A 72,089-nucleotide genomic window follows, 5' to 3' on the forward strand; every position below is an offset into this window, starting at 1 on the left:
CTTTATTTCCTTGCTGATCTTTTGCTTGGATGACCTGTCCATTTCAGTGAGGGGAGTGTTAAAGTCCCCTACTATTATTGTATTATTGTTGATGTGTTTCTTTGATTTTGTTATTAATTGGTTTATATAGTTGGCTGCTCCCACATTGGGGGCATAGATATTTAAAATTGTTAAATCTTCTTGTTGGACAGACCCTTTGAGTATGATATAGTGTCCTTCCTCATCTCTTATTATAGTCTTTGGCTTAAAATCTAATTGATCTGATATAAGGATTGCCACTCCTGCTTTCTTCTGATGTCCATTAGCATGGTAAATTCTTTTCCACCCCCTCACTTTAAATCTGGAGGTGTCTTCGGGCTTAAAATGTGTTTCTTGGAGGCAACATATAGATGGGTTTTGTTTTTTTATCCATTCTGATACCCTGTGTCTTTTGACAGGGGCATTTAGCCCATTCACATTCAGGGTAACTATTGAGAGATATGAATTTAGTGCCATTGTATTGCCTGTAAGGTGACTGTTACTGTATATGGTCTCTGTTCCTTTCTGATCTACCACTTGTAGGCTCTCTCTTTGCTTAGAGGACCCCTTTCAATATTTCCTGTAGAGCTGGTTTGGTATTTGCAAATTCTTTCAGTTGTTGTTTGTCCTGGAAGCTTTTAATCTCTCCTTCTATTTTCAATGATAGCCTAGCTGGATATAGTATTCTTGGCTGCATGTTTTTCTCGTTTAGTGCTCTGAAAATATCATGCCAGCTCTTTCTGGCCTGCCAGGTCTCTGTGGATAAGTCAGCTGCCAATCTAATATTTTTACCATTGTATGTTACAGACTTCTTTTCCCGGGCTGCTTTCAAGATTTTCTCTTTGTCATTGAGACTTGTAAATTTTACTATTAGGTGACGGGGTGTGGGCCTATTCTTATTGATTTTGAGGGGCATTCTCTGAACCTCCTGAATTTTGATGCTCGTTCCCTTTGCCATATTGGGGAAATTCTCCCCAATAATTCTCTCCAGTATACCTTCTGCTCCCCTCTCACTTTCTTCTTCTTCTGGAATCCCAATTATTCTAATGTTGTTTCGTCTTATGGTGTCACTTATCTCTCGAATTCTCCCCTCGTGGTCTAGTAGCTGTTTGTCCCTCTTTTGCTCAGCTTCTTTATTCTCTGTCATTTGGTCTTCTATATCACTAATTCTTTCTTCTGCCTCATTTATCCTAGCAGTTAGAGCCTCCATTTTTGATTGCACCTCATTAATAGCTTTTTTGATTTCACCTTGGTTAGATTTTAGTTCTTTTATTTCTCCAGAAAGGGCTTTTATATCTCTTGAGAGGGTTTCTCTAATATCTTCCATGCCTTTTTCGAGCCCGGCTAGAACCTTGAGAATTGTCATTCTGAACTCTAGATCTGACATATTACCGATGTCTGTATTGATTAGGTCCCTAGACTTCGGTACTGCCTCTTGTTCTTTTTTTTGTGTTGAATTTTTCCGTCTTGTCATTTTGTCCAGATAAGAGTAAATGAAGGGGCAAGTAAAATACTAAAAGGGTGGCAACAACCCCAGGAAAATATGCTTTAACCAAATTAGAAGAGATCCAAAATCGTGAGTGGGGAGAAAGGGGATAAAAAGAGGTTCAAAAAGGAAGAAAGAAAAAAGAAAAAAAAAAAGAAAAGAAAAGAAAAGAATATTTTTAAAAAAAGAAAACACCTAAGAAAAATGTAAAAAAAATATATATATATATATATATATATATATTAGATAAACTAGTAAAAAATCGTTAAAAAAGAAAAAGGTAACAGTTAAAAAAAAATTTTACCCGAAGGTGAGAAAAAAAAAAAAATGAAAAAGAAAAAATTAAATTAACTGCAAGACTAAAAAAAAATCACAGGAAAAAAGCCATGAGTTCCGTGCTTGGCTTTCTCCTCCTCTGGAATTCTGCTGCTCTCCTTGGTATTGAAACCGCACTCCTTGGTAGGTGAACTTGGTCTCGGCTGGATTTCTTGTTGATCTTCTGGGGGAGGGGCCTGTTGTAGTGATTCTCAAGTGTCTTTGCCCCAGGCGGAATTACACCGCCCTTACCCGGGGCCGGGGTGAGTAATCCGCTCGGGTTTGCTTTCAGGAGCTTTTGTTCCCTGAGCGCTTTCCGTAGAGTTCCAGAGGACGGGAATACAAATGGCGGCCTCCTGGTCTCCGGCCCGGAGGAGCCGAGAGCCCAGGGCCCCACTCCTCAGTGCGCCCTCAGAGAACAGCGCCCAGCTACTCCCGTCTGCCTGACCTCCGGCCGCGCTCCGAGCTCACCGAGCCTGCGACCGGTTCAAGGTAACACGGAGCTGCGAGCTTACTGTCGGCTCTGTCTCTGTAGCCTGCTTTCCCGTTCCAATACCCGCAAGCTCTGCGACACTCAGACACCCCCGATCCTTCTGTGACCCTGCGGGACCTGAGGCCACGCTGACCCCGCGTGGGCTTCGCACCGGTTTAGCCTCTGGAGCGATGTCCCTCAGCGGAACAGACTTTTAAAAGTCCTGATTTTGTGCGCGGTTGCTCCGCCGCTTTCCGGGAGCCGGCCCCTCCCCCTGGGGTCTATCTTCCCGTCGCTTTGGATTCACTTCTCCGCCGGTCCTACCTTTCAGAAAGTGGTTGTTTTTCTGTTTCCAGAATTGCTGTTCTTCTTCTCTTCGATCTGCCGATGGATTTTCAGGTGTTTGCAATCTTTAGATAAGCTATCTAGCTGATCTCCGGCTAGCTGAAGCAGTCTCAGCTTGCTACTTCTCCGCCATCTTGACTCTCCAGTTCTGAGAATCTTTAAACTTTATACTTAGCTTGGAAGCTTAGAGTGTTGAACACTGACTGCATTAAAAAAATATATATATTGTCTACATACCTAGCATTCCTTGTCCCTTATATTTAATGCACTTATGTTATTGAACTATCAGGGAGAATAGAACTATGCAGGTCTCTCTGAAGATAAAAGTAACATACATTTTACATATTTCATGGGAAATTTTGTTTTCTTCTGATTCATTTTTTTGTATCTCATGCTAACTTATTGTGTATTTGTTTTGTATTTATCTTGCAAAGTAGCCATTTGCTAGGATTTTTATCAGTTTTCAATTTGCATTACTTTCCTTGTACCACTTATTCCAAGTTTGACTTAATTTATAAGTACTTTGCCTGTAAGGCCACCCCAGGGTATGTCATTAATCTCTGAGTATTATATTGCTACATATTGTCAATACTCCCAAGGAATTAACCCGCTGATTATCAATGCCAAAAACAATACAAAACATTAAACAGAGACTGCTAAGGGTGAAGTCCTACACTGTCTATATATATGAACATAATGAGAGAAGATTTAGCAAATCCAGTTTTCATGGCATGTAATATAACTAATTAAAAAAATCTGTGTGTACATTTATGTGAGAATTTTCAATTATAATGAAGGAAAATCTGGTTTTCCTTCATTAAATAAAGCGAAAGAAAATCGCTTATTTCAATGTGTATATAATGCACATACACATATGGGTAAGAATATCTAAGTCTATTTGAATGAATGTATGTTTATTATATATATGGCTCCAGATATATATGTTGATATTTATCATATGACACTGACATTTTAAAACTAGAATATTATTAAATACATTGTCTTGTTCCTTACTTTAGAAAGCCCTCATATACAAAGATATCAAGAAAAGTACAAGTGAAATTAAAGGTAAATTTCTAAACTCTTAAAGACCAATATAGTACTTACTAAAGTGTTCAACTAATTTTAATAAAATTAATAAAATAATTATTCTTTTTCTCTTTGCTTCCCCTGACACCTATTTCTTACATCCCCCTTCTCCACATTTCCTACATTTTCCTCCTTATCCTCTCCTATTCTCCCTCCCAATTTCATTCTCCTTCATTGCTGCCTTTTCCTTTCCTGCTTTCTCCCTCGTTGGCTACTATCATTATTGTCATATTTAGCATGTTCATAATTATTTACCTCCAAAAGATCACATACTTCAATTTCACATTAGGCCATTCAGGGAGAATTTCACAATATTAACATTTCTTATTTTTTTGTGGTTATGGATTTTGATGCCATAACAGAAAACCTCATGAGCATATGGTATAGATTTATAAACATAATCCCAGTAGTGGTATGGTTTGTATTATTTTTTTAAAGATTTTAATTTTTTATTTTAAGAGAAAGGGAGGGAGAGAGCATAGGCAAAGGGAGTGGCAGGCAGAGGGAGAGGAAGAAGCAGATTCCCAGCTGAGCGGGGAGCACGAAGAGGGTCTTTATTCCAGGACCCTGGGATAATGACCGGATCCAAAGGCAGATGCTTACCTAACTGAGCCACCCAGGCGCCCCTGTAGTTAGTGTTACTTTCAAAAGAGTGCTCTACTGCTTGTAAGTTCCTCTTCCTAAGCAGAGGGATTTTAACATTCTCCATTTTTCTCTTATTTGTTTATCATCTTAATAGAAAATAATTAGACACCTTGTGAAACATTTGGTCGTGAAAAATAGGAATATGATAGACAAAAATTTCAAGAGAACTACATGTCATATAACACAGATGTGTCATGCATTTTGACCTAAAGAAATCCCCACAATATTCAATATTGATAGTCTGCTCCATAATCAGGTGAAGTAAACACACTCAAAAACACTATTTTAGTACAAAATCAAATCAAACAACCAAGTAAAACTCAACTTTGTTGCTTTATTGCTGTTCTTTTCTCACTTTAGGAAGGTCAGTGCCTGGACATTGGCTAGAAAAACTTCGATTCTACAATCTAAGAATCATGTAAAATGTATTTGTTTTTTAAAGTGATAAACACTATGAATATCTTTTTACTTAACAGATTTCTACTAGAGGAGTTTCATCATCTTTTTTTTCTTTTAGATCACTTTTTATTATGATTCAACAAGATATTAAAGAAATTAACCAATATTTAATAAATGCCTGCCAAATACAATATAGTATTTTCCCTGTTCTTTAATAAAGCCAGTATCTCAAGTGTATCTCAGTATGTTATTTTTCTATAGAAATGCACTAGTAAGTGAAAACAATATTTAAAACAAATAAACACAGAAACATTTATTTTACCTCCCTATGATACAGCAGCTTAGTAATAAAGCCCTTCACTGTCACTTTAGATGGTTGGTTTTAGATTTTCTCTGGTGGTGATATATTTGCTTCTTCTTCCTCATCTCCCTATAAATTGTGTAGTGGTAACTCTATGCAATAGAAGAAAATTTAGGTTAAAAAAAAATTTAGGTTTAAAAAAAAAGAAGACATAAGAGATTATGAGAGTCTTGACAGACCAGGAGTTTCTCCAACACATTTCCTTTTTATTTTAAACTTCATCTGAATCTAATTGGATTTTCTTCTTTGAACTGGGAGATGCTTGAATAGTACCAAAGAATGTCTTCTTTTCCTTGGCTGGATTAAATCAATGAAGATACATGGATAAACATTTATGTATAAGTAATTAAGAAGTTTCTAGTAAAAATCAGAAGGAGAGTAAGGAAATTGCTCAACTGGGGCAAAGTTCAGTAAAGACAGACATTTATAGGAAAATTTTAGTTCTGTTGTGCAGAGATATCTTGGAACAGTGTAAGTAAATAAATAGTGTAAGTAAATAGTGCAAGTAAATAATGCAAGTAAGCAATTCAGAGTAACTCTGACAATATAGAGAAGAGCTGACATATTTGTTAATTACTGGGTTATAAAAAGCTGAGGGGATGCTGGCTTACCTGTCTGTTAAAACAGGTAGAATATGATTAGGCAGCCTGAAGGGCAGGACCTTTGATAAGAAGATGCAATTGTGGGACGCCTGGGTGGCTCAGTTGGTTAAGCAGCTGCCTTCGGCTCAGGTCATGATCCCAGCATCCTGGGATCGAGTCCCACATCGGGCTCCTTGCTCAGCAGGGAGCCTGCTTCTCCCTCTGCCTCTGCCTGCCATTCTGTCTGCCTGTGCTCCCTCTCTCCCTCTGATAAATAAGATCTTTAAAAAAAAAAAAAAAAAGAAGATGCAATTGCTATTAGGAGTGGAAGCACATCAGTAGCCAATATACATGAAAGTGATAAGGAAACAGAAAATAGATGCCTGGACAAGAGTGAGCTTCAATTCTTACAAAAGAAGAGGTATAATTTCAATTTCTGAATGATATAAACTTTGTTTTAGCTGAAAAAAAATGACAGTATAAAAAATAAATCAGATTAAATTTCACATTTTAAGAGTACCTTTGATGAATTTTGGCAGTTATATATAGTTACTATCTCATCAATCATGATACAAAGCATTTCCAACCAACTAAAATATATCCTTGGGCTCCTTCGCAATTCATGTCTCCTCTAGCTTTCCTTCTCATTGTTGGGAACCACTGATCACCTTTTTGTCCCTATAATTTCACCTTTTTAATAATCTTGTATAAATGATATAATAATGTTTATATGATTGTGTTAGATTTTTTTCACATAGCATGATTTTTGAAATTCACCCAATATGTCTTTAAGTGGTTTCAAGTTCAGTTTCTATTTATTCTGAAATAACTCATCTAAAGTTCATTTTTTCAAGAGAATTTATTATTTGGCCTTATGTGAATATGTTTCTAGCCCAGTAGTTTATATTTGGTTCCCTTTCTTATATATTGTATTATATTGTATTGTATTGTATTGAAGTCTTCTATTTTCTCCTTTAATTCCCCTTGCCTTTGAATCCTTAAACACAATTATAAAAAGCAGCTGTGTCAGCAAAATCCATCGTGCTTATCATTTCTGAGTTTGTGTCTTTTGATCGGTTTTTCTCCCCTTTTTAAAATCAGTAGTTTGCTATTTTGTACAGAACATTGCATTTTTTAGGCTATTAATCTTTGGATTTTTGTTTTCTTAAAAGAAGGTAAAGTTTTATTCTGGCTGGTAGCTGCTTATTTGCAGATGAGCTTGATTGTTTTGAGCTTCTTTTTAGATTTTTCTGAGATGAGTCTGAGGTTACTTTTTCTAGGGCTATATGTCTTATTTTTAATGCATTGCCTTTCTGAGATTTTGCTGAATACCTGGAGTATAAAATGAAATCTCTCCACTCCAGCTCATGGGGTTTGAACATCTAGCACATGTGTTCAAAGCAACAGCTCTTCTTTGGTAAATTTATTTAATTTTTTTTCCCTTTCCCTTTTTTTCTCCTTTCTTATTCTTTTTTTCTTTCAGTTGTGGAGCTGTTAGCCTTCCAAAATCTCTTACAACTTCTCAGCTTACTGTTTAGCCAAACAGTCAAGACAACTGCTGTGCATATTCCTGGAGTCCCTTCATTGTATAATTTCTTCTTCAGTTTTTGTCCCATAAAGCTGATAGCCTCAAAACCATAACATTAATCTCTTTGAATTTAACTTAGTATGATTTTCTGCTCTATTTGGATTTGCTGCACTCCAGAAAGGTTTCTAGGCATAAAACTGAGTTTATAGAAACATCTGACAGTTTTTCCTTCTTTTGGTGATAACACTGTTGCTTTACTTATCATGCTTTATTGAAAATAGTTGTTATAGTTATTAGGAGAGGCTAGTTGCTAACTGTTTGGTCTTTTTAATCATATGTTAATATCCCTAATTATTATCTTTTTCTATGAGTTTTTATTTTTTTGTTTAAGCATAGCTGACACATAATGTTATGTGTGCATCAGGTATATAACATAGTGAGTTGACAAATCTGTATATGTTATGCTCACCACAAGCCACCATGTAATGCTATTACAATACCATTGGCTATATTCTCTAAGCTATACCATTTATCCCCATGATTTATTCATTTCATTACTAAAAGCCTGTTTCTCCCACTCCCCATCATCCATTCTGCACCTCCCTACTACCCTCCCCTCCGGCAACCATCAGATTTTCTTTGTATTTATGGATCTGTTTCTGCTTTTTGTTTGTTTTATTATAGGTGAAATCATATATAAGTGAAATCATATAGTATTTATCTTTGTCTCATTTATTTCACTTAGCATAATATCTTATAGATCCATATATGTTATTGCAAATGATAAGCTCTCATTCTTTTTTATGGCTGAATAATAGTCCATAATAGACACACACACACACACACACACACACACACATCTTCTTTATCCATACATTTATTGATTGAATGTCCCTATATTTTTAAAGTGAGTTTTTCAATGAATTGTTTTGATTAACTGGACAGTTTTTCATATTTTCTGAGAAATATTTCTGATATATAGACATTCTTGGAAAATCCCCTTCATAATTAATGACCATTTTCAATGGTGAAAAAAGAATAGTATACTTTTATCAACATCAGAAGAAGAATAGTATATTTTTGTGGTATTATCCTAATAACATAATTAGAGTTTATGGTGTAAGTCTTACTGAAAAAAGAAATAAAACTTCCACAATAATGTCTGCTATTTCTCATTGATGTAAGGTTTTAAAGATCACAACATTAAGTGTACTTGTGAAAGTTAGTACTGTGTCCTTGATTTGGTTAGCTATGTTTAAAGGTGAAATAATTATGGAAGAACTCAACTTTACAAAATAAGTTACTGAGTATACTACAGATAGGTAAGAAATTGTGAATAGTGACCTAAATCTGAAAGTTGTCTGCCAATTACTTTTAGTTGTAACATCTTTCATAAACTAGTTAAAAAGATCTACCAACCAATTAACAGAAAAAGCAACCCAAGGAGAGAGTGTGATGGTTAATTTTATTTGTCAAATTGGTCAAAGAACCCAGATATTTGAATACTACTCAGATGCTGTCATGATGGTATTTCCTAGTAGAGATTAATATTTAGTTCTCTTTGCTTTGCCTAAAGCAAGTTACTCTCGATAGTGTAGGTGGGCCTCATGCAGTAATTTGAAATTCTTAATAAAAAAAAAAAAAAGACCAAAGTCACCTGTCTAAAGTCTGCCTCCAGACTGTCTTCAGACTCAAACTGCAACATAAACTCCTCTCTGTTCTCTGGGCATCTGGGAAACACTACAGATTGGCTTCCACAACTGTGTGAGCCAATTCCTACAAAGACTCTTCTACTCTTGCCCTCCTTTTCTATATATATAGACATTCTGTTTTGTTTGGAGAACCTGACTAATACAAATGCTATCTTCCATTGTCCTTAGCTATGTGCATATGTTCATGTTTCATTTCCTTTGCTAGTAATTCTTATATGTTGTTATATTAATCTCTAATCATTTACATATAGTTTCTGTTGCAAATTAAAGTATAAAATTCTTTACAACTGAGAGAGTATATAATAGCACTTTAATATCTATGTTTATTCTGTTTTTCAGCTACACAAGTAGAACGTCAGTGTATGTAAAAAAAAATCCTTTTGCTTTATATTTTGCTACTGACTTGTGAATAAATATGAAGCATCTGATCCATTAATAAACCTCAAAAAGTGTGTGTCTGAGTATGTGTGTTCAGAAAAAAAAATAAAGTAATACCAATAGTATTTGCTTCTAATGAGTCTCAAAAGAATCAAAAACTAAATGAAATGTTTGTCCTACATCTGTTCATGAGCGTGCTTAACTCTGTTTATCATGATTAGTATCATGTCATAATATTTTAGATTGTTTTCAGTTAAATGTAGAGAGAGAACAATGCCATATCTAGTTACGTATACTGCTGTTTTATACCCAAAGTCAATATAAGTAAGTTTACTTTTACTGTCAGTTTATTTTTAATGAGAATATTTCATTGGCAGCCACAGTAGGATATTCTGATTGTCTTCAAATTAGGGAAAGAAACTGTACATCATAATTTACTTTTGCCTCTCTACTTCAGAGAATATCATTTATTTCTTAGAAGTACAGTTTCCTATAAATGATATAAAAATATAAATGATGATCTTCATCCTTCTTTAAATTTCTGAGACAACGGCTAATTGAAAATTTGTGTTCACCCATTTTATTTTCATGGGAATTATTTAAGAAAAAAGAGAAACAGAAGTTTCTCTTTTTTAATTAGCAAATTCACAATCAAATTGACACAATCAAATCAATTAATAAAATATAGGCATAAAATATAGAAGTATAAAATGTAGACACAAATCCACTGGACACATGCAACTAACAAATAGACTCTGCACATATTTTGAATGATTTCAGTTAACACTACTCTTCTGTCCACAGGCCCACGTAATGGCAATGCAGGTATCTAGAGACTTAAATGTCTCTTCTTTTTTTCGTCTCTAGGCTCTTCAACATTTATGTTTTTCTTTGACTCCACTAAGCTTCTCTTGAGCTTTCTAGGTTTGACAAAGTTGTCCTCTGGCATGTTTTTGCCAGCTGTCATGGCTCATAGTGCAATTTAAGCCTCTGTTGCACACTATTGTAAATCCAGGTAATGAAAGCCACAAACTTCTCACAAGCATTATAAAGCTGACATCTGTCGAGATAAATATTGTGCAGTCAGCAAGGAGGGGATGGCTTAGATGGCTTAAACAGTTAACCTTGATATTTCACTTGAGAAGGCTTTAGGTGTTCCTTCAAATTATGGTGGTCTGCATAGGTTGTTATGTAAAATCTACAGATCACTTTCATGTTCTTAATAAGTAATAGTTTAACTTTTTAAAAACATATTTGTGTTTTGGAGAAAAAAAGGATGAATTATTTCCTAAGTTCACTATTTAAAAACATGGTATGATTTTCTGGGTAAGTTTTTCTTTTAATGTGTTTACTATTTTATTATAATATTAATATCTATTGCTTAAATAAAATATATTCACATGCTAAAGTACACACATAAGGAATATTACACAATTTTCAAAGTTATTTAGTAAAATTTTATGTTCCTTTAATATTTTTATTTTTACATTGAACACTATATGTAAATTTGCAACTTCTTATATTTCAGAAAAATTTATGTCATAAACATTTTCATGTTAATCATATTAACATAACTAGCTAACCAAAATCTAACATAAAGTTACCATGTAGCTTTCTGGCTATTACTAACAGTGTTCATAGTGTTCTTTAATTACAACTAATATAACAACTGTACAAATAAGCTCTAACATGACCACTTATTATGGCTTAAACTATTTCCTATCTGGTGTATCTAATCCCATTTAATTCTAACGATTGTCTAGTCGTATTATTATATATTATATAAATTAAATACTATACAAATAATTATATAAATGCAATAACCATTATATTCTTATGTTTTCTCTATATTATAGACAATGAAGCCAAAGATTAGAGGAGTAAAATAAAATGGTTGAGATAACACAGCCAATAAGGGCAAGATCTGGCACTTGAATACATTCTTGGAAGCATCTTTAGAATTAGCTCTTATAATAGCCTATCATATATACCACTATGTAACAGGAAAATGAAGACAGATTCTTAGTTACAGAACACAGGTTAGGAAAAAATTCTTCTTTCACTCTCTCCTATTCCTTTAGTATATACTGAGAACACTGTAAAACCAGAACATTGATCACTATGAAAAGAAAGTACAGCTGATTATATAAGAATAAAGAGACAAACTTTGGTCACTCCCTTTGAGCACACACACACACACATAACTAAAAAAATAAGTTTTTTGCCAAGGTATAAGCAAAAACTCAGAAATTAGAATGCTGTAAGAATTATATTCTCTCTTATCAGGCAGCAAAACACTCAAGATCAAGAGTGGACCAGAAGAAATGTTATTGACATAGACATGCTTTATATCATGTCTTATTTTTTTAAGGAAGGAAATAATGAAAACTGGTTTGGAACCCATAAAATCCTTTAGAATTTTTCCATATAAATATTTATATAATGATCGAGACCCATATTCTACCTGTGTGAATCTTTTGGTATACCTGTGTGTGTGTGTGTGTGTGTGTTTAAATGGTAACAAACAAGACCTAATTATTCTGTTTATTTTTGTAGGGAGATTGGGAAAAAAAGAAAAAACCTGTTCTTAGAGTCTAAATTGTGGTACTCTCATCTACAAAAAAATCTATCAATTTATTGTGAGAAAGAATAAGGAAGAACTTAATGAAGTCAGATTGAGTAACTCTGGGGGCGTGGAGATGGGGAGGAAAAGCTCATATAGTATAGTATACTCATATAGTATACTCTTGCTCTTTACTGTAGAGATAAATAACATTAACATACATATTTGTTTAATTTCTCAAGAGAAACAAGAATGAAATATGAACTACTTAATTTTATATAAAACTTAGAAAAAGGGGAATACAGAGAAGCAGATATATTTATATGATTTTGACATTGAACCATATTTCTTTTACATTTCCAAAAATGAAATTCACCCACAAAAATAGGAAAATACCTTAAAGGTAAGAAAAATGGGTGGCATCATAGGTTGAATGACCAACTCTTTGTTTCAGCTTGTGTGCTCTCTTGTGAGATCCAGCCCTGTGTCAGGCTCCCTGCTCAGTGGGGAGTCTGAGATTCTCTCTCCCCAACCCTCTGTCCCTCTTACCTCTGTAGTGCTTAGATGTTTTCTCTTCAAATAAATAAATAACTCTTAGGGGAAAAAAGTAGGAAAAATAGATGCAAAATTAAACACAAACTTAGAAATTCGGGGCACCTGGGTGGCTCAGTGGGTTAAGGCCTCTGCCTTCGACTTAGGTCATGTTCCCAGGGTCCTGGGATCCAGCCCCACATTGGGCTCTCTGCTCAGCAGGGAGCCTGCTTCCTCCTCTCACTCTGCCTGTCTCCTGCCTAGTTGTGATCTCTGTCTGTCAAATAAATAAATAAAATCTTAAAAAAAAAGAAAGTAAAAGCAACTCGACATTAAATTGATAACACAGCTGTAAAGCATAAATTATATTTCAAGTAACTTTAATACAGTTCTCTATATAGATTTAAATATATATATATTTATATATGTAGACAAAATGAATTATATACTTTTGGTATATTTTTAGTAAAAATGCACAATAGGTTTGTTGTTAGTAATAATGTTGACAATGTATTTAAAGCTACATTAAAGTACATTCTTTTAAACTACAGTTAATGCATTATAAGTGAATTTAAAATTATCCCATAATGTATGTTATAAAAAAGTATGTAAATATACTGAAATTACTTGGAACTAGTTTTTATAAAATATAAGTATTAAATAAAATAGCTTTTATAGCACAAAAGTACTAAATAAAATAAATAAAAACCTCATTGTTAAATTTGAATTAGAAATAAGAATGTAAGTTGTAATTTAAGGTGTATATATTCCCTGGTTTTTCGCTACTAAGATAATCTAGAAACAGTGACCTCCCAGGAGTAATGTGTACATGTACCACCCAGCTCTTAATTCTAAAAACCATTCTCCAGTATAATGAAGAGGTGAGACTTGAAGAAATAGCTATTTCCAAGTCTGAGAACAAGGAAAATAGAGAAAATGAAAAATGCACACAAGGAACTGATCAAATATGAATGTATTCATATCAAAAGGACGCAGGAATGGGATTGGCAGTTTGTGTGGAAAATTTTATATATATATATATATATAAATATATATATGTATACATATATATTCATATATCTTATATATACTTATATATTTATATATATACACATTTTACTGTTTTTTTAAAATTTTTCAGTGTTCTAAGATTCATTGTTTATTTTTTTCAACGCTATACATTTTGAAAGCTTGATTAGTTCTTCCAACATGAATAATATGATACCCACTTTAATTTTGGCATGTATACTTAGTTGATCTTTCCATTCTGTTTATTTTTAAACTTTTTGCATCATTTTGTTTTAAAATGCTATTGTGCAAAAATATTATAACCTTAGAGAGGAGACAGTAAGATTCTAATACGAAGGTAGTGTGCTTTAATCAGTAGGCTTAAACCATTTATATGCATAATGATTTTTGATGAATTTAAAAACATTTTTGTTTAATGTCCTATTTGTCATTATTATATTTGCTTGTTTTAAACATTCCATTTTCTACATTTTGGTGATTTTAGTTTTCATTGGTTCATTTTGTTAAGATATTTAAACCTACATATCCTACTTTAAAATTTTCTTATTAATTTTAGGTACATATTTGAAAGGTAATATTAAACAAATTTTTAAATTAAAGTTGAAGTTTATATGATCAATTTTACTTTCTGCAAATACATTAGTACCTATTTAATTTTATCTCCTTTTTTAATCTTCTTCTCCTATAAACAAACACACACATACATACACAAACATAAATACATAAATATACACACACATAAACACAGTATAATACAAAACCTTGTTATTGTTTTAATCTAGGCTGTTGTTTAATTTTTAACTAAAACATTTTTAAAAGCAATTAGTAATTTTTTGGACATATTGCAAGACATATTCGTGGTAGGAAATTCTTGAATAGTATTATTCAAATGCCAGTAAGCTAATTAAATAATTTATAGAAATACAGCATATCAAGGATGAAATATTAAAAAAAATTTATTTTAGGGGGGCATAGGGAGAGAAAATTTCAGCAGATTTCCTGCTGAGAGTGAAGGCTGACATGAGGCTGGATGCACAAACTTGAGATCATGATCTGAGCCAAAATCAAGAGTCCCATATCCCTTAACCAACTAAGCCACCCAAGCACCCCAAGAATAGAATATTTTATCATTAATAGTGATTTATCGGGGCACCTGGGGGGCTCAGTGGGTAAGCCGCTGCCTTCGGCTTGGGTCGTGATCCCAGCATCCTGGGATCGAGCCCCACATCGGGCGCTCTGCTCAGCAGGGAGCCTGCTTCCCTCTCTCTCTCTCTCTGCCTGCCTCTCCATCTACTTGTGATTTCTCTCTGTCAAATGAATAAATAAAATCTTAAAAAAAAATAGTGATTTATCTGCTATTTATCCACATCAGAACATATTTGAAATACTCAAAATATATTGTAAAGTGAAAAAATTAATTCATATGAAGATGTGTATTTTAAGATATCATTTTATTCAACCTCTATCAATAGTTATGTCTAGAGAGATGCCTCAATAGATAAATAGGAAAATATATATATATATATATATGATGCACTTATCTTTTCTGAAACTAGGCACCATTATTTTATAAACACACTTACCTTTATTGAGGGTAACTGGTACAACATATTACATGTGCATTTGTAATGTTGAAATTTTGCCATGTTTATGTCATATGTAAATAAAGGGTATTCAAAATATCTACCATAAAGTGACAATTTTAAAAGAAGTTCTTACAAGTCTGGTTATATGTTACATGGGCATCTAAGAAAAGTTATTTAAAAAATTATTTCATTGATAAAGAAAAACTTATGTCCCTAAAATAAGAGTTGAATCTTCACAATCAGTGAAATATGACTTGCCTATAATTTTGTCATCTCTAATTTTTACAAAACATTTAAAAATAATCTGGTAGAGAATATGAGAAAAATGTTACTAAGATAAAAATTGGTGCTTAATAGCAACAAATATATCAACATTTAGTTGGTAGGAGACAGTGTAATTTATCATTGGTATAGAGTTTTAGCAAATTTATGTGAGTTCTAAGAATCTGTTTAATGATACTCTGCCATTTATCATGAGAAATGTATTTTTTCTGTTTTTTTATTTTCCTTCAATTCAATATTAAGAAATATGTTGATTGAATTTCTAAGGATCATGTCTTTGAGTCAGGATTTTTGATCCAGAGACAATGTCCCCAATTAGAGCCCAAAGAGGTCATTGAGAGTAACTGGAATGAAATTCTTGATAGCTTTGATGACATGAACCTCTCTGAGTCCCTTCTCAGTGGTATCTATGCCTATGGTTCTGGAAGCCTTCTGCCATCCAGCAGCAAGCCATTCTTCCTTGTATCAAAGGTTATGATGTGATCACTCAAGCCCAATCTGGGACTGTGAAAAAAGCCACTTTTCCATGATGATTCTGTAACAGATTGAATTGGATCTAAAGTCTACACGGGCCTTGGTCTTAGCACCCAATAGAGAGTTGGCTCAGGAGATACAAAAGGTAATCATGGCCTTAGAGGATTACATGGGTGTCTCTTGCCATGCCTGCCTTGGGGGGACCAATGTACTTGCTGAGGTGCAGAAGGTCAACCCCATTCATATTCTGGTCAAAAAAGAGGAGTTGAGACTGGGGGAGGGTTATCTGCCAGTTCTATATCAACATGGAATGAGAGGAATGGAAGCTAGACACTATGTGACTTGTATGAAACTCTTATCATCACTCTGGCAGTCACATTCTTCAACAACTGAGGGGGGTTGATTGGCTCACTGAGAAGATGCACACCTGCAACTTCACCATATCCATCACAGAGATACAGACCAAATGGAACAAGATGTTATCATGAGGGAGTTCTGCTCTGGCTCTAGGAGAGTATTGATGGCACACAAACTGCCAGAGTCATTGATGTACAGCAGGTTTCTTTTGTCATCAACTATGACCTTCCCATGAACAGTTTTCCTGTTAATTTCCTGTTCATTGTCCACAATCAGTCATTGTGGACAGATATGGCCATAAGGGTGTGGCTATTAAAATGGCGGCAGAAGAAGACCTTCTACAACATCTTTTTTTAGGAGATTCTTGTCAGTGTTGCTGATTTCATTTGAGGGGCTGTCCTGGTATCTAACCCTACCCAAGTTCAGTCTGTGGAAGGCTAAAGAGGAGCAGGAGAGGGAAGGGAAGGGAGCCAAGGGATGGATATCTTACTATTTTTTTTCTTTTTCTTTGAATGAATGTCACATTTTGAGGCAAAAAAAAAAAAAAGAATTATTGTCATTATTTATTATGTAGGCTATACTTATCAATATAAACAGCAAAACTTTAAATATATTTTATATATTAAAAGAAAACAACACACTTGGCATCAAAAAACAGTATTGGTTGAAGTTTATCTATTGCATTTATAAATAATTTTATAAATTTTAAAAAATTTTAAAAATTAAATAAATTTTATAAATTTATTTATTTATAAATAAATAAAATTATAAATAATTTCAGAATGACCTCATGGAATTTTTTCCTTTTTTTTTTACTTTCATGGGTGTGTGTTTGCAAAATATATTTTATTTTTTAAAAGATTTATTTATTTGAGAGAGCGAGGAAGTGAGCATGAGTAGGAGGGGCAGAGAGAGAGGTAGAAAGAATCCAAACAGACTTTGCACTGAGCATCGAGCCCCACATAGGGCTTCATCTTACAATACTGAGATCATGAGCTAAGCCAAAACCAAGCATCAGATGCTTAATCAACTTTACCACCCAGATGACCCTACAAAATCTATTTTAAAAAGAAACCCATATTAGTTTTCATTTGTCCAGAATGATGGATGCAGTTTATCATTTACAGTCATTTTCTATTTTTTACTGAAGTATAATGACATATAGTATCCTATTAGTTTATGTCAATAGTGCATCATAGTAAGTTAATATTTTTATCCATGATGAAATGATCTCCATTAGTCTAGTTTCCACCTGTCACCATACAGTTATTACACTATCATTGACCGTATCCCCTATGCTATATATTATATCCCTATGATTTATTTATTTAAAAACTGGAAGTTTGTACTCTTAATCCTTTTTACCTATTTGCCCATCCCCTAACTTTTGGTAACCACCAGTTTCCTGTATCTATGAGTCTGCTTCTGTCTTGTTTATTTTTAAACTCCACATACAACTGAAATCCTAAGGTATTTGTCTTTCTCTATCTGACTCATTTCACTTAGCATAAATATTCTCTACGTCTATCCATGTTGTCTCAAATGTCAGAATCTTCTTTTTTTTATATATAGCTAATACTTTATTCTATACACAAGCGTGCACACACACACACACACACACACACACCACATCTTGCCTATCCATTTGTCTATTGATGCACATTTAGGTTACTTCCATGTCTTGGGTATTGTAAATAATGCTGCCATGAACACAAGGGTGCATATGCCTTTTTGGATTGGTGTTTTTATTTCTTTTGTATAAGTGCTCAGAAATGGAATTGCTGCATTGTGTGTTAGCTTTATTTTTAATTTTTTGAGAAACTTCCATATTGTTTTCCATAGTAGCTGAATCAATTTACTGCTACAAATAGCATATGAGGTTTTTCTTTTCTCCCCATTTTTTAAATCAGGTTGTTTTGTTTTTTGATATGAAGCTGTGCAAGTTCTTTATATATTTGAATATTAACCTCTTAATGGATGTATGGTTTGCAAATATCTTCTTTCATTCAATAGTTTGTCTTTTCATTTTATTGTTTCCTTCTCTGTACAAAAGCTTTGTAGTTTGATGTAATATAATTTTTTTATGTTAACTTTTGTTAAATAGTTAAATACTAGGTCCAAAAAGTAGTGCTCACACGGGTGTTAAAAAGTTTACTGTCTATGTTTTCTTCTAAGAGTTTTATGGTTTTAGATCTTACATCAAGTCTTTAATCCAATTTGAATTTAAAGTTATAAAATAGTGGTCCAGTTTGATTCTTTGCACATAGCTATCCAGTTTTCCCAGTACTATTTATAGAAAAGACTGTCTTTACCCCACTAAATATTCTTGTATCCTTTATCATAGATTAATCGGTCAATGGTTTATGTTCTGTTTTTGTGCCAGTCCCACACTGCTTTGATTTTTATAGCTTTGAACTGCAGCGTGAAATCAGAGAGCACTATACATATAGCTTTGTGGGGTTTTTTTTCCCCCAAAATTGCTTTAGCTATTTTTGTCTTTTCTGGTTCCACACACATTTTAGGATACTTTTTCTTTGTTCTATAAAATATGCCATTGGTATTTTGATGCTAATTATATTGAATCTGTAGATTGCTTTCAGAAGTATACACATTTTAATATTATTTCTTCCAATGCATGAGCACAGTGTATCTTTCCATTTATTTGTGTAGTCAACATCTCTCATCAAAATCATCTAGTTTTCAGCATACTGGTATACCTTATATTATTATACTTTTCTTTATTGCATTCAGAGATACTGTATTTAGTACAATTGAATGGTTTGTGGCAATCCTGCATTAAGCAGGTCTATTGGTGCCATTTTTCCAGCGGTATTCGCTCACTTTGTGTCTCTGTGTCATACTTTGGTAATTCTCACAATTTATCAAAAAATTTTAATATGATTACCTTTGTTATGGTGATCCATGATTAGTAATTACCACTCCCTGAAAAGTCAAATTATGGTTAGCATTTCTGGGCAACAAAGTATTTTTAATTAAGGTATATGCATTGTTTTTATAGACATAAAGCTATTGCACACTTAATAGCTTACAGCATAGTGTAAACATAAATTTTTCATGTAGTGGGAAAGCAAATTGTTTATTTTATTCACTTTATTTCAATACCCATTTAATCACAGTGGTTTGAAATTAAGCCTTCGGTATCTCTGGGGTATATCTGTAGAGATCTTCTACCTCCTTGGCTAACTCTTTTTGATGAAATTGTAAATGGGATTGTTTTCAAAATTTTTCTTGCTGGTAGCTCATTGTTAGGATATAGAAATGCAACCAATTTCTGCATGTTAATTTTGTATGCTGCCACTCAAATGAATTCAATTATTAGTCCTAACAGTTTTTTGATAGAATCTTTATGATTATATATATATATATATATATATATATATATATATTACAATGTTATGTTCAAATAGTGAGAATTTTATTTCTTCCTTTCTAATTTGGATGTTTTTTACATTTTTCTTGTCTGTTTGGTGTGCCTAGGACTTCCCATCCTATGTTGAATATAAGTGGCAAGACTGGGCATCCTTGTCTTTTTCATGATCTTAGAGGAAAACCGTTTAGTTTTTTACCATGAAATATGATGGTCTCTGTGGGTTTTTCATTCATAGCCTTCATTATATTGAGGTATGTTTGTTCTCTACCCACTTTGTTGGTGGTTTTCATCATAAATGCATGGAGAATCTTGTCAAATGTTTTTTTCTGTACCTAATGAGATCATCATGTGATTTTTATCATCCAGTCTGGTATTGAGAGGTCTCCAGAGTATGCTGTGCCAGGGTCACATTGGTAGGTTGGCTCTAGCTAATATGAACTAGGAGCCCCTGGCTTGCTGGGGCAGTCCTCAAAGCCTGGCTAGAGTACCTGGACCCTGCTCTTGTCTATACTATTAAGGTGGAAAGGAAACATTAAAAAACAAAACAAAAAAAAAATGATGCTTGCTGGAGCCTCTGACCCTGGAAAGAGTTCCAGCTGTTCCCTACCTGTTTGGCAGACACTCTAGAATTAGTAAAATGATTTCCTTTATTTATGGTCCAGTTGCCCTTTAAACCACATTTTCCCCCCCTCCTGTGATTGAGTGTGGGCAAGTCTGTGCACAGGCCCCTCAGTGAATATCCTTCCCTACTACAGGTCATAACATTGGGGGTGGAGGTGCCGTCACTACCGTCTTCATCTCCTATCTTTTTCTGTGTGTACCCTCTGTTGCTGGTTATGCAAAAGCTGTTTAGTCAACATCGGCTCTTCTTCAGGAGAAAGTCCTCTGTCTGTGGGTATAGATTTAGTGTGTCCGTGGAGGAATTGAGTTCAGAGTTTTCTTATGCTACCATCTTGGACAGCCTCCTACCCTCAGTCATTTTCTATTGACATTTTCAATGGGCAATAAGCAACTAAACTTAGTCTAAACTTAATCACAAAGTAGGGAGCTTCACTTGTGCTCTGATAGTAGTTATGCTAAACGTAAGTATGTCTTTGTCCTCCCCTGTAAATTTATATTAAGAAATAATATATCTCTGTAACTATATATGTTCTCCATTTACTATAAAACATTTACACATGTTGTGACTCACTATGCTGCCAGTCATCATAAGTTATGGAAAAATAAAACATTTTATTATCATCAATAGGTATGGAAGGCATTTTACATAATATTTTAAATGTATATTTTCAACAACTTAAAAAATATTTATTTAACAAATTATTCTATTAAGGAGTCAGACAAATTTCAGTTACAAAATTAAACAAATATTATATATTAATAATTATAAAAATTACTATAAAATAAACTTAACCAGCACACTGTTATCATGTTACTTTGTTATAGTCATTTAGCTAAATATAAAAATGACCAAAAAATATTTCTTTTTTTATTAAAAATTCTCTAGATGTTTGCTGGAAAGACTATTATGTTATGGTACTGGATTTCAGTCCAAGTCCTACCACCTACAAATTTCATATATGTGTGCATATTATTATTATTTGATTTTTAATCTCCATTTGCTTTCAAAGAAAAGAAAATATTAATATATACCTCATTTTTTAACTGTGAGAAGACCAGCTGAGAATTTTTTTTCCAGCTGAGAATTAAGTAAGAAGATACTATATATGTTATGAAATATCATGTGAATGTTAATTATTATTTGATATGTAACAGTGTATTTTTTATATTTTTTCTTTCATTCTGTCTCTGATAGTCTCCTGTTATCCTATATTTTATCCACTAAACAGTCAATTTATCTTTGTATGAATGCTAGGATATTTGTTTCTTTCTTTTAGACATTGTAAAGAAAGCCCAATGTTGGTTATTAGAAAGAAACAAATAACTTTTCCCCTATTGTTCTGAAGAAAAGATTCACAACAGCCATAGTCTCAGTTTCAAAGGGGAAAAAAACCACTTTACTGATATTATAAAAATCTAATAGAAACAGAAGAGGGAAATCTACACAGAGATGAGGCAAAAGTAATCAGTAAAGTGGAATAAGACAGGATTACATCAAATCAGGTACTTAAAACATCCAACCTCATTAGCTGGGAAAGCCCCATGGAGAGAGCCAGGCTGGACTTCTACTTGAGAGGTCTGGGTGGAACATCCTTCTCTTAGGGAGAATTCCAACTGACCATCCCCATATGGGCCGTGTTTATAAGGCAGATGATGGGGTCTGAAGTTAAACATTTGTTAGCCCTTATGCAGCTTGGAGGAAGCTGCATTTCTGTGTTGTCAGGTCTTTACATTTTCAAGGAGCCTGGGGTAGGTGTGTTTGCCTCCTCTCCTAGATTCCATTGTAGGAGGGGCAGTGGGCCAGGCCACCCTGGAGCAGAAGGGGATGCAAGACCAGATTTACAGCACTTGGTGTCTAGACCAGAAGTGCCAGTTCTGATCTGGAGGCCAGCTAACATCAGGTAACCAGGCTCTGAGATCGCTTATGCAGCACAAGTCTTACAAACAACATTCTTTAACCTACCTGCATATGTACAGATCCGTGTGGTCAGTTACACAGGACAAATCACAGAAACCTCCATCTATACAATATACCTATGTACCTATAAATCAAAACCAAAAATTCTATGGCAAAGATCTGTTGAATTTGTTTATTTCTTCTTGGTGGTGGTGGGGGTAAGGGTGTGTGTGTGTGTGTGTGTTTTACCCCTAGCAATAGACACAGAGTTTAATAAATGGTAACTGCTTCATAAATACTGTACTGATTGGAAACATATAAACCTATATGAGCCTTGTTTAAAACCCAAATTTATGTGCATGGCTGTATAAATTACCGTTAAAAAGTGCAAATTACTGTTAACATTTATTGCATGTCATAACTTTTTCTAAGAATTTGATACGGGTATCCAGTATTAGAGTCAAAATTTAAATCTGGGCATTTTGGCTCAGAATCAATTCCTAACCACCACAAAATGCTGTCCTCTAACATTAACTGAGTGAATATAGATTTTGTGAGACTATGTTATTCTGTTAAGAAATACTTTCTTTTTTTTATATAGTTTTTTATTTTTTATAAACATATATTTTTATCCCCAGGGGTACAGGTCTGTGAATCACCAGGTTTACACACCTCACAGCACTCACCAAAGCACATACCCTCCCCAATGTCCATAATCCCACCCCCTTCTCCCAAACCCCCTCCCCCCAGCAACCCTCAGTTTGTTTTGTGAGATTAAGAGTCACTTATGGTTTGTCTCCCTCCCAATCCCATCTTCTTTCATTTATTCTTCTCGTACCCACTTAAGCCCCCATGTTGCATCACCACTTCCGTTAAGAAATACTTTCTAATGGATGAGTTTTGATCTACATTTTAAAGAAAATAAGAACAAGAAAGTGAATCTGGTTTGTGAGTCATCTCTGGGGTTTGTGAGGGTAATTTTTACAAAGGCATAGGGAAAGCATATCCATTTATTTGAAGATAAGATGAGAGTATTCATGAGGGGGACAGATGATGTAGAAGCTAGAAAAAAAATAAGCTCAAATTTGATTTTTAAAAATTATAGTTATCTTAAAGAAAAATTTCTATAAACTTTCTATTAGGAGAAATGTTTGTGGTATGAGGAATGTTGAAATTGACTTTTATGTAAAATTCTTCTGACCTGTGTAATATTAGACACATTTCTTAACACCATAGACCCTCAGTTACCTCATTTATCAAATAAGACTAATAATAAATCCTTGATTCATGATTATATGAGGATTAACTAAGAAAAGGAACATAAAATGTATAATTAAATGATAAACACTAATGTAAATAACAATAATCTTGATTAAAAAAAAATCTTATGTTGGTGTCCCAGGATGGTAACAGAATAAGATGGTAACAGAATAACAAAATAAATGAACGAATGAAAAATGAATTTATTGGTTCATTCATTCATTTATCCATTCATTCCAAAATAATACACTTTCAAGAAGACCATATTTATTGGTTGTTATGTAACAATTCCAAGGTGAGCTGCCTAGGCCAGTGAGAAAACTGTGTATTAGACCACTTATTCAGGGATTTAAGTTCCTTCTAATATATGGCTCCAGCATTCCATAGATTCTTCTTACTACTTACTTACTTACTTACTTACTTCTGTGAGTGAGCTTCCAGGAAGGAGAAAGAAAATTCATGAAAAGTACACACCTGTTCTGTTAAAAGCCCTGCACCAAAAGCAGTTCAGAGCGTTTCTATTCACTTTCAACTGAATAGAATTAATCACTTATCTCACTATGTGCTTAAGTGTGCAGCCATGATTCTATTATGATTAAAAAAAAAAAAAGATGGTATAGCGATCTTTGTTAAAATCTGGCAGTCTGGGAAAAAGCTGAGTAATAAATTAAAATCACTTTAAACAAATTCTGACCCTGTATAGAGCAAATTTGATTCATTTCCTACCTTTCCTATTTCACCAAGTCATATACCTAAAGTTATTGTTTCAGTGACAGCATTTAAAATTGTAACTTAGCAAATGCAAGAGACAATTAAGCTACATTTATTTTTTATTTATTTTTTTTTTGGCAAAGGTGGGTTGAATGAGGAGAATGATGTTAAGGAAAATAATTTAAATAGTCTATTTTAACTATCATTACTGATCTCATTTAAACCAACCAAGCAACAAAGGTATTTCACAAAGCAAAGAGCCAATGAAATCAGTCTTTTCCATTTGGTTTATTTTCCTTCATAGTTGTCATAGCATGGTATCCTGAACCCAAAAGTAGAACTCTCAGAAAGAAGTGGTCAAATAATGGCCATTCTATGGAATGTATTTAATCAGGCATACCAAAGCCTTTGGGTTATCTCTTATTTTAGCAACAGTCTGTGCAGTTTCAGACCTACTCAGATGCACCTGGAGCTGCATATCTGCTGATGCAATTTTGTACCATATCTTTTTCTGATTTTTGCCTCACAATGTAACCTGGAAGCACAGGAAAGTCAGTGGAAGGAAAGACACTTCATACACTGGCAACAGAAGGTAGTGGACAAATACTCCAGCTTCAGTCCTTAAGATGGAAGATTTCTGTGTTTAAGAGACCCCACAACAAGTCTAATACAATCTTATGTTGGTGTCTCCTCTTAACTTGTCTCACTCTCCCTCATCCATGTGTGCTTCTTAGAATCACTTCCTAAATAAACTATCAGCATATAATTATTTTCCTAAGGCTCTCCTTTTGGAAAAACCTGTCATGCTATTCATCATTTATTTATTGAGAGTTAGTTGTATTTTTAAAACCTTCTCCTTCCTTTGGAAAAGGTATTTATATTTAATAAAAGAAAATGAAAGCTACATTATCTACATCTATCATATCATCCTACATATCTACATCTATCCATATCATTCATATATATATATATAAAATATATAATATATATATATTTCACACACATTTATCATCATCTTCTCTACTGTGGAAATAATGAATTATTAGGTACTTGACTTATAAGAGCTTTATAATGGGAATTTCCGTTTTTATCCCATACCAACAGGTGACTATGGGAGTTTTTCTAATGAATTATTTTGCTTTTGACCTTTTTTTTTTTTTTTGGAGTAAGGGAGAGTAGTTTAAAAAAAAGGGGGGGGATAAAAGACATCTGTCCATTTTAATCATCTTACTTTTCTAGAGTCATTTTTATCTGTATGCCAGAATTCACAGCAATAGCAAATGTAATAAGAGAAAAATATCATGCTAAAGATAAGAGTTAAAGTGAGAGATTAAAGAACAAGATCAATATATCAAATGTTGAAAGTTGGTATTCCTGGTAGACACTAAACCCCTATAAAGATGAACAGTGTGTGGTGACAAATCTAATTAACACGTATGGAAACACATTCCATTCATTTCAGTGTGCTTGTCATATCCAAGGTGAGGATGTTGTCAAAAGGGAATTATTTTCAAGTTCGTATTTCTCTATTAGATTTTTGCAAAACACAACATGAATTTTCACACAAAAATAGATCGGCTTCCCTTTCAATTCACTATTCCTGGAGTGTCTTAGCAGGAATGGTGTCTATTTTCATAGCAAAACCAATTTCTGCTTTATGAATCACTTGTCTACATTATAAACCCTGCTAAACTGTGAAAGAAGAATTACTTGTGGACAGAAAATATTGAGCTATAAATTATTTTGCTCTTCTTTTACCTAAATTTAGTGTTCCATAGCCTTATGTTTCACATCTTATTGCATTATACATGTCTCTATTTTGACAAATCAAACACGCTATATCTTTGTTATAGTAACACTAAATTAGCTCTGTACACATACAAACATGTGCACACACTCACAAACACACTATATACTCAAATATTTGTAAATCACTGGCTTTGCTTTTTCTTAGAAGCATTAGGTAGAATAGCACAAGGCCATGAAAAACATCTATACTCTTGAAAAAAAACTAAAATATTTTTAGGAACAGGCAAATTAACTGGGACATCTACCAAATTCTTATATACTTATGCTTTTGCACCAGTATTGCATTTGGTTGTCTTTATGATCTAAATATAAAATTATCTGACAGTGATATATTTTCTACAAGATCCTGTAATCCATCAGTGAACCTAAAACTGCATATTGCATTAACAATTACTATTTTCACTATTTAAATGTTAATTTCAGTATTATGCTCTCAAGCAAGCATATGGGTGAGAGGAATAACAGCTTTGCATTCATGGTGAATGTAAAGGAGTTTGCTAAATGGACTTTCTGAGGCAGGTGTTCCTGAACAAGGAATATCTTTCAGAGACTTTAAGCTCTCTCAGCATTGTGGATATACTACAATGTAAGCAAGAGCTATTTTCTTTTTTCATTCCCTCTAAATATGGAAACATCTCCCTTTTTCTTGAACTTCCATTAGTTCAATAGATGAAACAGAAAAGACAATTGCCTTCAAGCCATTTCACTTCTATGTCTGTTCTCTGCATCCTAACTAGTACTTGTTAGCTATCAGTTTGATTTCTACTTTTTATTTATTTATTTTTATTTTAGCCAGTCTAATAGGTATATCATTGTGGCTTTAACTCGCATCTTTCTAGTGACTCATTTTAAGCATCCTGTCATCTGTTTACTTGCAAACTGAATACATTTTTGATGAAGTGTTTAGTTTTGTTCATTTTTCCGTTGGGTGGTATGGTTTTTTTTTAATGGCTTAGTTCTGAAATACCTTTATATATTCTGAATATAAGTGATTTTAAATAATTTCAAATATATTCTCTTAATGTCCAGCTTGATTTTTATTCTCACTAATGTTATCAAAGAGCAAAAGGTTTAACTTTATATAAAGTTCAATTTTTATATTTTTCTCATATAAACTATGCTTTTTTAAAATCTAAAACCTGTTGCCTAACCTGTTTATAGTTTTATTCCTCTAAGCTTTCAATAAAAGTTTGCAGTTTTATATTTTCTGTTACATATGTGATCTTGTTTTGCATATGATTATGTAAAAAATTATCATTGTTTCAGCACCATTTCATCATAAGACTACTCTTTCTCTTTTCAAGTTGAAGTACATTTGAAGTTCATCAAAAGAAATTGCTACACAAATTTAAAGAAAAAAAAACAATTAACAAAAGCCAACTTTCTCTAGCCAAAAGACTATGAAAAGGGGAGGCTAATAAGATCAAACATTTTTTAAAAAATTACCAGTTTACTCTAGCCAAACACCATAGAAAAACAGTGGTCCATACAGACCAGAAAAAGCTAGAATGGGAAGCCTGGACATTCACCCTCATGAGGCTGCAATGAGGGCTAAGTAGGAAACCAAGACTTATCAGCACCCGATGATAAGATGTTTCTTCTGGTGGTGATAAGTCTTTCCTTCCTCCATGCTGCAGTGTCATTGGAGACCACATTAGTAGCCTAGATATCCACCCCAAAGGTGCAGTAGAAAAGTTTCCCTACACTTCTATGCTGGATGAGTCAGACAAGGCCTCATGGATGCTTAGAACTTCCAAAATTACCTGATAATAAATAGCAACAAGCCACTCTAAATATAGTATCAGTAGAGACTATGTAAGAAATAAGACTTCTGCCCCAACCAAGAAATTCTGAGGGAACTCCACCTAGGTATCATCTAAGGACACTCGGCAAGAATGAAGCAGTCCTCCTTCCCTTGCTAGACTAAAGTCAGAGAAAGATAGTTAAAATGAAGATTTAAAGACTCTCATAGCATAACATGAAAGTGTCCAACTTTCCATAGAAAATCACTCACCACATCAAGAGCCAAGAAAATCTCAAACTAAATGAGAAAATTAAAAAGACAATCAATTGATGCCAACACAAAGATGGCAAAGATGCCAAAATTAATCCAACAAATATTTAAAACCAGTCATGCTAAAAATGTTTCAGTTTGAACATGCTTCCATTGTGAACATGCTTGAAACAAAATTAAAAAAAAAATAGAATCTTAACAAAGAAAAAGAATGTTTCAATATAGAAATAGAAATAAAAGATAATCAAATAAAAAATTTAAAACTGAAATATATAATATCCAAATAAAATGCTCTGTAGACAGGCACAATAGCAGATAGATGGAACAACAACAAAAAAATCAGTGAAAGAAAAAGACAACAAAATTACACAATGAACAAGGGAGATAAATGGAGAGATATCAAAAGATTTAATATTTATGTTCTTAGAGTTCCAGAAGTAAAGGCAAAAGAGATTGAGACTGTACTTGGATATAATGGCTAATAACTTCAAAATTTTGTCAAAAGATATAAAACTACAGATTTGAGAAATTGAAAGAACTACAAACAGTTTAACACAAAGTAATCTATGACAAAATACATTGTAATTAACTACTTAACTAAGGACAAAAAAATTTCATGCCAACAGCCAGTGAAAAATGACACAGTACCTATAAGCAGAAATACTATTTGACTGACAGATCTCTCACCAGAAACTATGGAAGCCAGAGGCAGCAGCACAACACTTTTCAGATACTAAAAGAACTGTCAATCCAGAATCTTATATCCAGTGAAAATACTCTCTGGAAAATGAAGAGAAGTCATAAATTATCAGAGGAAGGAAAATAGAATTTATGATCAGCAGATTTACCTTAAAATACAGTCCTTTAGGGTAATAAATGGCTTAAGAAAATTCTTAGGTAGAAAGAAATAATAAGAGAAGTAATGTTGGGACATAAAAGAACAAAAACACAGTTCAAGCAAAACTTAGGAAAAATATATTTTCCTTTTCCTTTTGAACTTTATATATTATAGTTGATGTTTAAATATAATACTGCCTAACGTGGCTGTAACTATCTATAGAGAAAATATTTGATTACTATAAACCAGAAAGGGCAAAGAAATATAAAGGGAGTGAAGGGGTGTGTGTGTGTGTGTGTGTGTGTGTGTATTATAGTTGAAAAACAGTGCTATGTTTCACATGTATGACATAGTGATCTGATGGCAAGTCTTATGTTGTTATGTTATGTTCACCGTTAAGTGTAGCTACCATATCTTATTATGCAATGATGTAACAAACACCAATATTTTCTATGCTCAACCTTTTATCCTCATCACTCATTCATTCCATAATTGGAAACCTGTATCTCTCACTCTTCGTCACCCATTTTGCATCCTTCTGTTCCCTCCTCTTTGGCAATCAACCCTTTTTTCTCTGTGTTTACTTGTCTGATTCTGCTTTTTATTGTTTTCTTTTGTTTTTTAGATTTCATATATAAATGAAATCATATGGTATTTGTCTTTCTCATTCTTATTTCACTTAAAGTAAAACCCTCTAGTTCAATCCATGTTGTTGCAAATGGCAAAAACTTAAGTTTTTCTACAGATGAATAATATTCCATTGTGGATATATACTACATCTTTATCCATTCTTCTGGACACTTGGGCTGCTTCCATATCTTGGCTCTTGTAGATAATGCTGCAATAAAACAGGGGTACACAGATATTTCTGAATTAATGATTTTATGGGGGGGATAACCATCAGTGGAATTAGTGGAATTACTGGATATATGTCATTTCTGTTTCTGTTTTTTAAAGGAAATCTGCATAATGTTTTCCACAGCGGCTGCATCAATTTACATTCCTAACAACAGTGTGCACAAGGGTTTCTTTTTCTCCACTTCCTCTCCAACACTTGTTCTTTCCTTTTTCTTTTTTTTTTTAATTTTTTTTTATTCTAGTCATTCTGACAGGTGTAAGGTGATATCTTACTGTAGTTTTGATTTGCATTTCCCTGATGCTTAGAGATATTGGGCATCTTTTCATGTGTCTTGTCAGCCATTTGTATGTCTTCTTCGGAAAATGTCTACTCAGGTCCATTACCCACTTTTTAACTGCATTATTCATACCTGCTTTGTCATAAATTAATTGACAATACATGTGTGAGTTTATTTCTTGACTCTCTATTCTGTTCTATTGATCTATGTGTCAGTTTTTGTAAAGATACCATACTATTTTAATTACTATAGCTTTGTAATATATCTTGAAATCTGGGATTGTGGTAGCTCCAACTTTGTTCTTTCTTATTGGCTATTTGGGGTCTTTTGTGATTCCATAAAAATTTTAGAATTTTTTGTTTTTATAGGAAAAATGATGTTAGTATTTTGAGAGAGATTGCACTGAATTCGTAGATTGTTTTGGGTAGTACAGACATTTTAACAATATTAATCATTTCAATTCATGAGCATAGGCTATATTTCCATTTTTGTCATCTTCAATTTCTTTCACCAGTGTCATAGTTTTCAGACTACCAGTCTTTCACCTGGTTACTTAAGTTTATTCCTAGGTATATTACTCTTTTTTTGTACCATTGTAAATGCAATTTTTTTTATTTGTTTCTCTTTCTGATACTTTGTTTTCAATATATAGAAATGTTTTTCTATTTTTTAAGGTTTTATTTATTATTTATATTATTTTTACTTATTTTATTATTTTTATTTTTATTTATTTTATTCCTTTATTTATTTTTATATTTATTTATGCATTTATTTTTATGTGCTTTTCAATTTTTGTGTATTAATTTTATATCCTATGGGGAGGTAAGTCTTACATTCCACTTGAACCCCATTATCTAATTACCATGAACTTCAGAAGATACATACAAGGGATGCCTGGGTAGTTCAGTTGGTTAAGCGGCTGCCTTCAGCTCAGGTCATGATCCCAGCATCCTGGGATTGAGTCCTACATCAAGCTCCTTGCTTGGCAGGGAGCCTGCTTTTACCTCTGCTTCTGCCTGCCACTCTGCCTGTGCTCGCCCTCTCACTCTCTCTGACAAATAAATAAATAAAATATTAGGAAAAAAAAAAAAGGAAGATACATACAAGCTGTGAGCGATGTAGTTTTTTAGACTATTACATAAGGAATTTATTTTTTTTAAGATTTTATTTATTTATTTGACAGACAGAGATCACAAGTAGGCAGAGAGGCAGGCAGAGAGAGAGGGGGAAGAAGGACCCTGGAATCATGACCTGAGCTGAAGGCAGAGGCTTTAACCCACTGAGACACCCAGGCATCCCTACATAAGGCATTTAAACTAATTAGCAATTTAAACTAATTTGCAAATACAAAATCAAATAAACAAAAACAAAAATTGTTATCCTACACACTTTGGGATGGTTAATTTTTTGTGTCAACTTGTGCAGGCCACGACACCTATATATATATAGACAAACATTACTGTAGATATTTCTGTGAAAGTATTTTTTAATTTGTTAGTATTGACATAAGTGGACTTGGAGTAAAACAGATTACCTCTCATTTTGTGGTGTGCCTTATCCAATCAGTTTTAAGACTTAATAGAACAAAGATTGACCTCCTAGCCAGAAGGAATTCTGCTAGCAGACTGTTTTTGTACTGGAATTATAATTCTTTCCTGAATTGCTTGTCTTTTGGCCTACCCTAACACATTTTATAACTTTCCAAGCATCCATAATTGCTGAGAAAATTTATCGAAATAAGTAAATCTGTCTATATATATATATACACACACATCTATATATATACATATGCATATACACATATCTGTATCTAATCTATCTACACACACACACACATCCTGTTATTTCTGTTTCTCTGGAAAATCTGACTGATACACTCTTCACATTTTATGCTTAGTTAGCTGTTGACAGGGAAGTGCTGAACAATTCAACTTAAAATTTGGATTTGTATACTACTTTCAGATATAACAGTTTTGTTTGTTTTTTGTTTTATTTTGTTTTGTTTTTCCTAGTTATGTCAGCTTTGCTCTGCATATGTTTCAACTTTGTTGTTTTGTTCACACACATTTAGAAATGCTGTCTTCTTGGTAGATTGACTCTTTTGTCCTCATAAAGTGATATGTGAATGCTTCTTGATCATGCTGCCACTGACTTCATAATTTATCTTAGAGTAGTAAAGTGAATATCACAATAAGGAGAGTCAAATTAATTTTGGAGGGCATCTGACTTCAGCTCAGGTCATGATCTCAGGGTCCTGGGAGAGACACCATGTGGGATTCTTTCTGCTTGGTGGGGAGCCTGTTTCCTCTCTCGCCATTGTCCCTCCCCAGCTTGTGCTCATGCAAGCTCTCTTTGTCTAAGAAAATCCAAAGGCACCTGGGTGGCTCAGTCATTTAAGTGTCTTTCTTTACCTCAGGTCCTGGATCCAGCTCTGTATTGGGCTCCCTGCCCAGTGGGGAGTCTGCTTCTCCCTCTCTGTCCCTTCTCCAGATTATCCTCTCATGTTCTCTTTTACTCTCTCTCCCTCTCTCTCAAATAAATAAAATCTTTAAAAAAATTTTTTAAAAATTTGGTTTCCCAGTGCATATGAAAGTTATATTTACAACATACTGTTGTCTACTAAGTGTGTAATAGCACTATGTCTGAAAAAAATAATGTACATACCTGAGCTTTAAGAATCATCATCTTTCTATTGGTAGAGGGTCTTGCATCAGTGTTGATGGCTGCTGACGACTGATCAGGGTGGTGATGGGTAAAGGTTGGGGTAGCTGTAGCAATTTAAAAAAATAAGAACAATTGAAGTTTGCTGTATCATTTTACTCTTCTTTTTATTAATGACTTCTCTGTGATATGTGATGATAGCATTTTTATCCACAGTGGCATTGATGATATTTTTATCACAGCAGAACCTCTTCCAAAATTCGTGTCAGTCCTCTCCAACCTTGCTGCTATTTTATCAACTAAGTTTATGTAATATTCTCCATGTTTATTGTTATTTCAAAAATCTACATAGCATCTTTACCAATAGTATATTCCATCTCAAGAAGCCACTTCCTTTGCTCATTCATAAAAAGCAACTCCTCATCAATTTTTGTTATGAGATTGCAGCAATTCAGTCACATTTTCAGATTCCTTTTTTTTTTTAATTTAACTTTTTGTGTGTCTTCCAAAATTCATTGTTTATGCACCTCACCCAGTGCTCCATGCAATATGTGCCCTCCTTAATACCCATCATCAGACTCACCCAACTTCCTATCCCTCTTCTCTCCAAAACCCTCAGTTTGTTTTTCAGAGTCCACAGTCTCTCATGCTTCCTCTCCCCCTCCAATTTTCCCCAATTCACTTTTCTGTTCCTTCTCCTAATGTCCTCTGTGTTATTTCTTATGTTCCACAAGTAAGTGAAACCATATGATAATTGACTTTCTCTGCTTGACTTATTTCACTCAGCATGTTCTCCTCCAGTCCCATCTATGTTGATACAAAACTTGGGTATTCATCTTTCTGATGGAGGCATAATACTCCATTGTATCTATGGACCATATCTTCTTTATCCATTCATCTGTTGAAGGGCATCTTGGTTCTTTCCACAGTTTGGCAACTGTGGCCATTGCTGCTATGAACATTGGGGTACAGATGATCTTTCTTTTCACTACATCTATATCTTTGGAGTAAATACCCAGTAGTGCAATTTCAGGGCCATTGGTAGCTCTATTTTTAATTTTTTGAGGGATCTCCACACTGTTTTACAAAGTGGCTGTACCAACTTGCATTCCCACCAACAGAGTAAGAGGATTCCCCTTTATCCACATATTCTCCAACACTGTTGTTCACTGTCTTGTTGATTTTGGCCATTCTAACTGGTGTAAGGTGGTACCTCAATGTGGTTTTGATTTGAATCTCCTTGATGGCTAATGATGATGAAAATTTTCAGACTCCACTTCTAATTCTCTTGCTATTTCTATCACATCTGCAACTACTTCCTCCATGGAAGTCTTGAACCCTTCAAAGTCATCCAAGGGGATTGGAATCAATGTCTTCCAAACTCCTCTTGATGACATTTTTATTTCTTCCCATTAATCACAAATGGCTTTTATGACATCTAGAATGGTTAATCCTTTCCATAAGTTTTTAAATTTTCTTTGCCCACATCTATCAGAGAAATCACTATCTATGGCAGCTATAATCTTACAAAATCTATTAACAAAAAAACTTGAAAGTCAAAATTACTCCTTGATCCATCGACTACTAAATAGATATTGTGTTAATAGGCATAAAAATAACATTCATGGGGCGCCTGGGTGGCTCAGTGGGTTAAAGCCTCTGCCTTCGGCTCACATCATGATCCCAGGGTCCTGGGATGGAGCCCCGCATGGGGCTCTGCTCGGCAGGGAGCATGCTTCCTCCTCTCTCTCTCTCTGCCTGCCTCTCTGACTACTTGTGATCTCGGTCTGTCAAATAAATGAATAAATAAAATCTCAAAACAAAACAAAAATTTATCATATGATCTCCCTGATATGAGGAAGTTGAGAGGCAACATGGGATGCTTGGGGGGTAGGAAAGGAATAAATGAAACAGGATGGGATCGGGAGGGAGACTCTTAATCTCCCAAAACAAACTGAGGGTTGGTGGGGTGGAGGAGGGAGAGGGTGGTTGGGTTATGGACATTGGGGAAGGTATGTGCTATGGTGAGTGCTGTGAAGTATGTAAATCTGGTGATTCACAACCTGTACCCCTGCATCTAATAATACATTATATGTTAAATAAATAAATAAATAAACAACAACAACATTCATTTCCTTGTACTCTCCAACAGAGCTCTTGGGTGATCTGGTACATTGTCAATAAGTAGTGATACTTGGAAGAAATATTTTCTTAGAGGCGGGTCTCAACAGTGAGCTTAAACTATGTTGTAAACAGATGCCCTGCCATCCAATCTTTGTTGTTTCATTTACAGAACATAAGCAAAGTAGGTTTAGCATAATTCTTAACAGCCCTGGGATATTTTGGAATGGTAAATGAACATTGGCTTCAACTTAAAATCACCAGTTGTAGTAACCCCTAACAAGAGAGTTAGTCTGTCCTTTGAAACTATGATGCCAGGCACTGACTTCTCCTCTCAAGCTATGAAAATATATCTAAAGATACATGAAAGGTATCCTCTATCAATAGAAGGCTGTTTTGTGTGACTGAAAATCCACCATTTAGTGTAACCACCTTCATTATCTTACTGAGATCTTCCAGAAAACTTCCTGCAGCTTCTACATCAGCACTTGTCCTTTTGTGTTACAATACAGCTTCTTTCTTTGAACTTTATGAACTAACCTCTGCTAGCTTCAACCTTTTCTTCTGAAACTTCCTCATCTCTTTAAACCTTCCTAGAATTGAAAGAAAGTTAGTGTCTTATTCTGGACTAAGCTTTGGGTTAAGGAAATGCTGTACCTGGCTTGATCTTCTATTGAAACCAGAAATACTTTCTCTGTCTCAGCTGTTTGATTTTCTTATCATTCATGTGTTCACTGAAAAGCAATTTTAATTTCCTTCAAGGACTTTTCCTTTGCATTCACTACTTGGCTAAGTGTTTAGCATATGAAGCCTGTCTCAGCTTTTAATATACCTTTCTGACTACGCTTAATCATTTATAGCTTTTGACTTAAAGTGAGAGACATGTGATTCTTCCTTTTGCTTAAACATTTAGCGGCCATTGTAGAGTAATTAATTGGTCTAATTTATTGTTGTGTCTTAGGAAATAGGAAGATCGAGGAGAAAAAGAGATGAGAGGGTTGTGATTTCCTGTCATTTTTGTCATAGCACAGAAAACGTCCATTCCTAGTTTCCATAATAAGAAGATAGAGAGTTTGTTTTTGTTTTGTTTTCTTGGAGATGCTTCTGTCTGTATCAACTATGTAGTTATGCACTTCTGGGATTCACTCTGTCTGGCATGAGATAGGGGATGAGAAAAACAAAGCAGAGAAATGAAACAAAGCAAAGAAAGCTAAAACAGGGAATTTACTATTGTATGGGTTGTCCCCTGAGTTTTTATTTTTCTTCAAAATTCCCCGGCAATTATTTACTTTTCAGGGTCTGTAGATAGTTGCTTATATATTCCTCTTAGGATTTTGCTGTTGTTTTAGTCATTGGGAAAGATTGGGTGGAATGTGCTTACTCTATCTTAGGTGGCTCTGGATGTCTGTCCTATAACTTTTAGATTATCAAATTCTATTATTTCAGTACAAACACATAGTGGTAGCAATAGCTATATTTCCTCATGTCACATTTGCGTGGAGCTACCCATAGTTAAAATGAGACCTATATTTGAAATAAAAATGAAAGAAAAATATTGGTAGGAACTATTTCCTTTTCATGATTATATTTCTTAAAAGCTCTACTTTTAATACTATTAATATTTTAGTCAATAATAATATTAGCATGCTGGATTCATATTTCATTTATTAACTTGTGTAGTAGTTAACATGAAAAATTGAACATTATTAATCTCCTTTCTTTTTTGTGCCCATTGATGCTTGGCAGTCAGCTTTTACTTTTATTTCCTATTCTTTACTAAACACTGTATTGAGAATAATTAATTTTCTTGAGTCAGGCAATAATTTTTTTCTGAGACTTTCAAACCTTGTTTGTGTTGTGAAAATAGTAGAGTAAAAATACAGTTTTAGTCTATGAATAAACAATCAGTCACAAAATGCCTTTCTAATTAAATTCAGTATTTCTACTGACTCGCAAGTTATTGCATATCAAGTTAAATCAGAAGAATAGAACATCTAATGAATCCGTATGTAGATATGTGCCCATTTGGCTGCTTATTTGGTCACTAATATAACCAAATTCTCAACATATTTTATTATCATCAGAACTATTAAACCTGATTTAAAGTTATTGATACTGAAAGTAAATCAATTTTGAGATAAATTCTTTCTGTAAATATTTTGTGTACTCTTGAGACTTAGAGAGAAATTATTTAATATATTGAATTTGCATATGGACCTTAATAATCAAAAGGAAAGAAACATTTTATTACTAACTCTATTATTCATAACCTGCAAAGTATTTATTAACCTGTTTTAGATCCACATAAAATTATTTCAAGATTGTTAACCCACAACCCTGTTAGAAACATTTATGTATATATTAACAGGGATATATATATATATATAACAGGGTTGGTGGCCAACTCTCTTTTTGTCTTTAGCTTTACAGTATGACATCAAAATAGTCTTTTCAAAATTACTGAGGTTAATTATCTGCTGTACCTCCATCATATTGTCATGTGATTCACTTGTAATGATGTTAAATTGTGATGGCATGCATTATGACTATTGTTTTCCTCACACATATCCCAGTTGATATTTTAAATTGGTATACATTAAAATTCACCTCTTGTAGTAGACTTCAGTGGGTTTTAAAAAAGACATGGAGCCATATATCCACTACCACAATCATAACATCCATCCTATTAGGCTGAAATGTTCATGTTGTCTCTAGGTAGCACATCCCTTTGACCGACACTACTCTCTAGCAATTATTGAAATATATTTTACCTCTGTAATTTTATCTTTTCCATATGACATATATAAGCTTTTGGATCTGACTACTTTGGCTTAGTAAAATGCAGTTTAGATGTACCATATGTTTGTCAAACAGTAGCGTGTTTCATTTTATTATTGAGAAGTATTCCATTGTATATACCAAGCTTTATCATTTCACCAGTTGATGGATAACTGGGTCATTTCCAGTTTGGGGTAATCATCAGTAAGTGCTTCTCTAAACATTTATGTAAAGGTTTTCATGTGGATATGTTTTGATTTATCTTGGGTAACTTTGTATTGGCAGGTTATTTTTTGAGGTATTTGCCCAATTTTTTTGGACAATTTTATAAAATGTTTTTTAAAAAAACTGTTTTGGATTTACTGAAGAATCAGATATGGTAAAGGATATTTTATACATCTGTGCCTAGTTGCCCCTATTATTAATACCTTATATTAATGTTACTTTTGTTATAATTAATGATGCAATACGGATACGTGATCATTACCTAGATTCTACAACCCATTTAAATTTCCTTAGTTTTTATCTATTACACTTTTTCTGTTCTAGGATCTCATTCAGGATATTGCATTGTATTTAGTCACTATATATCCTTAAGCTCCTCTTGTTTGCAAAATTTCTTAGACTTTCTTTATTTCTGATGACTTTGATAGTTATAAAAATTATATCTTAGCTTTGTTGCAGAATGTCCCCAAATTGGGAATTGTATGATGTTTTTCTCATACTGAAATTGAGCTTGTGGAATTTTGTGAGGAAGATCACAATATTTCCACTGTAAAATATTTCCCACTCTTGTATGCTGTATAAATAGTTCCAACTTTGGCCATTAACAGCCGCTTCAGTTGGTTCCTGTGTCCCTTTGATATATCTCTATTATTGCATTTGTGTATTATTTTAAAATACTTTCCTACATTCTGGAACTGTACAGTTGTCCAGATTCATCTTGCATATTTATGCCCCATTACTAGAACAAGCAATTTACTGGAAGTTCTTTTTACTTTTCCCATAAGAAACCAGAAGCTGATCACTAGGTGTCCTTATGACTAGCGTAGTGTCATTTCATGTAGATGCTTTCAGTTGAGAGAGAAAGAAAGTATATATATTTATATACTAACCTGTGTATATACATCTACCAATCTTCTATGCGTGATCATCCATATCTAAAGTTAAATAAGTTAACTTCTTATGTTTTTAATTTTAATCCATTACCTCACAGATCATTCAAGATTTCCGTCCTTGTTTGCCTATAAACTACCACTCCAACAGTAAGAAAACTAGCTCCCACTATTCCCCCTTAGGTTTACTTGTTCAATTCCAGTGTATATGTGTATAGCAGTTTCAGAATTTTAACTTGTATCCCATGAGAAACAAATTTATCAGAGTATAGTGCTTATGTACAATTCCCTTTGTCTTCTGTCTTACAGACCCTGTTTATTCCCAAGTTTCCTTAGGTTAAAATGATTTCTTCCAGACCCTTCAGAGGTTGCTTCATACATTTGTAATATAGGTAGCTTCCCTCAACACTGCACATTTTTTCCTGGAATCCTCTGGTCTCCTAAGTGACCTTTTTTGTTGTTGTATTTGTATACATTATGGTTCCATTCTTTGTGCTGCAAAACTGTATGAGGAATAGTGTGATGTATCTATCATTACAATACTACAGGATATAGTTTCAGGACCTGAAAAAAAACAAAAACCCTGTGCTTTGCCTAGTCATCTCTCCTCCCAGTCTACTGGCACTCACTAATGTTGTCATTGTCTCTATGTTTTTGCTTTTCTGAACTGTATATAATTAAAATTATAAGATACTTAGCCTCATTAGACTGCTTTCTTTCACGTAGTAATATGTATATAAGATTTCATCCATATCATTTTTTGGCTTAATATACCATATCTTTCTATCATTGAATAACAATCCATTGTACATACTTTTTTTTTTCATTTATCCAAGGGTATCTTAATTACTTCCAGTTTTGGCAATTATGAATCAAGCTGCTCTAAATATTGATATGCATGTTTTGGGATATATGTTTTTAAATCAGTTGGATAGATACACCTAGGATTATGATACCTCCTAGGATTGCATTAAAAAGGTATTTTTAGATTTGTAAGAAACTTCCAGTTATCAAAAGTGACTGTTTTGAATTTGAATTTACCAGCAATGAATAAGAATTCATGTAGATATGCAGCATCACCAGTAATTGTTATTACTAGCTTATTAGGTTTTAGGCTTTCCAACAGGTGTGCCGTAGTGTGCTATTGTGGTTTCCATTCTTTAAAATGTGTATCTGGTGTTACATTTTGAGAATTCTCTTTATATACTGGATATGTTTTTCAGAAATATGATTTATAATTTTTCCTCCAAGTCTACATCACTTTTTTTAGATTATTTATTTATTTATTTGACAGAGAGACACAGCAAGAGAGGTAACACGAACATGGGGAGTGGGAGAGGAAGAAGCGGGCTTCCTGCTGAGCAGGGAGCCTGATTTGGGGCTCAATCCCAGGACTCTGGGATCAGAACCTGAGCCAAAGGCAGATGCTTAATAATTGAGCCACCCAGGCACCCCTCTGCACTACTTTTTAAAAGTTCTTACCTCTATCTTTACCAAAAAAAATTTTATTTACCATTTATCATATAGGTTTTTTTTCTATTAATGGCTATTTTTTGGTGTTGTATATAAAACCAAACTTTTTGTCTAGCTCAAAATTTGACAGATTTTCCACTATGTTTTCTTCCAGAAACAGTGTAGTTTTAGATTTTGTAACAGATTGATTATCCATTTTAAATCTTTTTCATGACATGCAATATTAAGATCATGAAAAAGATTTAAAATGATCCACTCTGTCTACACAAATATTTGGACTAAACTGGATAACCAATATCATTATGGATTCTATAAAGAAAAATAAAATACAACAAATAACTTTAAAATATGATGAATTTGGGAGATCTGGGTGGCTAGTTGGGTTAAGCTGGGGTGATGATCTCAGGGTCCTGGGATTAAGCTCTGCATCTAGCTCTCTGCTCAGCGGGGAGCCTGCTCCCCCTCCCTCTCTCTGCCTGTCTCTCTGCCTACTAGTGATCTCTGTCAAATAAATAAATAAAACCTTTTTTTAAATATGATGCATTTTAAATGTAGTGTCTTAATTTAATTTAAAATTATAGATTTTGGGGGCACCTGGGTGGTTCAGTTGGTTAAGTATCTGACTCGATTTTGGCTCAGGTCATGATCTCAGGGTCATGAGATTTGGAGCCCCATATCAGCTCCATACTCTGCATAGATTCTGCTTGAAGTTCTCTCTCCCTCTCTCCCTCTGCCCTAACCTACACTTGTGCTCTCAGTCACTAAATGATTAAATAAGTAAATAAATAAAATCTTTAAAATAAAATTTATAGATTTTTGTTTTGAATACAGTTAAACATACACACATATATAATATATACAACCTATGACATGTCAAATATGCATTTTACAGTAATTTTTGCCACACATTAATCATTAAATATGTAGAGTTTATTTTGGGTCAAAATTAAAAGGTTTTTCTTTAGTCTGGCATAAGTACTACAACTGCCAGGTAATAAGGGCACTGAACAAATGCTCTGATAACTGTAAATTATTTTAATGCTCACGAGAGCATGAAATTTAGTCACAACCTGTTCTTCTTTTCCCTCACATTACAAGAATGAAATCTGAACAAGAATGTGTAGTTCTCTTTGGTAGATTTGAAATCTACTTGTATTTCAGAAAAACTGCTGACTATTTTCAGGTGGGGATAATGATTGTCTGAAATCTACTTAAATGTACTTATTATGCCAAGAATAGGTATTATATCATACATAACATCTAAGCCAAACAGTATAGCAACATGTGTGTTTGTGTGTGTACACACACTCACATACATAGGAAGCACTGCTTTTTTTTAAACCTACACTCTCTTAATAAACATTGTTTTCTACTTTGCTTTATATATTTACAGACTACATTTAAAACTGTTTTAAAAAAGAAATGTCAACATTTCTCTTGCATCCAAGTTTTTACAATGTTGTGAATTACTTTTATTTGTGAAATATTTTCTGATAAAGAAATAATTTAATAGCCTGAGAAAGTTTAATAGAATGGCCTTTATGGTCAAGATACATCTAAATTGGTATTCCATCATCAGACTTCACAACACTGTCTTAGATTTAGAAAGTTAGTTATCTCTTACCAACAGTAAAATATGTGGATGACACTACCTCTGTTTCAGAGTTAACATGAGGATTAAATGAATTTCTATTAGTTCCAGAACCTTTATTATTCTGATCACCATCTTCTAAAACCCCATGCTTACAACTGACTATAATAGTTGAGTCATGGGTGATTAACAAAAATCATTAATATATACTTGTTTTTGCAATAAGATCATGTATTAACAGATTTTTTAATATGCTAGACATTTTTAACAGCTGTCTAACATTGCTGGCTTGTTCACCTTAGAGTAAATTAAACTTCAAGTCTGAGTGAAATGCATGTTTCAAATGTTGTAGTCATAGATATTCTTTACTTCCCAACAACAGGTTATTTGTTAGAATTGCAGTTATACAAATTGCTATGGGGAACAATTTTGTTCTCAAAATTTAATCAGGTAAAGCTGTAAACATATCAAAGTGCAGAAACTGCTGTCACTTTAATATGATTTGTTTACTACAATTTTTCATGTATGTGTAAACATAATTGGGAAATATATCTATATTCCCTATGAACAACAATCTGTTATCAAAATAAAATAATATATAGAGATTGTTTTTAACTCAGTAGATAGTACATAAAGTCTTCTACAGTCTATGGAGGTGGGGCTTCTGTATAAAAAGTTTGCTAAAATTTTTCAAACATAATTGAGAATTTCTTAATATAAAACCAGGGAAGGAAAAAAAAAAAAAAGAAAGAAAACATGGCAGAAGGGCTATTCAAAGGAAAAAAAAAATAGAGTTGCAGTTCTGATCTTTTAAATTTTCCACATCAGTAAAAGACAGAAACAAAAACAAAATAATAGGGTAATATGGTCAGGGAAAGAATATTGTATTCATATTATTACAGACAGAATTCCACTAAAACAGCCTACACATCTGTCTTATTCACCATTGTATAAATAATATGTAATAGATTTATATATAACAGACATTTAAGAAATATTTAAAGAGAAAATAAATACAAAGTGAATGATGAATGGATGAATGAACAGTTAATTGAAAATTCCACCTTTACTGTGAAAACTTATCTTTTAATGAGTTATTTTGTATCAATGAAAAATATAATAAAAAGACCAATTCTTCAGTGAGTACCTGATAAATGTAACATTTATCAAGCATTAAAAGAAGGAAATAAAAGACACAGTATCTATGTTTAACTGTTTTATCATTTTAAAAAGATCACATGGTTATTACATGAAAACAATACAAAGCCAGAGATAGATGTAGTAACAGAAATATACGGGAATTTGGTATCAGATTCATTTTAAAATAGACTTTTAAAACTTTAGATATAATTTACAAATACTGAAATCTGGATATCTTATATGTATCTTTGTATAAGTTCTGACAATTATAAAACCTGTAGAGTCATCATTTAAAACAAGGTATGGGATATTTCCAGTGCCGATTGGGGGTTGCTGCTGCAGAGCTGCAGTGGCTCTGGGTGCAAGAAGCAGTGGACTCCATGGTGAAGAGTCTGGAGAGAGAGAACATCTGGAGGATACGGGGCCTTCTGTTCTAGCACAGCACCAGCTGTTGTGAGGACAGCAGATTCCATGCAGCTGGTGCACCAGTGCACTGAGCACTGCCATGTACCTCAGGCTCAAGTCCAGGCCGTGGTGACCAGTACCTGGCCCAATGCACCATATATTGCAATGACAAAGCCAAAAATTCAACAGATGCTGGAAATAAAGAATTTCAGGTGAAGCTGCATCTGGAGATCTGTGTGGCCATATATGTGGATGATCACATATACCTAATCCCAGCCATGACAGAGAAGATGTCCATTGGGAAATAGAAGTCTTCCCAATGGGCCACTGGGGCTGACAGCAGGGATCTATTTAAAAAGAAAAATGGGAGTTTTGTTCTTTTAAGTAAAATTTATGAAGGAATTAAAGATGGCAATTAGTTGGAGGCATGTGTCATTTTCCTCTGGACACATTCCATTATTTCAATCCTAGAAAGTGAAATGGAAAAAAGCTGCTAACTTTGGGTTAGCAATGGCACAGGAGAGTTTTTAAAGGCCTAAACTGCACATTCTTATCCTGGCACTAGGGATCTCCCTTGTACCAAGGCAGAGCCCTTTGAGGTACAAGATTCTTTTTAGTACACAGGTACCAGCAAGCTGGCAGTTTCCTCTAACATGCCTATGATCTGACGGAGTGTGACGGAGTGTGAACAAAGGCTTTTCCATTTGTTGCCAACCTCCTGTTTACCAGAAAGATCACCAGATCATTTCCTATAAGCTGTAAAACAAAATCTTGAGGTCACTAATTTAGAAGGGAGAAAGAAATATTTCTGAGTTTTTGTTTTGCATGTTTTTTTGTTCGTTTTGTTTTGTTTTTTAATATACAATGGTATGAAGTTGTTTTAAAATGTGGAGTTGGGAGGGGCATCTGGGTGGCTTAGTTGGTTGAGCATTGGTTTCAGCTCAGGCCATGATCTTGGGGTGGTGAGACTGAGCCCCACCTTGGCTCTGTGCTCAGCAAGAGTTTGCTTGAGGATTCTTTCCCTCTGACCTTCCCCCTGCCCCAGCTTACTGTCTCTCTCTCAAATACATAAGTTTAAAAAAAAAATATGTAGAGTTGGGAGAAGTCGTTTGCATAAAAACTTTGAACAGTTCCTTGTGGCTCTCTTTTCCAGCTATCAAAATGTGGATATGCATTTCTTGAAATGCACATTACACATTTCAGTTGAGAGACCCTGTAAAAAGCATGAAGTAACGTGACACTGGGTATAGGAAGCAGACCTTCCCTCTCACTGGTTACCATGATGAGCCCTGGGGCTATCTGTTTAGGGCCACAGAACAATCTTCCAGTACCACTCTCCCTTGAAGAAAAAGGGGGTTATGATTGCACTCTGCCAGTATCCATGAATGAACATTGAAGGATGAACAGTTGCCTTCTTAATTAAGAAAGTCATTAAGTACTGGATTTGAAAAAATGTGGTTTTTATAGAACAGAATGGAATGAAAGCCTAAACTCAGTATTACTCACTTAGCCCCCCAAAATAACAGCACTACTGAGACAATCCCTTGGCAACAGGAAGGTCAAAGGAGAAAAAGTAAGCAACTTGGAGATGATCTGTCATTCCTTTAAAACAAAGGAGGGGTAAATCCCCAATTACCAAATAACACTTTTGTTGGGGTCTTTGCAGAAAAAAAAGTGTTGCTGTCCCAGCTCCAGCACCTTATCATTTTGATAAAGACCTTATCTTTTTGCCAGTTTATTACATAAGTGATAATATAGCCTGTGTTTGGTGTTTCAAGGCTGTGATCTGTTTTCCTAGTGGATCAGTTTTACAAAATACCATTTCGTTTTTCATAAAAAGGTGGGGGGGGTATGGGATTTCTTTCATCTCAGTTCCTTCTTGCCCATTCCATGGCCCACAGACAACCACTCATTTCTATCAGCATGGATTATCGTTGTCAGGTCATGGACTTTCTATAAACAAAAAAGAGACCTCAAAGAGACTACTCCTTTGTCTGACTTCTTCTGCTCTCCTTGTTGTCAAGCTCTCCTATTGAGGACTGGTTATTGTTTATCTTGAAAACATGTATGAAAATGGGGTCTGCTTGGCTCTCTTAAAGGGTAAGGTATCTTTGTTTTTGCAGTCTCTTAGCAAATTATCTGTAATGCACATCACATTCTGGTTTAATGCTTATTCAATAATGAAATTGTGTTTTAGAGATGAAATAATGTCTAATATCATAAAAATATGTGTTTAAAAGTCTGAAATATATAGAAAACAAAATAGTATGTGCTCTCCTTCCATAATAACTTGAAAGACCCTCCTCTCTTTTTGCTTACTTTCTGCCTGATACTTGTTGGGATAATCTGAAGGAAGAAATTCTAGGAAGCCTGAAGGGTGGTATGGAGAGAAACCTACTTTTCATATTAGACTTGCATGAATAGGTCATGTATCTTTGGTTTGTGAAAGCATTGAGATTTTGGAGCTGTTTATTACTGATATTGGCATATCCTGGCTAACATATGAGTAGAAAGTAGATGTCCTGCTTATTGCCATTGTGAGAGCAAAATACAAATAAAAATAAGAAGCTTCATTCTCTCTATTAACAATATGACAAGAGACTAACTTTTCTTAGAGCATTTACTTTACAAAACTTGTAATAGTTTTATCTGTCTCTTTGAAATATTTACAAATCTTTTTAAAAGTGAAATATGCCACTTGCCAGCTTTATGACCCAGAAATATTTCTTTTAACAGGCAGGGAAACATCTCCTTGAAATGTAACCATCAACAAGGACAGGACCCATATCTCCCAGTTTCTGTGGGAGAATAGGTGCCTTACTTTTAAGGCACCTTTCTCCAAGTTTCAGAACTACTCCCCATCAGTAAGATATGAAAAATTTACTTTTCCTTTGGATGAAACCAGTTAACACAATAGTTTCGGCAATTAGAATGAGAATATATAATAAATTGTACATGACAATGTTGTCAAGCTCTCCTATTGAGGACTGGTTATTGTTTATCTTAAAACATGTATGAAAATGGAGTCTGCTTGGCTCTCTTAAAGGGTAAGGTATCTTTGTTTTTGCAGTCTCTTAGCAAATTATCTGTAATGCACATCACATTCTGGTTTAATGCTTATTCAATAATGAAATTGTTTTATCTCTCTTCTGTCTTTGTGCAGAGGTTTTCTGGGGTTGAGAGAAGATTTTGTTTTTAATTATATTTCCTCAAAAATTCTGTTGTTAAAGCTAAGATGTCTGGAAGTTCCTGAACTGAGCAAAGCAGCTGAAGGTCTGGGGCCACAATATAGTCAGCTAAGGGGCCATGAATTATAAAAATGTTCCCCTTCTAGCTCTCAACTCTTGTGGAATACTAACTAAACGAAACTAACTAAACTAAATCCAAGATTTTACTATTGAATAATGATGGGTAATACTGATTCTCTCTCTCTCTTCTTTTTTTTTTTTTTTTTGAAGATTTTATTTATTTGAGAGAGAGAGAGAGCACTAGCAGAGGGAGGAGCAGGCAGAAGGAGAAGCAGGCTCTTTGGAAAGCCTGATGGAGGACTCAATCCCAGGACCATGGGATCATGACCCAAGCGAAAGGCAGATCCTCAACCTACTGAACTACCCAGAAGTCCCAAGTAATACAGCTTTTAAAATGCCATTAAGATCGCGTGGTTGGAAAATATGAAAATCCAGGAATGTTGCTTATAGATCTTTCTCTTGAAAAACTAATATCTTTCTGTCATATTTTGAATATGAAAGAATCTGATTATTTAATGGCATAAGAACAATTCTTTTAGTTTGAATAAATTAATGTGTTTTTTGGGATTCTTAGGTTTCATCCCTTAGGTATCATCCCAAATTAATTATTGGTATTTTTGGATATCATTCTAAGAAGAAAATTGATTTGGGTAGCCGGAAAAAAATATTAAAAGAAAAAAAATGAAAAAAAAAATGAAAGAGGGAATGTGAGAATTATAAGGGCTTTCCCTTTATCAGAATTTTCCTTCTTTCTCTACTCTTCCTGTTTCATCCATTCCCTTGGTTTCCCTTTATCCTTCCTGGCCTCAAACTGACTCCTTGAAGAAGAAGGTGATTTTTTTTGAACAAGTAATTCCCCCATTAGAGGATTTCCCTAAAAACAGAAATAAAGGTACAATTTCTTTACTGGTTAATGGATTACCAGCTCAATTAGATGGCATCAGTTTATGTATCTTATAGCTTAGCACTGAGTCCTTTTCATATTTTAAACCAGATTCCACCTTCAAGAGTTCCCTATCATCCATATACTCTGTAACTAAGAAAGCAGACTTAAAGATATCCAATTGGGGTATAATTGAGAATATGGTAAAAAAATAAAATAAAATAAAATAAAATAAAATAAAAAACTATGCCCCTATGAAGACAAAAGGATGGAGAGTAGCTGCACTGGTTTACTTGGAAAAAGATAAGCAAGCAAGTTATTAAATTGATGAATCCCAATATGAGAAGGGAAACATAACTGCCATGTAATTTACATTTTTTCTTGTTTCAATGCCAGGAAATCAAGCTCTTTCTATTTGAATTGACAGAAAAGCTGATGCCATTGAATATCCAGAATGCCTATCCTTTCACTTTCAGTCTGAGTGTGTTTTTAGGTCTGAAGTGAATCTCTTATAGGCAACGGGTCTTGTTTTTAAATCCATTCTGCTACCCTGTGTCTTTTGACTGGAGCATGTACTTCATTTACATTTAAAATAATTATTAATAGGTATGTGCTTATTGCCATTTTGTCAAGTGTCTTCTGATTGTTTTTGTAGTTCTCTGTGTTTTATGCTTGTTTTTCTTTCTCTCTATTTGTTGTGTAATTATTATAGACTTTGGTTTCATCTATAGCAACTGAGGTATATAGAAATCTATATTAAGTTGATAGCCATTCTAAAATAAATGTTTGCTTACTCCTACCTCTATATTTTATGTATATATTATCATATATTTTTGCTCATATCTTTTTAAATCTTTTTATTCATAATTTTTCTTCTAATTATGATCTTTTCTTTTCCCCTTAAAGAAGTCCCTGACACATTCCTTAAAGGCCTGTTTGTAGGTTATTAGCACTTTAAACTTTTGTTTGTCTGTGAAACTTTTTATCTATCAATTCTGAGTAATGACATTGTCAGTAGGGTAGTCATTATTGTAGATTTTTTTCCTATCAGAATTTTGAGTAAATTATGCCATTCTCTACTGGCCTGCAAAGTTTCTGCTGAAAAATCGTTAGATAGCTATATGGGGTTTCCCTTATATAACTTTTTTCTTTCCCTTGCTGCTTCTAAATTCTCTTTATCTCTAACCGTTCACATTTTAATTATGTGTATGGTGTAGACCTCCTTGGGTCCATCTTGTTTGGAATTCTCTGTGCTACCTGAACCTGGATATTAGTTCCCCTCATCAGATTAGGAGAGTTTTCAGATATTATATATATATTTTTTTAAATTTAATTTTTTTAAAGATTTTATTTATTTATTTGACAGAGATCACAAGTAGGCAGAGGCAGGCAGAGAGAGAGGAGGAAGCAGGCTCCCTGATGAGCAGAGAGCCCGATGTGGGGCTCAATTCCAGGACCCTGAGATCATGACCCGAGCCGAAGGCAGAGGCCTGAACCCACTGAGCCACCCAGGCGCCCCTCAGATATTATATTTTTAAATAAGTTTTCTGGCCCTTTTTTTTCTTCTTCTGGGACTCCCATAATGTGCAGTTTATGTGCTTGAGGTTCTCCAAGATACCTTTTAACCTATACTCATTTTTTTAAAGTTCACTGTCCCTTTTGCTGTTCAGCTTGGGTGATTTCTATCATCCTGTCTTCCAGATTGTCAATCCATTCTTCTGCATCCACTAATCTATTGTTGATTCCCTCTAGTGTATTTTTCATTTCAATTATTGTACTCTTCAACTCTGATTGGTTCTTATTTATATTTTCTATCTCATTTTGAAGTTATTACAAAGTTTATCCACTTTTTTCTCTGGTCTCATAAGCATATTTATGATCACTAAAGTCTTTATCAGGCATACTGCTTATCTTTGTTTCATTTAGGTTTTTTTGTTTATTTGTTTGTTTATTTTTTCCCTGAGGTATTTTCTTGTTATGTCATTTGAAGCATCTTTCTCTGTTTCCTTATTTTGTTTGACTTTCTATGTTTCTATGAATTAGGCAGAATAATTACTTCTAAACTTGAAGGAATGATCTTGTGTATGGTCATCTACTTTGTAGCCTGTGTGTGCCTGTGGCTCTCTGGTTTGAGCTGTGGCTGACATGGACTGGGGGTCCTGAGGCACTCTATACTGAGGATAGCCAGAGCTGAAGTGGTCATGGGTAGGGATAGTCCTGTGGAAGTCCACACAGAGGCCACCACAGTAGGGCAGCTAAAGCTGAAATGGATACAACCCAGGGCTTTTTGCAAAGAGAGTGCCCTGGAAGTACAGCTAAAGTTGAAATGGGCATGGACACGGCAGCCCCTGGGCTCTCTACACAGAGGGACTCTTGTTAGAATAGTTAAAGCTTAAATTGGTACAATCCAAGTGGTCTCAGAGCTCTTTGCACAGAGGGTGGTCTGATAATACAGCCAAAGTTGAAGTGGACATGGGCCACAGCAGTCCCTGGGCACTTTGCACAGAGGACATCCTGTCAGGATAGTTGAAGCTGAACTGTGCAGATTGGGAGTGCCTGGGGATTTATGCACAGAGCTCTATGCATAGAGCACATCCTGGCAGGATAGCTGAAACTGAAGTGGGCATGAACCAGAGTGTCCCAGGGTTCACAGAGAGTACACCCTGACAGGACAACTAAAGCTGAATTTGGAAGAGCTGGGGTGTCTCAGGGTACTCAGTGAAGAAAGTACCCTGGCAGGGCAACTGGAGTTAAGGTCAGTAAGGAGCAGGGTATCCCAGGGTGCTTCATGGAAAGGATACTCTGGTGGTTCTGAGGCAGGATGCTGACTATGGGGTCCTAGGGTGCTCCACACAGGGATTGCCCTGGTGAGGTGGCTGGAACCAAGGCAGCATGGACCTTCCTGGGGCACTTTGTGCAAAGGACACCCTGGTGGGGCAGCTGGAGCTGAAGTGGGTGTGATCTGGGGGATGCAAGAGTGTTGTGTAATGGCAGTACCCTAGCAAGCCATCTGACTCTTCTGTCTTGTTGTTGGTGTATAGAAATGCAACTGATTTCTGTGCATTGATTTTATATCCTGACACTTTACTGAATTCCTATATGAGGTCTAACAGTTTAGGAATAGAGTCTTCTGGGTTTTCCACATAAAGTATCATATATATATATATATATATATATATATATATCATATCATATCCTCTTCAAAGAGTGAGAGTTCGACTCTGTTGCTAATTTGGATGCCTTTAATTTCTTTTTGTTGTCTGATTGCCGAGGCTGGGACTTCTAGTACTATGTTGAATAGCAGTGGTGATAGTGGACATCGCTTCCATGTTCCTGACCTTAGGGGGAAAAACTCTCAGTTTTTCCTCATTGAGATTGATATTCACTGTGGGTTTTTCATAGATGGCTTTGATGATATTGAGGTATGTACCCTTTATCTCTACATTTTGTAAGAGTTTTGATCTAGAAAGGATGCTATATTTTTTTTAAGATTTTATTTATTCATTTGACAGATAGATCACAAGTAGACAGAGAGGCAGGCAGAGCCTCTCTGAGCCACCCAGGTGCCCCAAGGATGTTGTACCTTGTCAAATGTTTTTTCAGTATTTATTGAGAGTATCATATGGTTTTTGTTCTTTCTTTTATTACTGTATTGTATCACATTGATTTGCAGATTTAAACCAACCTTGCAGCCCAGGAATAAATCCCACTTGATTGTGTTGAATAGTCCTTTTAATGTTCTGTTGGATCCTATTGGCTATTATTTTGGTGAGAATTTTTGTATCCGTGTTCATCAAGGATATTGGTCTTTTAATATTCCTTTTTGATGGGGTATTTGTCTGGATCAAGGTAATGCTGATCTCATAAAAGGAGTTTGGAAGTTTTCCTTCCATTTCTATTTTTGGAACAGTATCAGGAGAATAGGTATTAATTCTTCTTTAAATGTTTGATAGAATTCCCATGGTAAGCCATCTGGTGCTGGGCTCTTGTTTGTTGGGAGATTTATATTTTTAAGATTTTATTTATTTATTTGACAGACAGAGATCACAAGTAGGCAGAGAGGCAGAAAGAGAGAGAGAGAAGAAAGCAGGCTCCCTGTGGCGCAGAAAGTCTGATGTTAGGTTTAATCGCAGGACCCTGAGATCATGACCTGAGCTGAAGGCAGAGACTTTAACATACTGAGCCAACCGTGCATCCCTGTTGGGATATTTTTGATGACTGCTTCAATCTTCTTAATGGTTATGGGTATGTTCAGGTGCTCTACTTCCTGGTTCAGTTTTGGTAGTTAATATGTTTCTAGGAATGCATCCATTTCTTCCAAATTGTCAAATTTGCTGGGATAGTTGCTCATAATATGTTCTTTAATTGTTTGTATTTATTTGGTATTGGTTGTGATCTCTCCTCTTTTATTCATGATTTTATTAATTTGGGTCCTTTCTCTCTTCTTTTTGATAAGTCTGGCCAGGCATTTATTGATCTTATTAATTCTTTCAAAGAACCAGCAACTAGTTTCATTGATTTGTTCTACTGTTCTTTTGGTTTCTATTTCATTGATTTCGCTTTGATCTTTATTATTTCTCTTCTCTTGCTGGGTTTAGGTTTTCTTTGCTGTTTTTTCCCCAGTTCCCTTAGGTGTACGATTAGGTTGTATACTTGAGACCTTCCTTGTTTCTTGAGAAAGGCTTGTATCACTATATACTTTCTTCTCAGGACTGTCTTTGCTGTGTCCCAAAGATTTTGAACAGCTGTGTTTTCATTTTCATTTGTTTACATGAATTTTTAAAATTCTTCTTTAATTTCCTGGATGACCCATTCATCCTTTAATAGGATGCTCTTTAGCCTCCATATATTTAAGCTCTTTCCAACTTTCTTCTTGTGATTGAGTTCTAGTTTCAGAGCATTTTGGTCTGAAAATATGAAGGGAATGATCCCAATCTTTTGGTACCAGTTAAGACCCGGTTTGTACCCAGGATGTGATCTATTCTGGAGAATGTTCCATGTGCACTAGAGAAGAATGTGTATTCTGTTGCTTTGGGAAGGAATGTTCTGAATATATCTGTGATGCCCATCTGGTCCAGTGTGTCATTTAAAGTCTTTATTTCCTTGTTGATCTTTTGCTTAGATAATCTGTCTATTTCAGTGGGGGGGGGGTGTGTAAAGTCCCCTACTATTATTGCCAATGTGTTTCTTTGATTTTGTTATTAATTGGCTCATATAATTGGCTGATCCCATGTTAGGGGCATAGATATTTAAAATGTTAGATCTTCTTGTTGGACAGACCCTTTACATATGATACAGTGTCCCTCCTCATCTCTTATTATGGTCTTTGGTTTAAAATCTAATTGATCTGATATAAGGATTGCCACTCCTGCTTTCTTTCAATGTCCAGTAGCATGGTAAATTGTTTTCCACCTCCTCACTTTAAATCTGGAGGTGTCTTTGGGTATAAAATGAGTTTTTTGTAGACAGCATATCAATGGGCTTTGTTTTTTTAATCCATTCTGATACCCTGTGTCTTTTGATTGGGGTATTTAGCCCTTTAACATTCCGGGTAACTATTGAAAGATATGAATTTAGTGCCATTGTATTGCAAGGTGACTGTTGTTGTCTATTGTCTCTGTTCCTTTCTGGTCTACCACTTCTAGGCTCTCTCTTTGCTTAGAGGACCCCTTTCAATATTTCCTGTAGGGCTGGTTTGGCGTTTGCAAATTCTTTTAATTTTTGTTTGTCCTGGAAGCTTTTAATCTCTCCTATTTTCAATGATAGCCTACCTGGATTTAGTATTCTTGGCTGCATGTTTTTCTTGTTTAGTGCTCTGAATTTATCATGCCAGTCCTTTTGGGACTGCCAGGTCTCTGTGGATAGGTCTGCTGCCAATCTAATATTTTTACCATTGTATGTTCCAGAGTTCTTGTCCCGAAGTTCTTTCAGGAGTTTCTTTGTCAGTAAGACTTGTAAGTTTTACTATTAGATGACGGGGTGTGGATCTATTTTTATTGATTTTGAGGGGGGGGTTCTCTGCACCTTCTGGATTTTGATGTTTGTTCCCTTTGCCATATTAGAAAAATTATCTACTATAATTAGCTCCAATATACTTTCTGCCCCCTCACTCTTCTTCTTCTTCTGGGATCTATATTATTCTAATATTGTTTTGTCTTAATGTATCACTTATCTCTCCAATTCTCCTCTCGTGGTCCAGTAATTGTTCGTCTCTCTTTTGCTCAGCTTCTATATTCTCCATCATTTGGTCTTCTATATCACTAATTCTCTCTTCTGCCTCATTTATTTCAGCAATAAGAGCCTCCATTTTTAATAGTACCTCATTAATAGCTCAATTTCAACTTTGTTAGATTTTAGTTCTTTTATTTATCCAGAAAGGGGTTTTATTTCTCCAGAAAGGGGTTCTCTAATATCTTCCATGTTTCCTTTGACCCCAGCTAGCACCCTGATAATTGTCATTCTGAACTCTAGTTCTGACATATTACTAATGTCTGTATTGATTAGGTCCCTAGCTCTCAGTGCTGCCCTTTGTGTTTTGTTTGTATGTTTGTTTGTTTTGTGTGTGTGTGGAAGGGGGGTTGTGTGTGTGTGTGTGTGTGTGTGTGTGTATTGGTGAGTTTTTCCACCTTGTCATTTTATCCAAATAAGAATAGATGAATGAGAGAACAAAATACTAAAAGGGTGGCAAAAACCCCAGAAAAATATATGCTAACCAAATCAGAAGAGACCTTCCAGAAAGTGGTCAATTTTCTGTTCCTAGAATTGCTACTCTCCCTCTCTTCTATCTCCCACTGATTTTGTATGTGTTCAGAATGGTTTTATAACTATCTAGCTGAACTCCTGGAACCTGATGATACTTCAGCCTCCTACTTCTCTGCCATCTTTCTTCATCCCTTTCTATTATTACCTTTTACAATTGTATTTCCTTATGTGGACTTCCTTTAGTTGATCTTGTTAGGGCTCTCTTTGTTTCTTGGACATAAATGTCTGTTTCTTTCCTTGGGTTATGGAGGCTTTCAGGCATTGTTTCTTCAAATAATTTTCCTGCTCTTTCCTCTATTTCTCTTTCTGAGAACTTAATAATATAAATTTAGTATGTTTGATAATGTCACCAAATTCCCTTAATCTGGTATCTTTTATTTTATTTTTGCTGTTCAGTTTGATTGCTTTCCATTACCCTTTCAGATCATTGATCCATTCCGTATACTCTAATCTGTTATTGATTCCCTGTACCATTTTTTTTATTCCAGTTACTGAATGTTTCAACTATGACTAGTTTTTAAAGTATTTTTAAAATCACTGTTGAAGTTTTGAGTTTAACCATTCTTTTTTCTACTCCAGTGAGTATCCTAGGACCTTTAACTTAGATTCTCTATCAAGTGTATTGCTTATCTCTGTTTTATTTAGCTTTTACTCTGATTTTTCTCTTATTCTTTTAATTGGAAGGTATTCCTTTGTCTCCTGACTTTAATTCTGTTTGTCTCTATACATTAGGTAGGTCTGCTATGTCTCCTGGTGCTAAAAGTCATACCCTTTTATAAAACAGTTTCTTTGGTGGCCTTTAGCACAGACAGCCCAGGATTATCTCCTGTATGGGCTGCATGTGCCCCACTATTATGACAGAGCCATGATTACCTTTAGGACAGCTGGCTGGAGTTAGCTTCACCAGACAGAGTTTCATCCCCACTTTGTTGAGAGATCTGAGGCTATTGTGGTTTATTTGTGGGGCCAGTGCTCACCCTAGGTTTCTTCACTTAGCCTCCTGTCTCAGTTCTAAAGTACCATAAGGCATGTCTGGCTTTCAGTGTGGCTAACAGAGAGGCTCTTATGGGTGGCAAGGCCAGAAGTCAGCCTAGATGTCTTCAATTAGTCTCTCTGCCATAGTTTATGTATACTACTAGGCATGACCTGCTTTTAGCATAGTCACCTAAGAGGCTGGGCTGCTGGAAATGTGAGTACGTTAGTGATGCTGTTAGTTCCCCACTTCTCAGGCAGCATGAAGCATTTCTTCCTCAAAGCAGGCCCTGCCACGTTTGCCTGCAGGGTGTGGCAAAACATGAACAACTTTGGAGAGATACCTGCTGAGGTGGAGTTGAATATGATAAATTTATAGGAGAACATAGTACTTATGATGTAGGTAGAGAGTGTTAGTGCTGACTCCAGCAAGCAGCCAGCACTGTAAGCTGGTGGAAGGGAAGAGAAATAGCACCCACCAGCAGTTACTTTTTTAAAGATTTGTTTAAGAGAGAGCCTGAGTGGGGAAGGGGAGAGGAGCAGAGGGATAAGCAGATCCCCCTCAGCAGGAAGCCAGATTTGGTGCTAGATCCCAGGACCCTGAAATCATGACCCAACCCAAAGGCAGAGGTTTAACTGGCTGAGCCACCCAGGAACCCCAGATACCAGCAATTTTGTTCCCTGAGAAATCTTCCAAAGATTCCTGTCCCTTCAACACATGTTATGAAATTAACCAAAAAATCTCCATTATATACTTTTCAAACTGTTCTATTCTGCAGCTCAGGTAGGGTTATTATACCGGCTCTTCAAAGCAGGAACTCAATTTTCTATTACTCTCTACCTCTGCCAGCTTTAAGACCACTGATTTATAAAGTTCCCAAAGTTAAGCCCCACAGGTTTTCAAGGGTAAATATATATGGGGACTTATTTTCCCAATGCAGGCCTTTAGTGCTGGAGGTACTTGGTATGAGATCTGATCTTCCTTCTCCAAGCTTTTGGTGTGCCTTCTATTTGTGGTTAGTCTCACCAGGGGTTTGATTCCGAAGGAAATCTCTGCTCCGCCTATCCCTTTCAATGTGACCTCCTCTCCAGGTTTAATTGTGGAAGGCCTTTTCTGCCTTTAGGTCATTTTTAGAGATAATTGTATAGATGTAACTGTTTCCTGTGGGATGAGATGAGATCAGGATCTTCCTGTGCTACCCTCTTCCCCATGTTCGTCATCCTGTTTACAATTTAATTTCAAATGATTCAATCAAAAAGAAATATATATTTATGACTAGAGCTATATTTAGGAAAAAAGAGGGATAATGTTAATGTAGTCAATGTTAAGAACAGATTTATCAAGGGAGGGGTATACATGTGGATGATTATTTTAATGTTTACACATTTTCTGGATTTTTTTTTTTAATTTGAAGTTGGGAAGAAGATTTAACCAAGGTACAAAAAATAAGGAAATGCTCAAAAATTAATTATAATCTTTTGTCTCCTAACTGGGAAATTATAGAGTCCCTTGACTTATTTTTATAATTTTGGGAAATTATAAAATATAGGCTATTATTTATCTTTCAGGTATATTTACTACAAAGTATATTTTAATTGATTTGAAATATATAAAAGCTTCCAAAGGAAAAAAGTATAAGAACACCTATACCCAAGTGATTAGAATATTTCTTTTAGAATTCTTTTTAATAATTATATCATTAAGAAGAAAAAATTCACTCTTTACCTGTGACAGACATCTTTAATCTCTATGATCTTGCCTGAATAGAGAAGTATGTTTTATAAATTCATATTATGAAATTACCTTTTTAATTGTATATTTACTCAGCTTTCATAAATGTTAATATTTAGTTCTGGAAAAATTAGTTATGGGACATTTATGGAAAAAATTCAATGAAATTATGTAACTATAATAATTTACTATAGTCTAGAAGAAAATTTACATGGCTAAGGGAAGATTAAAGTATCATTAAGTTCATGTTCTTAGGGGAAAACAAACAATATTCCACAATAAAATTTAGCTTTTTCAGTTATATGTTCTCTATGGATATTAACTCATATAGGTTGTGTATGTAACCTTGATGAGTCTCACATTTTCATAGGATAATATATTTCATCATCATGATTTAACAGGAATTTAAAAACAAAATAGAATAAGGCTAAACTGAAAATAGAATAGCAGTTTATCATGTTTTGACCAATAAGTTATCAATAGCTTGCTTAATGTTACAAAAAGCATGTTTTACTTTCCTATAAGGATTTCTAAAATGTTAATGCTATTGTGTGATTATCTTTACTCTGTATATTGAAGTATATGTAGCTTTCATCTCAAGAACAAATTACAAATATTTTTAAATTATTTTCTCAGTTGTTTTAATGTCCCTATGAAGATTTATTTTTATAAAATATATCATTAGATTATTTTTTCTAAGGATGAAGATATGTTCATATGAATGTATGGGCACAATTAAAGCAGAAATGAAAATATCTCCTTAACAAAGATAGTTTGTAAATTACTACTGCTTTTTAAAATATTTTTTACTTTTTTGGAGACTTAATAGCACATGATAAGTTTCCATGAAGAATGTATAGGTTGCTATGTAGACTGAGTATATTAATTAAAAGATAAATTACAATATCCTAAATACTACAAGTTTGACATTCAGAATTTGAAAAACTTACTTAAAGTGCTTAAAATCTGGTATGATTTAAATATCTGAGTTTTTAGTTTTTATACACATAAATATATATTTACATATAAATATATATGAATGCATATATATACATATATATGTCTACATATATAAATTTCACAAGGCTACTCCATTCAAAGAGCATTCAAAATGAAGTCTTTGACATAATTAGTATTTTTATGACCAAAACAACACATACATAAGTGGGTATGTTCATTTTGTGTTGTGGGCACATATTTATTGTTGTTGATGATGCTGTTTTAGGCACACTCCTGTTCCTTCTTTGTGACATGAGCCTCAATGCTTATACCTCTCTGCTTTTAGTTTCCTTTGGCAGAAGTGTGAGAAAAGTAGCTACTAAGATATAAGTGTCAGTCATAGGGTACAGTTTCCAGGAAAGTTCTCATCAGAGATATTACTAGGTTGACAGTATAAGGAAGCAAAATGTGCCACCCTATAATGTGTCTTTAACATAATGATTATTTTAGGCTGGTTATTTTTTAAGAAACTGAAAACACAAAGAAGTTCTGAAAATCAAATAGAAGTGACTCTTTTGTAAAAGAACATTTGCATGTTTAAGACAAATCTATTTATAAGGGTGTGTCTCTCACCATACCAAGCATATGGGGGAAAACTCTAAATATTTAGATACTTAGCAATGGAGAAGACAACAACTTAAATGTGTATAACAAACTTATCTTTCTGAACTGTGCTTTTCTGGCAATTTCTCATAACTGGCTCTCTAATCTCAACATCTTATGTATTTAGTGAAAGATGATACTAGAGGTGATGGCTTGGGGCATCTGAGCGGTGCAGTCAGTTAATTGTCTTTGGCTCTGGTTGTGATCCTGGGGTCCTGGGATCGAGCCCCATGTCAGGCTCCCTGCTAATTGGGGAGCCTGCTTCTACCCCTCTGACTGCTTCTCCCCCTACTTGTGTACTCTCTCTCTCTCTCTGTCAAAAAAATGAGTAAAATCTTGAGAGCTTGTTTGGAGGTTCTAGCAGGGGAGCGCAGCTACTGGTATATCCTTGACCGAAGAACGGTCCTCTCCTCTATCGGGGAAGGTCGTCCTCTTCGACCGAGCGCGCAGCTTCGGGAGGGACGCACATGGAGCGGTGAAGGAGGAAGGGGACACCCGCCTAGCCAGCCAGATCAGCCGAATCAACCCTGGCGATCAATGGGGTGACAGATGTCGCAGCCAGATCGCCCTCACATCCGAATCTTAACAAAAAATAAAGAAGATGGCTTTCACCATTTCAGAGTTATTTGGTTTTCCTGGATATGTATTACTTACCTTTTGTTTTTCTCCTCCTATTCTGACATATCAATTTAATTATTAGACCAAAGAACCTAGAAAGAAAGAGAGGAAAAATTTCCTTCCCCTACAGATGGTACCCATAAGGAGACAAACTTCACTTGCTGGATACAGCTCACCTTTGCTTTCCGGGTCTAATGAAATTGAGAGTGGTAAGAGTCCTTTTCTTTGTCTCAATTTATATTAGCCAAAGAAACTATTTGTGGAATTATTTTCTTAGGTATAGGGATGTTGGTAAAAGTTTATTATCAGTACCCATTTTCTATTGATCCTTTTTCTCCCAGAGAGAGATTGTCATTATTTTGTTTCTGTCATCTTCTTCCATTCCTTGAGAGTTTGGCTTTATAACCACTGAGATTCTGCCTGTGTCTGCCAGCTGGAGGATGTGTGTAGTGATGCACATCTGGTAGACAGCCAAGAGGTTGCAGGTTCAATAAGCCAGTTGGTCAGAAACCCATGTAACAAACTAGACTTGCAACTGCTGTCTCCTTGTCTTCCTTTCTGACTGTTCCAGCTCTCAGGAGAATTCGTCGTAAGGGATCTTGGTCCATAAGGGCCTTTAGTGCTAGAAAAGTCCCAATTTAGTAACACTGTCCAGTGTCAAAGACTGGTGGATCTGTGACTGGAAGTGTCTTGTGTTCTCATGGGAAACTAGAGACACTGTTTGCACTAGCCCATTCTTATCACCTGTCACAAAAAGTATTTTCTTTCTTAGACTGTCTCTGGACCTTGTCAGGGCTTCATCTTTTAAACCTTCCTTAGGGATGCCTCTTATACCCATGGTTAAGACATAAAATGCTTTATTGGTTTGAGTCACTCTTAAGATTCACATTAAAGGGGCACCTGGGTGGCTCAGTTGGTTAAACAACTGCCTTCAGTCAAGATCCTGGAGTCCTGGAATCAAGTCCTTAATCAGGTTCCCTGGTTGGCAGGGAGTCTGCTTTTTCCTTTGACCCTCCCCCTTCTCATGCTCTCTCAAGTAAATAAAATCTTTAAAAAAAATTCACATTAAGGTTGATAGATCTGACTAATCAATGTCCAGACAGTAGATACTTTGAACTAGAAAACTTCTAGATCTAAAAAAAAAATAAATAAATAAATAAATAAATAAATAATTTATTTTAGAGTGCTTTCATTCTTAACAGTTGTCTAATGGGTACTTATGGAAAGCCCAAATTAAAAAAAATAGTTACAAAGATATATAATGGTTAGCCTTAGGGACTTTTTTAACAAAATAAAAGGACAGAAATTAAAATAAAAATTGAACTCCATATCCAGTATAATTTTCCCTGTTTTGAATTCCAAAGAATTAAATATGACACTTTCTGGTATACATGTCTATTTTATAAGAACTGCAGCCCAGAAAGCTATAGATATCTACAAAAAAGGGCAAAATCATAGTAAGTTTTTTTTTTTGTGTGTGTTCTGGTAACGTGATTTGATAAGTATCAGGCTGGGGGCTCCAAAATATGGCCAGACTGAAATACTAAATATACCCAATTTGTGGCTAGATATGTCCAAACAGAAAATGTGGATTAAATTTCATTTTGACTAGGGTCCTCCCAAACTGTTGCCATTTCTCAGGGGAATTATACCCCAGGCTTACAATCATCATTATTAGAAAAGTTCCAATTAGGGAAGATTATTTAAGAAGTGAATTAAAGGCAAGGAATTCCAAATCAAACAAAATGGAATATATATTTAATTGGTAGGCAGATGCTTCCAAACATTTTCAAAATACCAAAATAGCTTTACTGAAGGATCTGTTATAAAAGGCTAATTAAAAAACTTAAGTTATGAGAGGTACCTAAAAACAAAAGTATAAAATTGATGTAATTCCTATGGCTCCCTTCTATCATCCTTTATTTGAGGACTCATTCTTGTAATCCTTTGTCTGAATTTCCTTCACACTGAATATACAATTAAACAGATATCTTTCAAAATTTTTTCAAAATTTCAAAAAAGGCTACAGGCAATTCTTTCAGACTTCTTTCACACCTTGGTCAAAGGCCAAAGAAAGGGCCATAGTTAAAGAATTTCTTAAACTCAGGGAGGATTCTCAAAAGGTTTTGTAATTGGATTACCTCCTGAGATTCATGAATAGAAGAAAAGGCAGAAAATAAAATGAGAAGCCAAGGACTGAATGAACTCCTGACCATTGCTGATATTCAGTCTGACAGGAAGTTTTTAAGGCTTCTCTCCTAAGCTAAATGTGCACAGAGAGAACATTCCAACATAGGTGGATGGGTGTGACAGTCCTTTGATATCAAGGTCTCAACCCAGTTTGAGGAACTGAAAAGAGTTGTTGTCCCTGTTTTACAAATCTAGTCTTTGTAGAACCAGAGTATGACTGCAAAAACAATTCAGAGTTTACCAACCCCAAATCCTTTCCCATTTATCTTAAAAGACTTGTAAATATTGGTCATAGGAAACCCAAATCCTTCTTGGAGGAACTTTTATTTTTTTTTCCTGTGCCTCTGAGATGTAAGTGTTCTACAAACTTCAGGGAGCTAAGTAATTCTTATCAGAAGGAAAACAAAAAAGGGAAGGCTCATTTCAAATTTAGGTGAATTAAAAAAATTTTTTTTCAGCCATCTGAGCAGATAAACTTAATACATTCCAACTGTTCTTTTATATCTAGTGAATTTTATATTAATTGTATCTGTATAATGATTCTAGCTAGGGGCTAGAATGTTAGGATTTCTCTTTCATCTATATGTTTATGTGTGGCAATATATGTAATTTGTAGATGTGTGGTATTTATCTACAGCTGGTTGGTATTGGTTAAAAATTAGGTATTCTTAAAATGCTTAGAAATATAACAATAACTAAACCACTGTTTTTTCAAGTTCACATCATCTGGCATAATCTTAGGTAAATAATACCTAGCTGAAGTCTGTTTAGTTAAAAATAGACAAAAACAAGAGTTATAAAAAACAACTTTCTACATTTACTAATCAAATTTATGCTATTTTTGTTAAAACAAATTGTCCATAAGAAAATATCTTGGGATGATAAATAATTTTATCTAATGTCTCATGAAGTCTTCATGACTAATCTAAACATGATTATTAAGAATAAGTGAGATAAATAGGTGCAAGTAAGATACAAAATACAAGTTTATAATTTTCAGCAATATTTACATCTACTTAAATAGTTCCCCAAACCTTTTTTGGTAATGTAAAACCTTAGAGTTTTGCTAAGCTAAATTAGGTGATCTAACTATTCAATGATTATCCATCATTTCCAAATAACATAAAATGCTGAAAAAATATTAAACATAGGTTTATCTACTTTTATCTTTTATTATAGAGAGAATAAAAAATACTTGGGTATGTCAGTGCTGTATTGGAAAACTGAAAAAGACATATTTCTAGAAATATAAAAATGTATTCATAAATTTGCCAATTTAGAGATTATTGGTGTAACAATTTACAGTTAGGCATTTCTTAGGTTTCTAAGAGTTAAGAATTCTGTTTAGTTTCTTTAATATTTTTTATTAAAATATAACAGTATTATATTAGTTTTAGATATCCAATCTAATGATTCAACCATCTAATTCGATTTCACCCATCTCTCCTCTGGCAACCACCAGTTTACTCTCTGTATTTAAGAGTCTGTTTTATTTCTACATATGAATGAAATACTATCTTTTTCTCTAAGAATTCCAATAAATGTAATTAATATTACTGGAAATAATAAGGGAAACAACTTTGTATGCAAGGAAAGGAGGATATTTTTGGGTAAAAAAGGTAGGCTGGAGATGGAACTCACCTCTTCCACAGACACACTGAATCTAAACTTCTATATAGCTGTTCCTCCTTAAGAGCTGAGGGCTGATGCAACAGCTTTTGCACAATATAGAGGCAAGGTACCACTATAGAGAATGGCAGAAAAGGAGACATGGTAACCATGGAAACCCCATTCTCAATACTGTAAAGTGCATTGGGGAGGGATAGCATTAAGGGACTCCTGCACATATTTCCCCACCCTGGGGCCCAGGGTAGGGGGTGGAGTGGGGGAAACATGGTTCAAAGGGCAACTAAACTTTATGTGAAGGAAAACCATTTGCTAATTCTATAGCATCTGCAAATTATGGTGGAACTGCTAGAACTCTCTCTGTCCTCACTACACTCCACCAACTTTCCAGTCTTCTGAAGTCTACACAGGGAATATTCCTATACAAGGCCACTTCTAACTCACAGAAACAAACAGAAATTCAATCTAAATGAAGACAGAGAAATATGAGCCAAACAAAAGAATAAGACAGAATAGAGTTAAGCACTCTATCTGATAAAAAATTCACTCTATCTGAGTAATGGCCAAAAAATGCTCACCAGACTTGATAGAAGAGTAGATAAACCTAGTAAGAACTTTGACAAAGATATAGAAAATGTAAAAGAGAACCAATCAGAGTTGAAGAATGCAATACCCAAAATTAAAAATACACTAGAAGGAATTCATAGCAGAGTAGAAGATACAGAAAAATGTATCAGCAGTCTGTAAGATAGAATAATAGAAAGAACTTAAGCTGAACAAGAAAAGAAATATAATTAAAAAAATAAGAGTAAGTTAAGGGACCTCTGGGACAACATCAAGCATACTAATATTTGCATTATTGGAGTCTCAGAAAGGTAAGAGGCAGAATAAAGGGGCAGAATTCACTAACCTGGGAGAGGAAACCAGCTTCTATGTTCAGGAATGAGACTGCCACAAACAAAATGAACGCAGGGAGGTCCATATCACAAAATAATTAAAATGGCAAAGATCAAAGATTAAAAAAAAATGGTTAAGATACTCCTTTTAAGTATGCTCCATGCCCAGTGTAGAGCCCAGGATGGGGCTTGAACTCATCATGACCCTGAGATCAAGACCTGAGTTGAAATCAAGAGTCAGATGCCCAACAAACTGAGCCACCCAGGTGACCTTAAAGGGAGAATCGTAAATGCAACAAGAAAAAAGTAACTAATTGCAACAAGGAATACCCCATAAGTCTACCAGCTAATTTTTTTTTTTAAATAAATTTTGCAGGCCAAAAGGAAGTAGAAGGATATATTCAAAGTTCTGAAAGGAAAAAAAAAAAAAACAAACAAAACAAATAAACAACAACAACAACAAACTTACAACCAAAAGTTACAACCAAGAAGTCTCTATCCAACAAGGTTATTATTTAGAATGAAGGAGAGAGTTTCCCAGTTAAACAAAAATTAAAGGAATCTTCACCACTATACTGGCCTGACAAGAAATTTTAAAATATTTTCTTTAATTGGGAAAGAAAAGGTTATAACTAGAAGAAAATATTATTGGAAAAATATTTCACTGGTAAAAGAAAATGTAATGCAGTAAATGTAGTATATTTATAACTTATAAAAGTAGTATGAAGGTTAAAGACAAAAGTAGTAAAATCAAAAATATCTAATATAGTAAAGAATTCACTCTATATATTCTATTATTATAATAGATAATAATAATCATATAATTATATATATATTATTTATATATATAAAATGGAAATGGGAATAGAAATGTACTTTTAGAATAGAGTGCAAACTTAAGCAGTCATCAACATAATATTGCCTTCTATATACACAGGATGATACATATGAAACTCATAGGTGATACATACCAAAAACCTATAATACAAAAAAATAGAGACAGCATACCACTAAAAGTCATAAATCACACAGTGGAGAGGAAGTAAAAAAGGAACAGGGCACCTGGGTGGCTCAGTGGGTTAAGCCTCCACCTTCAGCTCAGGTCATGATCCCAGGGTCCTGGCATCAAACCCCGCATTGGGCTCTCTGCTCAGTGGGGAACCTGCTTCCTTCTCTCTCTGCCTGTCTCTCTGCCTAATTGTGATCTCTGTCTGTCAAATAGATAAATAAAATCTAATATTTTATTAGTATATAATAATGTAAATATCTAATGTAAATATCTACATACCCATATTTAGGAGCATCTAAATACATAAAACAAATATTAACAGATAAAGGAAAAATTGACAATAGTAGAATTGTAGGGGACTTTCAAACTATATCAATGAATACATCAAAATATAGAAAATCAATAAGGAAAAGAGTGGCTTTAATGACACATATTCAGAACTTTTCACCCCCACACAAGAGAATACACATTCCTTTCAAGGGCAAATGGAATATTCTCCAAGTTAGATCACATGTTTGAATACAAAACAAGTCTCAATAAATCTAATATATTGAAATTATAGCAAGCAGCTTTTCTGACCATAATAGTATGACACTAGAAACAACTATAAGAAGGAACCTGGCAGAAACACAAACCTAAGGAAGTTAAACAATATACCACACATGCTACACACAATCTATGGATCAGTGAAGAAATCAAAGAGGAAATAAAAGAATACCTTGAGACAAATGATAATGGAAACACATGGTCCAAAATGTTTGGGATGTACCAGAAGCATTGAAAGAGGTAATTTTATAGTGATATGAATCTACTTGAAAAAAAGAAAAATCTCAAACAACCTAACACTATACTCAAAGAATCTAATAAAACCAAACAAAGCAAAATGTTTAATAAAAATAAGACCAGAGAGGTAATAAATAAAATGCCCACTAAAAAACGTAGGAAAAATTAATACAAAGAGCTGTCTCTTTATCAGTTTTTTCTTTTAAAACTTTTATCCAGACCCATCAAGGAAGGAAAGAGGGCATAAATAAATAAAATTAGAAATGAAAGAAGAAAAGTAACAACCAAACAACAAATACAAAAAATTGAGACTATAAAATGAAAAAAAAACCAACATATTGAATGATCTAGAAAAATTGGTAAGTTTCTAGAAATATACAATGTTCTAAGACAGAAACAGAAATAAATCAGAAAAGACTGATTACTAGTAACAAAATTGAATTGGTAATCAAAAAACTTTCAAAAGTCCACAGTCAGATGATTTCACAGGTAAATTCTACCAATAGTTATTGAGTAAAAGCTAGGTAGAGGAATAGATAGGAGTCTATGTGATCAGGCTCATAGAAATCCCAAAAATATGGAGGTGTGGGAAAAACAGAGATAAGGGGGCAAAGCAGACCACCCTACCCTAGGCATATGAGATGAAGGACCAGGAGGGTGGGAGTGGGTGTCTTTATGATAATCCCCTATGACTAACAAAGAAAAAACAGACTCTAAAAAGGAAGTAAGCCATTGTTATCAATAGAGATGTTGAAAGGATTTAAATTCCCTTAGCTTTCTATACAAGACCAACCATAAGACCCTCCTTGGCAACCCTGTTGGAACCCCTTTCACTCTTGAGAGATTTTTTTGTATCGTCACTTAATAAACTATCACCTTACTCACTCTCTGTTGTCTGCGAGATGGATTCTTTGACTCTGTGAGACAAGAACATAGCTCTCCCACTTCACTATTACAGATTATAGAACAGAAAGGAAGACTTACGAATTCATTCTATGAAGCCAGCTTTACTTTAAATTCTAGCCACAGCAATTAGACAAGAAAAAATAAAGCCATCCAAATTGATAAGGAAGAAGAAATGTCACTATTTGTAGATGACACAACAGTATATATAGAAAACCTTAAAGACTCCACCAAAACCCAAAAAATTAAAAAAAAAAAAGCATTAGGTGAATAAATAAATTTATTAATCTTGTAGAACACAAAAATATAGAAAGCTATTACATTTCTATACAGGAATAACAAAAATAGCAGAGAAATTAATAAAAAATTCAATTTGTAATTGTATCAAAAAGAATAAAATACCTAGGCATAAAGATAATCAGGGATGTGAGAGACCATTACAATACTCTGAAAACTATAAGATTCAATGAAAGGAAATGAAGATGACACAAATTAATAGATGCCATGTTACTGGAAGAATGATCATTGTTAAAATATCCATACTACCCAAACCAATTTATAGTATTGATGAGCAGGAGGCTGGCTGAGGACAAAGCAAAAGCTGGCACCTTGCACCCCCTCTCTACCCTCTCCCCACGGTAATATGTGTGACATTCCTCAGGCACCCCTGGCTGCCCTAAAAGAAAAACAAATAGTTAACTTGCAGAAATCACAATCCTGCAAGATAGGAGTCTCCCTTGGTTTACAAATGTCCTAGAGATTTACAACAAAGCAGCTATCTTATCAGTAGTTCAATTTCCAGAGACAAATAACTCAGTTCCTCAAGCCCTAATATGGCCCTCCCCTCCATAAAAACTGAAGGAGGCTGAGGCAGAAGGAAATGTAAATAAATTTAAATTTCTTCTAAACCTAAATCTCACTAACAAGGACACCTGAGATAGTGTCAGCAATCATTCCCAAGCATATGACCCACTGATATACATCTAAGGGTCTCATGAAAAGATTTTTTACTAATAATAACCTTTCTCCCAATAATAGCCCCTCAAGGTCCTGGAGACCTTGCTTCCAAAATTCCTTAGAGCCTAACATCATCCCCTTTGTCCTCACCTACCCAACTCCTGTGTATATAATCCACTACTCCTCAGGATAGTGGGGCAGCATCTCTGTCTGCCCACGGGTTCTGTCCCCATGCTTTAATAAACCACCTTTTTGCACCAGAGACGTCTTAAGAATTCTTTCTTAGCCGTTGGCTCCAAACCTCACCCCACAGAACCTCACCTAGGTTCTAGAACTTCATCAGTATCAATGCAGTCTCTATCAAAATACCAATAATATTCTTCACAAAAATAGAACAAAGAATCCTAAAATGTGAGTGGAACTATGAAGAACCCCAAATAGCCAAAGAAACCTTGAGAAAGAAAAGTGTCAGTTTTGGCCAACAAACCCTGAGACAGCTAATGAAAAGATTACTCCAGATACCTATGTAGGAGAAAGGAGAGGGCCTGGGGACCAGATCCTCTACTGGTGAAAGGCCTCGAGTCAAGCTCTACATCCATTTTTATTATGCATGTCACAGTTACATCAAAGAAGAAGATTAGAAAAGAATGTAAAGTTTCAATAACTAGGGCGGTAACAATTACAGGCATTGTGTGATTTGAATGATCTGTGTTCATGATCTGCAGGCATGGCAAAGGTAACTATTAAGGATTTATGTCTAACCTAAGGTAAGCATAGGTCACGTGGAAGATAGTGTTGAGCCACAAGTAGGATACGGCTGTTTTCAGCCCAGAAACCTACAAGGAGATCCTGTTTTCTGGTCATTCCTCCTTTGGTTTTCAACTAGCCTCTCCCAAGGAGGATTGCATTTATCATAGCTTAGTTATCCAGACATTGTGAATTTCCACAGAAGAGCAAAGCTGGAGGTATCATGCTCCCTGATTGTAACATATGTTACAATGCTAAGGTATCAAAACAGTATGGTACTGGCACAAAAATGGATGCCTAGATCAATGGAATGGAAGAGAGAGCCCAGAAGTAAACCCAGGTTTATATAGCCAATTAATCTATGACAAAGGAGGCAAGAATATTCAATGGAGAAACAACAGTCTCTTCAATAAATGTTGCTGGAAAAACTGTACAGCTACATGGAAAACAATGAACCTGAACCACTTTGTGAGACCATGCACAAAAATAAACTTAAAATTAAAGACCTAAATGTATAACTTGAAACCATGCATTTTATAATAGAAAATATAGGTAGTAATCTCTTGGATGTTGGCCTTAGCATCACTTTTCTGGTTATGTCTCCTCAGGCAAAAGGAAAAAGAGGCAAAAAGAAACTATTGGGCCTACATCAAACTAAACAGTTTTGCATCATAAAGAAAACAATTTAGAAAACAAAAATGCAGTCTACTAAATGGGAAACAATATTTACAAATGATACACTCAAAGAAGTTTACATCCAAAATATATAAAAAACTCATACTACTCAATACCAGAAATATTAATTAAAATGTAATTTATTAATTACATTTTAATTAATAATGTAATTACAAAATGGGTGGAGGACCTGAATAGACATATCTCCAAAAACGGCAGATTGGCAACAGGCACATGAAAAGATGTTCAACATCACTAATCAGGGAAATGCAAATCAAAACCACAATGAGTTGTAATACCAGTCAGAATGGCTAGAATCAAAAAGAAAAGAAATGATAAGTGTGGCAAGGTTGTGGAAAAAAGGGAACCCTGTGTACTATCGATGGAAATGTAATTGGGGCTGCCACTATGGAAAACAGTGTGAACGTTCCTTAAAATTAAAAATATAAATACTATAGCATTCAGGAATGCCTCTGCTGGGTATTTACCCAAAGAAAATGAAAATAATAATTTGAAAAGATATATTTGAAGCACTATTAACAATAGCCAAGAGATGGAAGCAATCTAAGTGCCTGATGCATGTATAAAGAAATGGCATATGTGTGTGTACAAACACACATATACACAATGGACTATTAGTCAACCATAAAAAAAAAAAGAAATCTTGCCATTCATAACATGGATCAATCTAGGCAATATTACGCTAAGTGAAATAAGTCAGAAGAAGACAAATATCATGATTTCACTTAGTTTTGAAATCTAAAAATAGCACAGAAAATTAAAAAAAAAATATATATATATAGACAACAAACAGCTGGGTGACCAAGGGGAAGATTGTGAAGAGATAGACAAAATAGATGAAGGTGGATTCAGAGGTAAACTTCCAGGTTTAAAAATAAGTCATGAGGGGGCACCTGGGTGGCTCAGTGGGTTAAAGCCTCTACCTTCAGCTCAGGTCATGATCTCAGGGTCCTGGGATTGAGCCTGGCATCGGGCTCTCTGCTCAGCAGGGAGCCTGCTTCCCTTCCTCTCTCTGCCTGCCTCTCTGTTTACTTATAATCTCTGTGTGTCAAATAAATAAATAAAATCTTTACAAAATAAAAATAAAATAAAATAAGTCATGAGGGGTGAAAAGTACAGCAGTGAAATATAGTCAGTGATCCTGTAATAACATTTATGATGACAGATGTTAACTACACTTACCATGGTGAGCATTGCCTAATGTATAGAATTGTTGAACCACTCTGTTGTACACCCAAAAGTAATATAAAACTGTCAACTATACTTAAAAAAAAAATGGGAAAAAAAAAGGAATGAGGTATAGATATATGTTTTGGTTAAGAGAAAAACAAGTATTTTTGTCTTGATTGTTTCAGAGTGGAAAAGAGAAGGAAGAAGGGACAGAGAAAGGAGAACAAATTAAACTAATGTTTTAAGGGTTTCAATATAAGGTTTAATATTAGTAATGTGCTATGTAAAGGTAAAAGTTAATTTTCTTTCACTTAATAACAGAACAAAATTTTCTTGTGCTATTTGTTTGCTTCTAAGATTATGAAGAGTTTTTCTTTACCTTTTAAGTAATCTGTCTAAAAAGAAAAGATCTGGTGTTTTATCAGAATAATTTCCTTTGCTTCAGTTTTATCATCAGATCATTGATTACTTATGTAAACCTATTCCTCTTAATATTAAAGCTGCTAAATATTTCTCAGAAGTATGTAACCTTCTATTTCTGCCTATGAAGTCTTTAATTGTCAGTTTGGCTAAATAAATAACTAAGTATTGTTTCCCAGTGACCTATGCTCCTCCTTAATCAAATGTCCAAAAGCTTTTGATATTTTTGACAGACTTCCCAAAACTAAATTTATTAAATGAAGTTTTTTTGACCTGAAAGAAACTGTGGGAAATTCCAGAGGGTCCCTGGAAAATCTCAAAAGATTTGTTAAACTAATTAGACTTATATATGTGAGAAGCATTGTCAAATAAGTGATGATAAGCCTTCATGTTATTTACCCATAAAATATAACCTAAGTTATTAATATGTGTTATTATAGTATAGCTATGTAACTATAACCATGTAAGTATAATAATATGGTTACTAATGTAAGTGTTCTAAATATTGTAATAAATTCCTAAAATTCCAATATGTCCCAGTATAATGTTATCAATCATAACTCTAGTTATCTTAAAATGTATGTCATAGAAATAACTGAATTTTTCAGTTGCATTGTAATGAAGTTGCATCTGATCTTTAAATCTTTGTCATTTACAGGGTTATTGTTTTGTTTGATAGTTTTGAAAAGGTGTTTATAAAAGTTCTTCATTTTCAAGGAGACTCATGGAAAATACTCTAGACTACAGGTTTCTGATAAAATTCAGATCATAAAACTAAAGGGGCAAGAATTTCCAGAACTAATTGGACAAAATAGATTCAGCCAAAACACATATGAGTAGCGTGTGATTAAATGACCTGATGAGGATGATTATAATTTTTATGATTTTTTTTGTTTTGCTGACTTTTTACTGTTTTGTTTTATCAGATTTAAGGAAACTTTTTCTCTTAAGGTAACTATGACTTAGAGCAATTTGATAAAAATAAACCTTTGTGAACAAATTAAAACATTTGTTTTTTCCACCCTACCTGATTCCTCTAGAATTCAGAAACTTTTAGTGACTTCTTATATCTTCAGGGCAATATATTTATTTGCATATGTTCAATAAGAATCTGTTTTTCCTGTAACAGGATATAATTAGAAACATTGGTTATGTTACAAAAGCTTTGACTGAGATGTCATATTTGAGAGAGCTATGCATAGACTCCTAAGATCAAACAGGTTTAAGGAACTATGCTTGATACTACAAAGCCACTAAAACCCCTTGGAAAATAGCTGGTACTTTGCCTGCAGGGTTTCCAACAGCCTTATCAGGTGAATAAGGAGGGTCATTTCCTGGGAGGTGCAGGAACCTCAGGGTATAATGGGAGCTCAAGGAGGAGAGGAATTCACCCACATCTGTCACAACTGTAGGCAAGTCTGATGGCAAGTCTTTGCCTTGTCTTCTTGTCCTAGAGATGTTTTTGAAAGCTCAATCTGAGAGGCACCTGGATGGTTCAGTTAATTAAACATCCAACTCTTAATCTCAGCCCAGGTATTGATCTCAGGGTTGTGAGTTCAAACCCCATGCTGACCTCCAGCATGGAGCCTTCCAATCAATAAATGAATGAATGGATGAATGAACATTCTATCTGAGATGGCTTATAAATTTTCTTCAAAGTGGATTTTAAAAGAGTGTACATAAATGATTGCTCTTCTTGCTGCACTTATTATAATTAATCAGGCCAAGTTCATTGAAACTAGACCTATTTTATAAAAAATTCA

This window comes from Mustela putorius, unplaced genomic scaffold (assembly GCF_011764305.1).
Source record: "Mustela putorius furo isolate JIRA1106 unplaced genomic scaffold, ASM1176430v1.1 tig00003834_pilon_pilon_pilon, whole genome shotgun sequence".
NCBI classification, from domain to species: domain Eukaryota; kingdom Metazoa; phylum Chordata; class Mammalia; order Carnivora; family Mustelidae; genus Mustela; species Mustela putorius.